We start from the raw sequence: 57,654 nt of genomic DNA on the forward strand, positions 1-57,654 counted from the left end.
CTCTTATGAGAGAGAAAGGATGAGAGAGAGCGAGAGAGAGAATGGCTTGAGGTCTAGTTTGTAAAGGCTAATTCATGCTTTGACAAAAAAGTGCAGTGTGACTTTTGGCTAAACAAAAATGAAGTACCTGTATTTGCAACAGAAGGGATAGTGTTGGGCGGGAGTAGTAGAACAAGAGCTCTAATGGTAGGTGAGTCAGTAAGATACAACACAGGGGGAGGAATCAATTGACATCATGGCAGCAGTGACAACACAGGGGGAGGAATCAATTGGCCTAATGACTAATTGTGTAGAAAAAGTGGTAAAAAGCAACAAAATAAAATGTGCTGATGTGACACGCCACACAACATATTTTTCACTAAAGCATAACGTAGGATTAAGAGGCACCAGCTGATCCATGATGACCTGTAGGAATTGGTGGGAAAAGTGTGTTCAGTATCAGTCCACCACTGTTAGGCTTAATCCCAATATATATATACAAAATAAATAAATACTGAGTTAATAAAACCAAAACACTTTGTGTTTTTAAAAGTTGAGTGAAAATGGCCTTTTGACAGAAGTTAGCACAGTGACTGGATTTTGTCCAAAAAATAAAAATAACAACGAATCAAACAAAAACGTTGTATGCTGATGACATGACACTGTTCTGTTATTACAGACCTATGGCTATGCCATGGATGTGGACATGGCTGTGCAATATAAATTGCAAATCAGTTTAAAAGGTTTCAACAAAATATGTTTCATTCATTCAGTCCATGGCTTAGGGAGCATGCAGTGTTGTGAAGGAATGTTTAAATAATAAACCTCTGGACATTATATTAGTCCCAGATGTTTGTTTTTTTAGTCACATTAGGCTGTGAGAAACAGTTGTTTTACTTACAGTATGGTTACAGTGTGACTCCCACTAGCCATCAAATCTGTCCTATACCTTAAGTACCCATCACTAGCCAGAAGTAGATACTAATAGCATCTCTTCTCATGTACGTACGTCTTAACCATGTTTGCTCTGAAATAGCCCTTCAACCTGGTTAACAGTGACCAAAAGCTCCCCATAAAAAACGACAAGAAAGTCGTAGTGGATGGTGCAAATAGTTTATCTTCCACATGGAGGGAGTGGACAACAATATTGTTTACAGCAATTCATGTCATACAGTGGCTCCTTAAAGAAATAAAATGTTCCCTTAAGTTAGGAAACACTACATGGACAGCTACTAGTTATGTAGCCCGAGTAAAGAAAGTGTGGCCTGACATGATTAAGCTTTAGTGTCTCTTTGAATTCCAGTCATCACCTTACCAAGACTCCAGCACACAGCCACATGTCAGACAACACATTTAATTCTTTTCAGCAAGGTTTCTTTTTTTTTATCATCACAAAAGGCATATACTATTTTCTCTGTATGTTACTTGTTATATATTTATATTTATATATTTAATATAGAAACAAAAATAAGCATACATTTTTGCTGAATAAGACTGAAGAATATCAGCAAAGGGCAATGTAAACCATGGTCCATCTAGTACATGTGAAAGGTACGGTAGCTTGCCCGTTCCCAACTCGCCCACAGTAACAGATTTGCATAGGCAAAAATGGGATTAGCCCTTAGACAGTGGATTTCCTGAATTCTGAAAAAATCTAGTTCAACTCAAAAATGTAAAGGAAAAAAAAGAAACAGAAAAGAATGTTGACTAGGCTAATCTCTCTTCAACCCCTCTCATCAAATACATATTCATTTTTCTGTGCACATGTTTTTCTTTTGTTTACAGTGTTAGGCTTCAAGTAGATCTAAAAACAATTTGTACATTGACAACTAGATGTGAAATAAATTAACTGTTACAACCAGGCTCAGAGGCAGTAACAATATGGGAGACAGAGCAACTGAATAGACCCAACTCAAAGAATTTAACAAATAATCCAAAAACAAAACAGGATAATGTGGCGTGTGCTAGCCAGTATCAGTGGTGTGAGTGGATGTAATGACATGGTATAATGTAGGGGTGTTGTAGGATTCAGAACCAAACAAACAGCAAAGAAACATGCGGTGCTGCTCTGCTGGATGAGAGGGAGATACTGTTTATGACCGAGTGGACCAGATTATCTGCTATGGGATACACTGGGCCCAGGTGAATCCCATAAGCACTGACCATACCTGCCTCCAACCTGCTAATAGACAGATTTGCGCCTACATGATCACATCATGTTGTTAGCTGGAGGCAAAACAAAGGGATATTGGATTGGAGGCAAACATGGATCACCTCAGAATAATAGCAAAGTTCTTTAGTTGTAGGCTTGCGAATCACCTACTGAACATGTCACGGAGTTCCAAAATCAAAAGGAGTAAATGGCTTCATTTACTGTGGAAAGCCTGGATTTCTCCAAACAAACACACATGCACCATTTTCATATCCGTTCTAGACCCAGACTGGATCAGCAACCTGCAAAGCGAATTGATCACAGTCTAACCACATAACAGCCGCCCGCCACTGCCAGTCATTTTTGTACTATGGTTAAATACGATAAAATATGAAAAGATTGGACTCAGGCAATCAACAGAAATGCTTATTTCTAGCACACTTAAAATCAGGTTAAATAAATTATTGTCTGTTGTAGGTACAGTATGGATAATTGTCTAAAGGTTTGTCATGCCCATTTAATTAATCAAAAATCAATTGGGGAACTAGGAGATGTCTCATAATACAACCCATTAGCGCATGATCTGCGCCAGGTGTGTGTTCTATTAGACTTTGTTATTGACTGCATGTTGGCAAAATATAAAAGCAAACTAAATTGATAGGCAGTGTTGGCATTGATGTATTGAGTAGCTATGTGTTTAGGTAATGTTTTGCCTCCACTGACTCCACGGCCATAGAAAAACGTCTTAAAAATGGGTACGGTCTACCAATAGGTATCTCAAATGTGCAAACAACAATTAACCAAACTCACAACAAATATGATGAAAATAATCATTAGAAACTTAACCTGTTCCAGGTCTGACTCCCTCCCTGTACTTCGTTTTGCCCCATCTCTTTACCCCCCCGCAACTTTGTTGACTGAAGAAGCATTTTAAGAGAGGAAAAAAGGGAGCAAGAACAAAGGCACCGATAGCAAAGTTAAGAACAGCAGCTAACTAAATAAACTAAGATCATGGGGAAAGAGGCACTACATATTCGGACCCCTTGATATGACGGGTATCCAGACAGTACAACTGAAAAAAAAATTGAGGTTTCAGTGATTGATCAGCACACTGCTCTTTGATCAGGTCATCTGTTGAAATAGAAGATGGCAATTAAGTCAGGCAAAAAATATTAAAAAAATAAGAAAATCCAGTTTCCTTTTTTTTTATCTTTATCTTATTTTTGATGCTTTCAGAGGCATTAATGGTTGCCAGGGACAAAAAAATAAAAAAGGATAAGAAGAAAGTGCAGGTAAGTAAAACCCGGTCAGGTATATAGTAATCTCAAGAACAGATTCCAAGTTTACACTGAATCTGTCAGCAGGGGCATTCAGAACGTGGAATGAAAACAAAGGCACCCCAGGAGGGCCTAAGGCAGAGCAAACAGGCAACATCCTGCTATCCACATTCTGTTTGGGCCGCCCCGAGAGGCAAATTAAAAAGGAAAACAGGGCAATGTGTTTTCCTTTTTTTGCCGATGGGTTCCCAGATTGGGCAAGTAGCAATACCGGGCTTTGTTTTTTTCTCTTTTGATTATTCCGCTGTGATCGTTGGGAGACCTAGGGGAGTAGTAGGGGAGTTTAAACACTTCTGCGCCAAGAGATTCAGCAATTGATTAATGACCTGTTCCAATTGCCTTGGTCATGAACTGGAAATGGATATACCATCATCCAGCATGCAAACATGAACAATGTAGGTGAAATCCGTGAGAATACATGATTATACAATGGATAGAAATAAGTTAATGTATTCTGTCATTCCTGTACAGGTGACTGACTTAGGGGCCTGTACAAGCAGTACCGCTATGAAGACCTCGAGGGAGCTCTGTGAATTGCTGAACATAAGAATCTGGAAGCCAGACAATATTGGATGGACCAAATGGCTCTCCCACATTGAGAAAGCTCTCAATACTTTCATGAGACCACACTGCAGTGCTGAGCCACATGGAGAACACACAAAACAAGGCGAATCATGATCAGCTACATGTGATGCCGGTGACTCAAACTAATCAATACTTTGTTTTAACTTGAAGTTAGTAGTGATAAGCTGACTTATCTGCAAGTTATTTGCAGTCCTTTCTAATTAAATGAGGTTGGTTTTATTCTATGAGCTATTTATACAGTACATGTTGGGTGGGTGGGTCTATCGAACCTGCTTGTGTCTTGGGCTTGTGTATTCATGCACAGTCATTTTTTTATGATTTTCATGTTAACAATATCCAGTGTTTTTGATATCCTCTTTGTCCCCTGAATGGTTGTTGAATTGCAATCTAAACTTGAAGCATGCATTTTATCACGGCCGGATAGAAGGCAGCATTGTATGTCTAAAACTTCAATCCACACAATGGATTAAATGTAGTTATTTAGTCACAAGCTCTCGTTAATACTTTTCATTGGTTCAATATTTATCAAACCCGATCGACAGACACCACTTTCACTTCAAAATGTTAAAAAAAAGTAAAAACTGCAGATCTACAAGCTCTGCACTGTGAACTTTCAGATCTGCTATTTTTGCCCTACGAAGCAGGCAATTAATTTACAAAAAGTTAATTGCCCAATAATAGCAATGATTCGAAACAGCACGGCTGTCATTGACAAGCATGGGTTTCATCCCAGGAGAGGAGAATGCTTGGAGTGCTTCTTGGAGGACATGGTCACTCTGTGCCCCATCTCAACTGTAGACAGGAGAGTAGGGATAGCTTTGCCAGGTAGATCTAGCAACAAAAACATAAATTAAAGGGGCGGTTTACACATTTCCAAACATTAAACTTCAGTATATAGTATAAGTATCTGCCCTTAAGAAACACTGCAGCTTTTGTTCATGTTTTGGAAATATGTTTTAGTTATACAGTACTTATATGGGCTCTATGGCAGCATTTCAAAACAAACAATTGTTGCAATATACTATTATTGCATTATTCCCAATCAATTACTGCCAGAAGGTTATGGTGAAAATATGTCCATGGGTTTTGGGTTAAACAACATTTAAGTTAAATTATTCAAGTTGAGTAAACTTGACTAAAAGTAATTTAGTAAAACACAATTTCTATGGATTCATTTAGACTGTCACAAAGCAGCTTAGCATGTTATTTCCTGGAGATTTCCTCCAATTCCCTTCAGATGCCCTCCTCCATTCCACAATTTGCTACATGACAATTTTGCTTTGTAGCCGGGAGCTTCACCCGGCCATTATTTTACTTTTCAGATCACTCAGGTATCTGCAATTATGCATGGACATTATAGGCGAACATTATAATTAAATACAATAAGTAGATATATAATCTACAAGTACAATGTGATGAGTTGTGAGCTTGTAGAACAAGGTTGTTTATTTGGATTTATTTCGTTTGCTTATAAGTCAAACGTCCTCAAATATAAACTGGCAATTGAATTAATTGCCAGTTACATTAATTCAATGTTCACCAGTTAACTGGTGAACATTGAATTAATGTAATGATTTTTGGACAAATATATTGGTCAGAATATATTGTTAACTGGTGGGCTAGACCTCTCCAAATTCGGGTTTGGCATCAGACCCAAAACTCTGCCATCAGACAGGCTATAGTTGTAGTCTTAATGCATCTGGAAACAAAGACAACTTTGAATGGAAACCATGCTGTTGTCTGTGCTCTACTATTGAGTCTGTTCTCATTAAGTTAGTCAAGATGTAAAAAGAAGGTGGTGACCTAGAGACACAGGGCAGTGGACAGCTTTCAATATTATTACCCAGCAGTTCTCCTTCACTAATAAGTTTCAATGTGTGGTCAAGTTTTGCCATTTACAACATGAACTAGCATTGTCGCTTCTGAGGGAGAACATACAAAATCATGAATTGATGTATCTAATAAAATCAACGCGATGCCTGTGCCTACTACGCTAATGTGCAAACCAAAATTGATCCCCAGGGGTCAAAAACTAGGCAGAGACTGGGCTTCAATTCCTCCACATGCCAACAAACATAGGCATGTTTGCGGATGGGAAGCTAGCAGGACTCCCCTGCATTCTGTCACTGCACTATTGACTCCTACAACTAATGTTGGTGTTTTCAGCGGGGAGCGGAACTGGGAGGGATAGTATGGTCCTCTGCATGCGTTACGCCCCCTCTTCAAAGATCTGTCTGGCAATACGTGGTTTTCTACCACCCCACCCACACCCAACATCAAACAGTAGGGGCTGTCTGTGACAGGACTACTGTAAATGAGGGGATTTGCAACAACTAAACTGGGGAGAATTAGAAATAACAAATAGTGAGTACGGTAGTTCAAAAATAAAGAGGTAAAAAGAAAAATGCTAACAAAGCAAAACACAGATCCATTTGTCAGCCAAACTACTTGAAAAAATAGAAGAGGCCCAATTTGTTACAACCAGGCTCAGAAGCAATAACAATAAGGTAGACACAGCAACTGAATAGGTCCAGCTCAAGCATTTAATTAATAATCCAAGAAATAACAAGAGTGTATGGTAGTGTACCTGACATTTTTTCAGTGGGTGTATGCTGTAATGACATGTATGGAGTGTTGTAGGATGATGACCTAAATCAACGGCAAACTAACCAAAAGACATGCAGTATGAGATAGATACGAGGATGACTGCGTGGACAAGCTTATAAATGATGTGCTATGGGATGCACTGGGCCCAGGTGAATCCCATTAGCACTGATGAGCCCAGCCTCCTACCTGCTTAGGTAATAGACAAAAACAGAACAAGGAACTTGAAGAAGCAACACAAACAGCCGGTGGAATCAGAGGGGATGTCACCTAAACAACATGGGAGGTAGTGAAAAGCCTACAAAGACATCTTTCTTTTAAGAAGGGGAAAAACATGTCAATAAGGCTAAAGCTTCGCAGACCTCCTTCATTCCATCAGTACAGTCAGCTGTCAAACTCTTAAGCCTGAGTTATACTTGGTTGCACATCGTGTTGCACCCTACTTAATACAATTTTCTGTGTGCAACAATGGCGCCCAACGGAGTATAAATCATGGCAGTCGTGTCAGCAGTGTTTCAAAACGCCCATACACTCTGAACCATGGAAATTTAAGGAAACAAAAAAGGTCCACATCTATAAAGTCTGTGATGCCACTCTGTAGTCTGTATGTCCACACACATAATCATCATTGCTTGTAGTTTCGAATGCATGTCATTGAAAAATAAACAGTGTTTATTTATTTTTTTCACCAATTGTTTAAAAATCACGTGAGAAGAGGGACATCAGCCGAGAGCTGGACCTCTACCGTCTCTGTCCCCTGCTTAAAACACAGGCTTTCAGGAGGACTGCCCGTCAGCACTGACTGGACTTAAAACACCAGGAAATGTCTGGACGCCATTTCCCATTCTTATGAGTATATCCTTTAAGCTATACACACACCTCACCATTTATAAATGTAAACTTGGTTTAATTGCACCATGATTTCATTGTCTGGTTGTTGGTGAAACATTCTCGTGTTATAGTTACTGTGTAGAGCCAGCAAAAAAGCAAATAGTAGCCGGACTGCTCAGAAGAGGGATTTGTCTGCGCTAGAGTTACAGAAGCCACAGACGTTATTCTATGAAGTTAAAGAACTACACCGTCGTCCAAAAACAAGGTCCAATATGCTTATGTTGCCTGGCAACAAAAACAGTTCCACCATGTCAATTGGAAAGTTGACCCTTTCATATCATTATTCTTTAATTACGCTGCACTGCATATTTCTGATCCGAAGTGACTCACTGCATGCATGCACAGTTCTTCATTAATGCAGCTAAGCATTACCAATCAAGCCCTTCTGGCTTACAATGTATGGTGCATGTAAGTATTGTATTGCCAAAGGTTATATGGCCAGTTAAATAGATTTTTAAAAGATAAGGAACATTCCAAGCATGAAACTTGGTCTTTACAAACTCATAAAGTTTATAATATTATTGTAATCAGGTTAAAAGGCTTTAATGTTGATGCATTTCAAATGAAAAGCCTCTTGTCAGTGCATATTATCAATTCTAGATAATTTTTTGGGGGGTGGGGAAGGGCAACTTTTCTCTTTAAATATCATGGTAGGCCTATCTTCTATTTAACTCTCTAATGCTAGTTTAAAGATAAATAGTTTGGCAAAGTTAATTTCTTATCTAATGCCTCAAATAGTTGTGTGTTAGAAATTTGTATACGTTTCTTAAAGTCCAGAACACAACCAGCATTGTGATACAAAAGCAAACACCCCAATCTAATATCACTGAAATTGATCCAATTGCACTTAACTGTCCACTGGGCATTCTGTGCCCGATAGGCCTATGAGTTTAATTTAGTCTTCAACAGGCTTGGCACGTAAACTTCAGGTAGTTAAATGAGGTGGCAACATTGACACTATATGCTCAACGTGGCACTATATGTTTCATTGACACTTTGTTAAGACTGCTAACCACCAGACAAAGAGAAGGTTAGCTATTCATCAAATAACATGATGAATCTATGACGTCAAACTCTTTCACAAAAATATAATATACTGCACTCATGCACTGTCTACTGCACATCCACAGGCCAGGAACAAAGTTTATCTTCAAATGTTCACATCTTCAAAAAACAAATTGTCCTCTAATAGGTACTACAAATGTTAATGAAATATTTGGCAAGACCCTCTTAAATATTATGTTTTTGTGTAACTGTACCATACACACACAGCCATTATCAATGCATGCTGGCAATGTCGGATTAGAAAAAAACTAACTTTGTTACGGTCTCTGAGGGCTGGCTGCGGGAATGGAGGATTGGCATGGCTAGCACAAGCATGCTAACCACTAGCCTACTGCATGCTGAAAGCTAGTCAGCCTTGTTGAAAAGGCTATATCATGTAGCATATGGCTTAGCTAATTTATTTTAGCAAGTCTTGTACAATGACTAGTGTGTTAGCATTATCATGCCAACTCTCTTCACTAGGCCTTGGTGTAAAAAAAGAAAAAGAATGCAACTGGGCTAAGTAAAAGGCGACCACGCGTCCCTTCCAGCCGTATCTGTTGGCTTCATAGACATGCACCTGAATGAACTAGACTAAACAACCTCTAGGTCACATTTAATGTCTTCTTCACAGCACCTATGACATCATGTTCAGCAATCGCCTCCAACAACACCATATTCAATGTCTGCTACCAGCATATCTGATGTTATTTACAGTTGACTGTACCAGCTGTTTGATTACCGCAGCAATATTCAACATCTAACTTTAGCAGCTAATTAAAAACCTCACATGCCCAAGGCCAGTCCTGTTCAACAATGAATCCTTCCAAACATATCCACGATGTTGCAGCTGCTGGCAATTGATATAGACCATATTCACAGAGCTATAGGCCATTTTGCTATTACATGCAGGGATTGGAAACAATTTCCCACATTTCCAGCAGTGCTTTTCCCAACATGGGGCACCTGTGCTTGTCAGGCTGTGATGATCTTAACTTGGAGGAGAGGTGGGACAGAAAGATCAGGGAGGAACAATGGGAAGGGGACAGAAGGGAGGTAGGGAACGACTGACAAAACTGTGGTTGCTTTCCAGAAAACTCCAGCAGCGCTTGTGCTGCCTTGTCTCACATGTAAAGGCATTGTGATTTCTTGTTGTTGAAAAGTTCATAAGAGTAATAATACATGTAGCTGCCCAACCACAGTTCTAGCCCTTACTTCTCCCAGTTACAGAATTGTAAAGAAGGAAAGTGCTTGGACGAGTGAATAAACAAACGGATGGACGGATGGGTAGGTGATGCTGCTGCTGCTGTAGAAGCCATCAAACCTCCTCATTAAAAAAATAAAATAAAAATGCATTAAGCTAAAACTTGGCAAAATTCTACTTTTTACCCCTCTTCACTGAACATGGACAGCCAGACAGAGAGACAGGTCCACCTTATCAGGAGATAAATATGTCTCAATATTCAAGAACCGTTGCAGTCCGCAGCCAATGTCAAGCTAGAGAGAGAGAGAGAGAGAGAGAGAGAGAGAGAGAGAGAGAGAGAGAGAGAGAGAGAGAGAGAGAGAGATAGATACACGCAGAGAGTTCCAGAACCTTGTTTTTCATGCAGAGCCAGTGCTTCTACTAGTGGGCAGAGCAGCCCCAACACCCAAGCCCAAATTGGGCTTCATATTTGGACTATAAAAACATCTGAGGCAAGGGACAGAATGTGACAAAAAGAGGAGCATAGAGAAAGAGAAAGAGAGGGGTGAGAAGAAGAGTTCTAAACAGTTCAGTACAGTACAAGAATAGTGGAAATGTCCTTTTTTTGTCTTCCTCTCTCCTTGTCCGTCCCCATGGCCTGAGGAGTCCTTGTCCACAGTCAACCAAAAGCTGGCCATGAGGTTGGCCATTCAACTACTTGTTGACATGCGAGTTGGCCAATCTACCAAATAACCAGCAAGAATCACCAGTCAACCAATCGCTGGCCAGCGTGAGCAGCTTTAGTGACCAATAAGCAACCAGCAAAAGGCCCACCTGGCTCCAGCAGAGAACTGGAGAGAAATTGCTTAAAAAATATAAATAAAAAAGAAAACAAAAAAAAAGGATATCCTGTATGTCATTCAGTCTTTTCAATCCAAACAAAAAAAATGGGAGAGATTTTCCAAACCCGACTGCTGGCACCATAGTAGTATTTGAAGTAGAAGTAGTAGTCTCGTTGGCGTTTAAGATGGTGGAGGGTGGTGTAGGTAGGGTTAGGGCCTAGGTGTCAAGGCAGGTGCGCCTCCTACTGTCCAGGAGGTCTCTGTAAACGGAGGAGTTGAGGAACCGAGGAAATGAGTCGCGGTGCATCAGTGTGTAGATCTGAAGCTGGGCCTCCTCGTACATCACGTTGCTAGGCTCCGCCAAGCTCTGGTTGATGCCTTCTCTCACCCGCGAGTCTAGACTCACCTAGAACCAGTAAGAGTTAATTTTTTTAATGGTATAAGGGTTTTTCATTTTGCATTAACTGGTGTCAATGAATTTAGGTATTACCCAAGTATCCCAAAGTGTACTAAGGTAAACGTTAAGTAAGGTATTGTTTGATCATTTATTAGAAACCTTTGAAAAAGTTAAAATGAAGACTGGTTAGAACTCATGTAAATGATGACCAACAGTGGTGGCTATTTAGTTTCTTGAATTTTGATTGGGAGAAAAGGTAAACACTGGTATCGCCTATACCTCTTTGGGTGACAATATGGACACGTAGTCTTCATATATGATCCTGGACTTCTCGTCCACGGCTGTCGGGTCGGTCTCTTTCTTCAGCTCCTCGCACGCCATCCAGAACAGGAGATTCTCCTCGCTGTACTCGGAGCGCAGGAACTCACGGAAAATCTCCCGGCCCTCCAGCGAACGCATCATCATCTCGAAGCTCCTGGCCCATGACAGTACTTCATCTAGATTGGGGGGTCTAGTAGTCATAGGAATTGCGCGCGACACACGCACGCACGCACGCACACACGCACGCAGACGCACACACACACACACACACACACACACACACACACACACACACACACACACACACACACACACACCACACACACCATCAATACAACTGGACAAATGCACACTTCTACTGTAGTGTACAGGAATGTCATGCATGAACCGGTAATAGGACAAGAGTTACGGATGGACTTACAGCTCGTCTGTAGCTTCAATACTGTCCAGCTTGGTGCATGTCTGTCGCTCACTTCTCTCCATCCTGTCGTCATTCCTGGAATAGAAAGATGAGTTAATCTTATGTTTTGAGAAAAACAGAAATATTGCAGTTAAGACTCCTCGGGCCAGTAAGGGTTCCCCGAGAAGAAGTTCAAGTGTCACTTATTAAATAATCACTTGGTACCACCTTGGGGTCAAAGTGGAAGATATGTGGGTGTTCATGGAAACTGCAGGAGGGGTCAAAATGGCAGAGTCCTACTGTTTCATCTGACAGTCTGATTTTGAATTTAACTGAATTATTTTTATTGACACTTTTAAAAGTACACGTTTTTCGTGTTTCCATTGTAACTTTCAATTGTCAACTTACGGTACAAACAGAGCCTCTATGGAAATTGCTATAGTGTACGCACACAATGTTTTGTCTCAAACAAAATGAGTCGAGCAACAAGTCTCAAGTTGATTTAGACCTGACTCAGGCACAGTTTTCTTTTTTTTTCTTGTCCACTTGCTCACTCAGTGATATTGACATATGGACCTTAGCTTGAGCATGACATTCCCCTGTTTGAAGATGTGGATATGGATATAAGTTACAACACGCACAAAACTCGCCGACGATGACTAGTCAGTTTATACTGGTCAGTGTCAAACTCCGATGCAGCTATCATTTCACTCATGATACCGACACAGTAGCGTCAACACAGAGTTTCTTTACTTTATAGCATTTATTATTGTATAAGATCCATCCAGGGCATTCAGGGAATGTGTGGAAAGTTAAGGTATTGCTTTCCTCCCACAAAAAAGTTATGGTGAAAAAAGAATTACTGGTTTGTTTACCGTAACCAATAAGCTGGGGGCAGCTAATATCTATCTGTTTTCAATTATGGGTAGGGTTTTTCAGGGATTTACTTTTTTTACTTAATAATATTTTTTATGATTTTGTAACCCATTTTTCACCCAGTGTCAATTCTCTAATGTAATCCTGGGCTCTACACTCCCTCCGCCAACCTGGGGAGAGCAACGGAACGACCTCATGCCTTTTTTATGCATGAACCGCTTCTTTTCACCAGACAGGCGGAACTTTCCCCGATTGGACATAGCGCGTGTATATTTACATTTTTTATATTTTTATAAAAGGAAGCCACCACATTACAATGTGGCATCCTACATAACTGCCATGCCTTTGCTGCCTTAAAGGGAAACGTCACCCTTTTTGCAAACAAATAATTATATGGTAATCGTTTTAGAAGAAGAATTAGAACACTTTCCTGGGGTTTTTCATGTGTGTAATATGTGGTTTTAGAAATTTTTGATTTAAGCAGTGATCCCAGTATCTCTGATGTCATGGACACTGGGCTCACTTACTTCCTGGACTATCTCAAGGACTGTATAAAGAGGACAAGAAGCGAAGACCGTAAGGGCGCCGCCATGTTGATCACATGGTGCTCCATGGAAGGAAAGGAACATGCGCAATGGGCTTTATGCAGCCTTGGTCTGCAACTGCGCATGTTCCTTTCCTTCCATGGAGCACCATGTGATCAACATGGCGGCGCCCTTACAGTCTTCGCTTCTTGTCCTCTTTAGACAGTCCTTGGACTATCTCAGTAAAACAGCCCTCCCCCTATCCACAAGGAGGAGCAGTGCACCAAAGCATTATGGGAATTGTATTCCAAGAAGGAAGTGAGCCCAGTGTCGATGACATCAGAGACACTGGGCTCACTGCTAAAATCAAAAATATGTAAAACCACATATTACACAGATAAAGATCCCAGGAAAGTGTTCTAAATCTTCTAAACGTCATTAACATATTTATTTTGCAAAAAGAGTGAAGTGTCCCTTTAAAGAGGTGGCAGGAACTGTTAGTGCTTAGTGAGTGTGACACCTAGTGGCTGAATGTTGTCTAGTGCCCCCTTAATTGCATCTGTGTGCTCCAGAACCTGTTAATTATTTGCACATTGAATTTGTTTCACTCTCAAATGTCTTATTGTCTCAATTAGAGTGAATAGGTTCGCTGTACTTCATATGTATACCCTCAGTCAATTACCCAGGCCTTGTAACAATTGCTGTCCACAATCATGCCAAAGCAGCCCCTCTCATACAAAAATGGTCATCCTTATGTAAATGTTGTTCCTTGCCTTTTTAAGTCTTATGCAATAGCCTGTTCATAAAACATGGCAGTGACAGAATTCCTTAGCACAAAATCTGTGGCCCATTAACTGGAACTGATGAACAGCTGTGGTGGTGGTGACTGCCGTGATGAAGTCAGATCACTGTGGCCATGTTGTGGAAGCATGAGCAAAAAGTAAAACCCTCACATATGGAAACGATAAATGATGAACTTCCACCTTAATCTTGTTATATACTTAGAGACAAAAACAAAAAACGTTGCGGGTCCCCAGGACCCTTTACTAGACCTCTCCATTTTCCCCTCACCAACAACTCTATATATTGTTGAGGGAAATAGCCATCATCAATGATTTGACTTTTCCATCACATTGTTCTTCTTCAGGAAATAAGATCCTGAAGAAGACAATAAACAAAAGAACATATTACCAGTGTGCAGACTATAATTTGATCTATGCATACAGTACATACGTACGTACGTACGTACTCATACGGCATTTATCTTTTATTATTAGCCAGGTGTAGTAGCTGGGAAGAGCCTCTTTATAATGCCAATTATCCAGTCACTCCCGTCACCTCACATTCAAAAACCATTACCAGAAAAACATTATGTTAGCCTACACATAAACACGCAGAACCTATAAACAGGTACACTCGTTTCTGAAAAACACATCTTGCTCAATGGACACACATGATGAGTCCCTGCTACAATACACACCGAGCGGTCTATTTTTATTTCACCACGGAGGATCTTTCCTTCCTTTCGTTGTCTCTTGTCAAAGTCCCCATTGTGCAGTGGTAATGGGCCTAGCTATCCACGACCTCCGGGCATGCACACAATACAGCTAAATATACAGGCTGTTCTTCACAGCTGTTTTGCATGTGATGCGTTGATAGAAATAGAAAGTGCAGAGACCAGATAAGGCCGCTGTATGTGGAGTGGGGTTGGGTGGGGGGCTCGGGCATGGGTTAGACTGAGGGGCAGAGGGAGGGAGGAAGATTGGGAGAAAACAAATAATGGGTGAAGCAGAGAAACAGATCAGACTTCTCATGCTCCAAAACACACACACACACACACACACACACACACACACGCACACATTACTGAGGGACCGGATGCAATCACGTAGTCCAATTAACTCTGACCTCAGCTGACCACTTTGCAATGAGGATTCAAAGTCAAACTGAGGCCAATGCCATTCAGGCACAGACATAACTTTATCAAGCTACTTGCCTCACATTAATGTCATGAATCTAACCATTTGACAGAGAGGAATCAGCTACTTTATTTGCACAGAGGAGTCACTTATTATAACTGGAACTCACAGTGAAAATAAGCAGCAAGCTATTCCACTCAGCTCCAAACTGATCAATGTCAATGACAAGGTCTTAGTTAAATCCCTACCCCGTGCAGAAAAATCAACCTAGGGCAGCGGTTCCCAAACCTTTATGGATCAGGGCCTACTTGGAAAGCGGGGCCCACACCATCTGACCACGTACTGTAACACATATTAAGTGGTCATGTTAAGTTGGTTGGGCCGTTTTAAGTGGTCTGCATGCATTTTCAGATCATGTATATTTAAATGATCAATCAATCGATTGTGTTACAGCTTTGATCAATGGAACTAACATAGTATGCTTTAAAGGACAACTTCGTTTTTTGTAATAGCAATTATTAGTTTGTAATGCTAATAATAAAAAGATGATTGTTAAAAAAAACAAAAAAAAAACATTATCTCTAGGTGATTGAGACAGAGTTGCCAGTTTTGTACAAAATGCCTCAGATCATGAACGCAGCTTCCAATTGGCATGAAACTTTGTATGCACATCCCCGCTAGGTCAAGTAAGAAATGTCACAGAATCCAGTGGGAAAAAAAACATGATTGATTGTAAGACCAAAACAATAGGTCAAAACATGAATCTGTTATAGTCACTTGAAAAATGTATGGTGGCATTACACATTTTTGTATGTATGTACAGTATGTATGTATGTATGTATGTATGTATGTATTTGGTTAAAATGGGTGGGGTTTAAAAAAAGGCAAAAGCTTGCTCTGGTGCACTGGCCTAAAAGTGGGTCCTTAAAAACTGCTAAAACGTCTGAAATGTATGTATGTAGGTGGGTATGTATGTATGTGTGTAGTATTTTAAAAGGGGGGGCTTTTTAGTAAAAAGCCCAGCCCATAAAACCTCCATATATTTAAAACAAATCCAAAATAAGGTTACCAGTGAAGGGCAAAATGCCTATTCACTGGGGACTATGCAAGGCAGAGGCGTCCACCCCCCTGAGTCCAAGTTAAGCTAGACCGCATACCTAAGTATGTATGTATGTATGTGTATGTATGTATGTATGTATGTATGTATGAATGATAAGAGCGCCCCTCACTTCACACAAGTGAAGTGTGTTATTATTATTATCATTACAAGCTAATAAATTAACCTTATTTTTCAAGGTAAAAGAACCATTTATTTATACATCTATACTTTATATTAATGTTATATTATCATCATTAAAATCCTAGCGTTTTGCAAATAATTTGGGGGCTCTACGCGCTATACCCTTACGGACCACCAGTGGGCCCCGGCCCACACGTTGGGCATCGCTGAGGGTGCCGAATAGGAGCCAGTCCAACGCTGCAGAAGCTGCCACAGTTTGATTTAAGTGCACAGTGCAGAGTCACAGACTACTCCTTGCAGGTCCTGTCTACAAGCTGCCACCACTTGAGATGAAGTGGTGTGTAAGATGCAGAACACTTTCCATTCATTGGAAGAACAATGTTTCATTCACTCGTCTCTCGCAGCTCGAGGGCAGCCACAGTGAAGCCACTGTTGCAGCTACTAGTGCTACGGGGTGGTGGCTGGCTTTGCTGCCTTGCTCGGTGGCACAGTGATACAGTAAGTCTTAGAGAGGCAGGTTTCAGATTTTCAATATAGAGGGTATGCACATGCTTAAAGTGAATGGCACATCGAGTGGCAAAGCAACATGCAAAGTGAGTTTAACATTGTTTAATGTTGTTTAATGCAATCGGATAGGACTTTTCTGTGTGGATGTGGCCAGAAAGTAGTTTTTTGCCACTCAGTAGGCGTTCCTGCATAACTTCCTGGTTTGGTGACGATGTCACGCGCATACCTTCTATTTTGAACATTTTGTCTTAAATAGCATGTTAACTGAGCCTTGCTTGGCTTGGGCAAACCGTGCCGCAACAGCCTCTTGTGAGAGCATTGGGTCACCAACATAGTGTTTGCAAATGCAAACTACAGTTTCCTGACTGAGTAAGCCACAGCCTGGTTTGCAAAACGATAGCCTCTATCCATGCTAAACAAACACATGCTGAACACAGGCAACACCATCTTAAAGGGGTACTAACCTATACTGTACATGAGTTCTAACAATGACGCTAGGTAGATTCTGTTACTCATTTGCCATGTCTACCCACTACAGGTTTTTAGTTTAGTTAAAACAAGTGTATGCCAATTATTATTCTGAATTACGGTACATTCAGAATAATCCTGGTCTCTCCAGCTCATACAGGACCAGTTCACTAATTTTCAATCTTATCTTCTCCCATGGTCCTCACTAATGCTCGTTACAAGATGGCACCATTTCTGTCTACTCACTCTGTCTCAGAGGAGGGCTGTGGACTGTTCAGAAATTAAATGAGATTTAGTCGACTAAGACTAAACTATTTCAGATGACTAACATTATAAGACTAAAGCTAAACTTGGACCTCGGGGAGTTCTACAGTCAGATCCTAGTAGCCTCCACATTCTCAGTGACAAACCACACGGACCTTGCATTAGGCTCACCCTCCACACAGCAACTGAAAGCAATTCCTCATCTCCATTGTGTATCTGGCTTCAAGGTCAGGACTTGTCAAGAACGCCTTCCTCTTACTGGGTCCTCGGGCTCCTTGGGATCCGTGGAAAAAAAGTCCAGTAAGTGAGTTAGGCGTTGCTATGGAGATACATGTTTAAGTTTAGTTGTGCATAGGAGATTTAGAGTGTTCCAGCAATGTAATGTCAGTGTATATACGTGTTAGGGACAGAGGGTACACAAAGGTATTGGCTGTATACCCACTTCTTTTTCAGTGGGCATTGTGTATAGTACATTGTATTGTGCACAGCAACAAAATGTTTTAGTTGTCACAAAATGTACATGTTTCAATGCATAATGATTCTGAATATTTGAAACCGTTTCAATGCTCATTTGCCACAATATGGTACCATGTTACCAGCCCTGCGGTCTCCCATAATTCTCGTTTCTGCCTCATGGAAAAGTCAAGCTACAATCACTCACAGTGCTGCACACATCTCTCCTCGAGCGTCTCATTTGATTCACTTGAAAATAGCGGTCATGGTTTTTTAGTTTGCGGGTGTTAGCTTGCTATAGATGACAAGTGCAGAGAGCCCCTGTGAACGATTTTGAGGTGAATATGAGGTGCTTTGGACAAAAGTCAAATGATTGTACTTCTTTCCATCTTTCCCTAGGATAATTTGGCAGAACAGCCAGAAAAAGTGATGTTTGGAAATATGTCACATTTGGTGTGAGTTAACAAGGAAAGGCTCCTAACATAACAAATAGCATAAGTGTTGCACTACTTTGAACCAGGAGTATAATAATGAAAATGATAATTACTGCTGCACGATTCTCGCTCAAATGTGAATCTCGATTTTCCTCCACAAAAATTGATTCTCATTTTTTCCATGATTTTTTTTCTTTTTCGTAGTTGCTGAACATTACTACATTAAAAATGTGGCACCTGGAGCAAACTACATGTAGCTTTAAACGGACAACATCAAAGTGCTTGACTTAAACCTCTCTTCAAACTAGTGCTGCACGATTCTTGCACAAATTTAGATTTGTAAACCAAATGGCATTAGTAAAGTGCAAAAACACAATTGAAACTTGAAATTCTGATACATAAAGACTCGGACAAGGGAGAGGGAGGGAGAGAGAATGGCATCAATCTGTGGGAAGCGAAGTGTAGCGACAAACACATACTGTATAAGATGTTTTTATGGATGTGGCACTGCCTGGTATGGAAACTGCGCCACCTGCAAACAGAATAACCTACAGTGGGTGGTATGGTCGGCGGAGTGCATGGAGTTGAGCTTTCCTCCCACCAAGAGCTGTATGACAAGCGATCAAGTGATCAAGTGATAAAGCTCACCGTATCATCAAGGACATACACCACCCCAGCCACAAACGTTTCACACCCATTCTATGACCGCAGCCAGGCAAAGAGGCCTACCATAGGAGAAAGGGCAAGAGTCAAGACCACCACATTTCTCCTGGATGCCACAGACTGTTGAACAAGTCCCGATAGGCCAGTCAATCTAAGGTTTGAACCAAAAGTTATTTTTATGATCCTTAGGGCTAGATTTTGAAGGTGCGTTTTACCTATTACAGTAATATGAGCTGGGGGCGTGAGGTATGTCATATTGCAATTTTAAGCATGTTAAGAAGCGCTTTCGACACCCCGTGGAGTGCGCAAAACGGCCTTGAATTAGTCATGGGAGTGTTTTAAGGCGTGTTTGAGAGTTACCCAATCAACATGTCCCTACTATTTTCTTTACCAGTCAGCTGATGTCACATACGGAATGCGCACTTTGGGGATCGTTATTATTACATTTCTTCAAGCTGGCACCATAGAAGACATGACATATGACTTTGTCACATTTGGGTTAATTATTCCTATTGCACTGCATGCTGTCACCTTTATGCCTCAAAATAAGTTGTTTCTATTGAGAAACACCAGTAAAATTATATTTTAATTTAAATTATAATTATATTATATTTGAAATGAGTAATGAGTTGAATGCCTGGTGCGTATGCCCGTGATGCGGTATGGTCCCGTGATGGTATGGTCTTCGCTCGTAGCATTTTATTGAAGAAGACTTGAATCGAGTGTGATACAGCGTATGAAAGCAAACTTCCCGAGGATTATGGATATGTTTTTGTTTTTTGTTAAGGTTGAGAAATGAAAGAATTATGGCCGTTTCTAATCTCAACATTTTAATAAAATGACGCAATAAAAAGACGCTGTTGCCATGTCTCAGAGAAACAAGTAAATAGGTCTATAAAAATAATCCCAAAATAAGCGCATATAACAGGGGTCTGTAACCTATTTTAAATGAAGTGCCATGTTTTTATTTTCTAGATAGTGAGTCTGCTATATCCAGATTAATTTTAATGACACCACATTAAAATTAAAAACATATTTTGATTGTCCACAAATATTCCATCTTTTTAAATATTTTCTTGCACATTGTTATAATGATCATTATATATCCGCCTGCAGTCAGAGTTCATAGTTTTAATGAATGAATGTGATTCATTGTGAGCTGGTAGATCTGCTATTTTCAAAAGTAAAATTTTAATTACATTTTTGTATTAGCCGTCCTTAGTTGGGCAAATGCATTCATCTGGGGATCCTTGACATGGGAATGTGCTGTGTGAGGATCACTGGTTTAAACAACATTAGGAGAAACCTTTAGAAACAAGAAAAGCAACCACAACTACCAATATTTACAAGCAACTTTACAGAAAAAGAAGCCGCTTATAATAAACAGACTTGGCAACACTCCAGCAGCGTCCCAGAGCCGCTCAAGTGTAAAATCAAACAGTGCTTTTTCTTCTTTTTGCGTTTATGAGGTGCCTAGACCCACGTCTAATCGTTATGCGCAGGTCAAGGGGCTTAATAGCAAATTGCGCAAAGCGAAAATAATTAACATATGGACACTCCCACAATGCTAAAATATTCAGCAACGTCGTATTCCATATGTGTGTGCGTTCAACACGGGACGATAAGGCTTTCATAATACGATTGTGCGCAGAGCGAGGCCAATTTATGTATTACCACATGGTAAAACGCACCTTCAAAATCCAGCCCTTAGGGTCATCCAACTAACATATTAAAAATGGTCAATTAAATAATTAGTGGATCATGGTAAATTCAGGGGTTGAAAGTTGGGGTAACAACCTATATAAGGCAACAGTTTCACATTTTCGTTATGCTTTAAGTATAGCATTATGTGACATGTCAAACTAGGGGGTTTTCATGATTCTGAACCCATTCCAAGCATTCGTTTAAAGTTAACACAAAAAAACACTCCTTGGGCTAAATTGGGCTGAATTTACCATGATCCATTCATTATTTCATTTACAATTTTTAATATGTTATGTTATAAAAAATACTTGAACGATTACTATTTCTTTTGGGTCACACCCCTTTTTAGCTTAGATTGACTGGCCTACGATTACTGCCTGCCACCAGTCTGGCCTGTCAACTGCCACACTTTACTTGAACCGACTATTTTCCTGCATTGCAGACCATATACTTTCCCTGTTGACCTGACAAGTGTTTGGCCCGTGGTGTTGTTTTTTGCACCAAATTCACTTTACGTTTAACCTCACATATAGTACATATTGTGTCTGCTGGATGTATGTAGACAATTTCTTAATGTTAGTCGTCCCCCCCGCCCCCCCCCCCCCCGTGTAAATAGCGTGTAAATAGTGGTTCAGGTGAAAATAACATATCCTTTCTGTCTCTTAAACTCTTAAAGCATGAGTATAGAGGTGTGCATTTGTCCTTGCCATGTTTCAATGTTGCGGGGCTAGTGAGCGCTAGGCTGTGTTAACATGGTCCACACGCGGTGTTGACGTCTCGGATGTACCGAGACTGGGGAGGGGGGGGGCGGGGGTACGATTCAACACAACTCAAACGGTGCCGAGTCGGCTGAAGCAGACTTGCAAAGTCTCACACGCGGTCCAAGCTGATGGCGAGCCTCCTTCGGGGCTGTCTAAAAACAAGCACTCCCGCAGCCCGCCATCCTAGGGAAACAATATTAGCTTCATAGCACTTCACAGCACTCATGTGTTTATGCCTCTCTCATGTTGGAATTGGTTTTAGGGCAACTATCAATTGATTTCTTAGCGATTACTCTATCCTTTACTTTTTGGATTCATCAAATGATCGATTAATGTACTTTTTTTTTTTTTTTTTTTTTAATAGTTTAAACTGATTAACCGTTGCACCCATATAAGGTTTTCCCACACAGTTTACACACAGGCATGAACATAAACAGTGATAAGCACAGTAAATGGTAGTATTTACAAAATGTCCTGTATTGATATTTTTGGTTGTTGGTACTTTATTGTTGTTCCATTGTTGTTTCATAGTTTTTTTTTAATTAATATCAAGCAAAAAGGAATGACAGACACAAGGACAAAAATATATTATAGAGCTACTGCATTGCATATCATGCAGAGGCCCTAATGACACACCAAAATGTCAACTCTGTTGCTATAAACCTTGCCCTCACAACCAAATCAAACTACTGTGTGGAAACATCATACTAAATGATGCATGTTTTGCATGATTTACATTTGCATCAGAAAAGCCGAAACAGGTATGACATAGAAGTGACATCAGACACCATAAAGGTCAACATAGCCTGGAGCGGCTGTGGCTTTTGTTTTTCCAGTAAGGTATGAAAACCAACTTGCAGAGACTTGAAACTTAAGATAGGTATGTCCATGGGAATTTTCAACCCATGTTGTATTAAGCACATTTTAGAACTAGAACTAGAACCTTAAAACTGAAAATAAACGCTGGACAAAACATTTCTCCAAAGACTGCACAATTAACTTTAGCCAATGAGCCAATAATTCAGATAGACATGGAAAATGTCTATGTTTATTTACAATTTACAATATTTGTCATTGTCCATTAACAGCCCCTTTAATTAAAAAAAAAGCGTCAAAAGACGACCTCGGCTGTTTGAGTGGGAGAAGGAATTGACCTGAGAGTGGCTTACCAGAGACACTTGCAGCAGCCACACCAGCAGAGACAGCAGGTGTTGGGTCGGGGCTGACCAGGGGCCTGTGGGGGGCCCTCGATGTGCGCCGCCTGCCTTTTTCTCATCTCCACGCCACTCAGACTCCGGGGCTGTGCACCACACACACACACACACACACACACACGGTTAATATAAAAAACAATACTGAATGAGAATGTGTACGAGTCCGACACACACGTGGTTGGAACGAGTCTGTTTTGAGTGCTGCTGGGTCAGGGTGTCTCAGAAACCAAGGGTGACATATGAGACAAATCATTTAAGCTTGTCAAGAAAGAAAGAAATAGAGGGAGGGAGAGAGACACACACACACACACACACACACACACAGAATGTCCTTCCTAGTATGGTACTGTACTTGGCTTTTTGGCAGTTAGCCAAGTTTCTTCCTTTTTGATGACAGACAATTGCACATATATTGAGTGCGTGGTCTCTGGAAAGACACCCGTACATAAACACAGACATGGTTGGAAGAGGTGCAACACAGACATTGATGTACTATGCACAAAGGTACATACATACTACATTGAAGGTTATTTTGTTCCATTTTTACCGTTAGCATTTTGTGGATACAAAGAATTCTTGTTGTCACTAAATACTGGCTGCAAAATATCCAGAATGTAGATTGTCACTGGGGATTGTTCTCATTCAATAAGAAAGACTGGCTGCAATTCTAGCCTTGCTAGTTGTTTTAAGTGACTAATTTGTTATGTTTCGCAGCCAGCATTCAGTGATGACAGCCAAGTATGCTTCTGTCGACATTCCAGACAGACGAACAAGCCGACAGAATATCCAACAGAAAAGAGAATACAATACACAGTATTAACAAGGGATGTACCGATGAGACATTTTGTCCGATATCGATATCCGATATAATTAATGAATTGCTGTTATGGCCGACAACCGATATTACCGATGTCTATATGATCTCATTCTGTATTAAGAAAAATTTTGCCATTCTGAAAAAGGCTTATAAACTCTGAATTAAACTTGTTCACTGTTTTGAAAGCTTCCCCAGAAAACATTAATATAATTTGCAGCCTTCATCATAACAAAAGCCTTTTTCATATATATTTTTGTATGATGGGTTGGCCTCCATCAGGGCTGCGCATTGTATCCCGTTTGTGATTTTCATGGACAGGATTTCGAGGCGAAGTCGTGACGGAGAGGGAGGCTCAGTGAGCTAAGGATTGCTTCACTGCTTTTTTGCAGTGGAAAGGAGCCAGGTGGTTCGGGCATCTGGTTAGGATGCCTCTCAAGCGTCTCCCTAGGAAGGTCCTCGAGGCACGTCCCACTGGGAGAAGACCCCCGGGCAGACCAAAGATTAGATGGAGGGCTACATCGATTCACTGGCCTTGGAACGCCTCGGGATCCCCCAGGAGGACGTTACTAATGTTGCTCTGGAGAGGGAAATCTGGAGCTCTCTGGTGAAGCTGTTGCCCGCGACCCGACTACGGATAAGCGGTTGAAGATGGATGGAGTTCCATTTATGCAATATGCTCAAAACTAGAGCTGTGCACGGCTCAGAATGTATCTAAAGATCTACAGTGACACTAAGCCAGGGCAGAACCCCCACACCCACATACATACACACGCGAGCGCTACTGTCTGACAGCCTCCTATTTACACCACACAGTGCAGACTGACTTATTCCTCTCTTCTAATGTGCATAAAAATCATGAGTTCTGCGAAATCAGATTACAGCGTAATTGACTAGATGCAGCACAACTATGTCTATGGTCTCTATGGTAGCATAATCCAAGCTAGAGTGACCACTATACCTAACCATTATATGTCTATACCGGCACCTGGCAATGACAGGCAAGGAGAAAGTACATAAATATAATCTTTCACCTTCCTGCCAATTAGAACTTTATATATTTTTTCAATGACCATGAATTATACTTAATAACCTAAAAATTTGCTTTAAATAAAAATGTATAGTAACTTGTTTTAATAGTATATTAGTATATTTTCTTATTTAAACTATTATCATATATATGCAGCACGTTTATTGTTGCGATTCTCCATTATTATAGAGCTTGCTCTCCTTGCACTGGGAACTTCTCCTCAGTATGTAAAACTCCTTTTGATTAATTTCACCTGGCTGGCTGGGATTTTCCAGTGCAAGGTTTTGACTCAGAATGCACTGGGTTGTCAGATCCTCTTCGCAATAGAACAATTCCCCTTTAACACTCAAGGTCACAGGCATTTAGAATTATTATTATGAATTAGTATGGACAATAATTAATTAATCAGTCTTTCAGTTATGACCTCGTAAGCTTAATTAAACAAAACTCTTACCTGTAAAGTCTAAAACTGACCTCCTCACTGAACTCACAATTCCCCAAAATGACTACACTCCTGAAATGTACAGCAAGTGCGAAACATGGGCGCCTTGCCTCTGCTATGATTTTCGCTCGGCTCAAATTTTTCGCAAAGGGTTTACTACACTACAGTGATACATGACAGGTTATGCATGGAGGACCTGACTGATATGCAAATGCTGTCGCCTGACCACTTCAGTGGCCATCGGTTATTCAGCAACCGTATAGCAGACCGTGGAGAAAAAAAGGTGGCAGTGATGCAAACGACAATGAGGTAAAGCTTTGTTCTAGCACTGGAGGAGGAGGTTGCAGTGAAAAGACATGCAAATATGGCTTGGAAACACAAATAACCTGCACAGAGAGGCACAGAGCGAGACAGCAAGACAGCATGAGAACTGCATGATAGACCTGTGAATAAGTCACCAAACGCTAAAAATTGTTGGCCCAACATGGCTTATGAGCCAGAGCACACATTTTTTTGTTTTCACTCTCATCATTTTGATACACTATGACTATAATGTTTAGTTTCCACTTGCTCATTCAGTACTGAGCCCTTAACAATCAACGCTGGCTTACCCTTTCATCAGTGGTAATTATGATAACCAGGTGGCTGAGAACTCGTACTCCAATACATTGACATGTCATATTGTGCTCTCTATAGAATGTGTAGGAGCTATTTTATCTATTATATCTAAGGATGCTATTTGAACTAATTGCTTTAATTGATTATAAAAAATAATATCAACATATCAACAATAAATAAGATCACAATGCTTGAATCCCGTGAGTTTGTAGATCAGGCTATTTTCACGCAATCCCTTGTTAGACTAGACCTGTGCCTGTCGGCCACTTGGGAACGATGCAAGTTGGGAACCTAGTATATAATACCTGTTGTCATAGCACCTGTTTTAACCATCTGTCTATGTCCCTTTTGTGCCCATACTGTATTGTATATGGAGATCTCTGTATCTGTCTGTCTGCCTATGTCTGAAGAGTGCAAACTGACTGTGAAAAGTGGACTGGTTAAGTAATCAAATGGCAGGTGTGGCTGTGGGGTTGCCATGGCAATCAATTGACTTAGGCTCATTAGGTCCACTGGCAGAGCCTGACCAGAGCCTTTTGTGTCGGTTCCGGACAACCGTGTGTCCGACCACCTCAAGACCGGGCACTGCACTCCCTGTGTGGTGTTTGAAGTCGGTGGTGCGAACGGTTCTCGAGTTACGTGGATTACAGACGTACACACACACACACACACACACACACACAAGGTAAACTGTTAATGAGACAAATTGATTTTAATGTAATTAAAATTTAGAAAATGTTAAGTAGAGCCACAGGATAACATAAATAAAAATTTAACTGGAACTTAAGTAGCCAAACTCGAAATTGTCAATTCAATGTTGGTGCACTGTAAAATAATAGAGAATTTGCGGAATATTGAATATATGAAGGGCAGAGGTTCGTCGTTGGCATCTAGGGAGTGTGTGTGCACAGTTTGGCATGGATCGGGCCTAACGGTGACGGAGATTAGCTGGTAACGGACGGAAACACGGACGGACGGACGCACGCACACACACACACACACACACACACACACACACACACACACACACACCGCAATACATACTCTCTCCCCATGCTTTCGGCCTGGTGGAGACAATTATCAGAATTCTTTGTAAAAAAATAGCTTCTGTGTCATAGTGGTCATAGTGTTTCTTCGTGTGAGGCACATATCAGTCTGGTGCTTGTTGGAGGGAGGTGAATGCATATTTGATATTTGTCAGCGCACACCTTTTGTGATTTTCACTGATTTTCACTGTCAACTTTTCTTTTACTGGACAATTTTGAACATGCCATTTTGATTGACGTTCTGATCCACACTACATTTGGCACAAACACTGTTCAGGGGTCTGCCATGAGAATAGTCAAACCAGGGGCCACAGTGTACTGTACCACCCAGCTTACTATATCAGGGGCCTGAAGAAGGGGCCAAGAACCACACCGTTGCTCCAATCTGCACTGTTCAGGGGTAGACAGTCATGCACTCTCCCTGCCTCAGCCTGTACTCAGTGTACAGTATGTCTACATTACTGTATCTATCTACCTTTGCTTCTACTTCTGTAATATCTTTCATCGTTCCCAAGTAGGTATTATGGTTGATTCTACAGATGAACACAGGTGTGGTGGTGTCTGCAAATTATGAACCTGCACAAAAATAGAGATAACTACCAGGCCGGGTTGCCTAGCCCAGCTGAGCGAGCAAATATTGGAAGTCAGTCATAGCCAATTGGAATAGAATATGAAAAGAATCTGCCACCCCTTGTGGCATCTACACAGTATTGTGGTAGCAATAAATCAGGTTAGATCTGTGTAATGTCGCTCTCAAGTTAGTCCCTGCATGGTCATCAAATCTCTCTCACAGACAGACACAAAGACATGTCACACCCACACACCCACAGGAACTGAGAGCAATATTCAGCATTTTTACATAGACCATAAATAGACCATAGGAAACAGATTAAACATAACCATTGCATTCACAATGTTTAAATACAGTAAAACTTCATATATTGCCAACAACTCATCAGGTAGACTACCCTTAGATGCATGAAGACGGTATGCACTAGGCAGCGTATAAGGCAGTATAGCCAAACTTTGCAGTGCAATAGAAGTACCAAATGGGCTGTTGTGCAACAACTGATCATGTTCGGACAAAAGAAATGTCAAAATGTTGTGCGAGTTATTGTGTTGAAAGGACATGTTATTAGATTTATCTGGTTTATCATCGCATTTAACATCTACACAGAGTGGTGCCTCCAGTATGTGAGGCACAACACTGAAAGAAGCACTTTGAGGTTGCAACTGTGATGTGTGATTAAGGGCTGTACCATCACAAATAAACAGACCCATGGATGGGTATGGAAATAAGTTGAAAATAAAAACATACTTATCTTATCTTAAATTATTATAAGCATGGAAGTGTGATAATTGTCATCCTTTGGGGAACTTTATCTAAAAATCTTAAGTCTGTAGAAGCAAATGAATTGCTCAACTAGTGCCAATACAGTTTGGATATAGAACATTTTAAATGGTTTAGCTTAACTTCGCAGATAATGTAAACACTTGATGTCCTGTGATGTGACAAACACGATGATACGGAAGTTAACCCAGGCAATACTATGTTTTACTTAAGTGTATCTTATGTTCAGTTTAATGGCAGAATGTAAATGCAAGGCAGGGTGCTACGACACCAACCTTAATGTGCAATGTTTCAGTCTACTGGGGCTTTCGCAAGACAAGAACTTCCTTTTTTTAACACTGTCAAGACACATTTTCTACAATGAGGTTTAATTTCAGCTCACAATTAGGGGTCCAACGAATAATCAAACGAATTGATTTAATCAACTATAAGAATATATTGATTTAAATAAAATAATTCTCCAGAATACAGAAAATAGCAGATCTATGAGCTCAGAACGCATCTGAGCAACACATTGTGAGCTTGTTGATTTTTTTCCTTTTCTTTTTTCCACTTATTTATTCTCCCCAGACGCACTTCTAAATTATTAAATCACTCAAAAAATGTATCGATAGAATGATCACAAAGAAAATAATCAGTAGTTGCAGCCCTACTACAAATGCAGTCGCGGCAGATGACTGATGTAAAACATGGAATGGATTAGCAATAGCATAAAATCAAACCTACCATGAGAACTAGTGGATTACTAAAGACAAGTCAGATGGTGCAGTCATGGCGCTGAGGTAATATGTTGCAGGATGACACACGGCTGATGGACTGACTGACTAGGTGGCTGTCTGTCTGATCATCCGTTCGGCTTGTTTGAGTTGCAGGGTGAGCAGCAGTCAAGATTCTTCTCAGTACAGGAAGAGGGCTTATTGGTTTCACCATCCCTGACCGACTGTCATAGAGAAGGATGGAAGGTATGAGGGCGAACTGTAACCAATTCCTCTCCTTGTTTTTTCCTTCTTGGACTGGCTCCTTTTCCTCACTTGTTCTGCCTAGGAGGCTACGCTTCTGTAGATCTCAGGATGGGACTCAGCAGACATGTCATTTGCAGACTTGAGTGTACAGGATGCAGCAAAAGCACAGCATCTGAAACACAGAGGCCAGACAAAGACATAGGCTTCATTATTCACTTCCACTGAGCAGCACACATCCACTTAGTGCCTGTGGGCCATTGAGCTGCTCTAGCCTCTCCTCCACAGATATGATCAGGAAAGTGTGCGTGTGTGTGTGTGTGTGTGTGTGGTGGTGGTGGGGGGGGGGGGGGGGCTACATTAGAATAGGCAGGATTATTGTAAAACTAATAAAGATAAGAAGAAACATTTCCTTATTTTCCTCCTTGACAACTTCCCTGGTGTTCCTATTCTGGACTCATTATCAAAGATTTTCAATATTGTTTATATCTAGGAAAACATCACTTTTTGATTGACTTTATCATGTGTCTACTGTTATGTAATGTTTAGACAAGATCAGGTTGGTGGGACTGCTCAGTGTTCCAGCCTAGTCTAGTAGTGACCTCTGTTCTACTCTATCTTGAGGGAAGTTGACTAAAAGCATAACAAAGGCAAACTACTGGTTAGGGCTGGGCGGTATGACTTCAAATTAATTCAATTCAAACCTTGGCCTCGATTAATGAATGATTAAAAAACAAAGTGTGTGCATATATATACCCAATGCATATATATAAACCCATACTGCTCCCCGGGAGCCCAGGTGGAGCCTGCTGAACCATTGCGGCTCAAGAAACCACCACTCCTGAATGAAGTGTCTGGTGCTGGGAGTCTGGTGCAACGCACAGGTCCTGGCGGTACTCCTGGTGAGAGCAGGAGTGGACCTGGTGAGACGTAGGAGGGGCCCGGACAGGAGTCAACCCACAGAGCCTAGTCCCTCCACATGCCAGAATTGTACCCCCCAGTCTGGGCAATAATAATTATTATTTATTTATTTATCTACAGTACATGTTGGTTTTTAACTGGTTGGTTCTAAATATTGGTTTTGATAGCCCTAGGCTACTACTGGTTGACAGTACATACAACTCTACTCGGTTTGGGACAATAGGACACTAGTGTGGACAATACTGATGCACAAACTTGGACACATCATCAGTGTTGTTTCCTGGAGTCGCTGACTTGCTGGGTGTTTCAAGTCTCGCAACAGACAGTCACACTCCCCTCCAGGTGACCTGACCGAGGCTTATCAGACCCCCAACCCCAAGTGGCATGCTACTGCCCCTCTGTCTCTTGGGGGCTTAGAGTGGCACTGGCAGGTGAGCTGTTAACAGTGTTGGAGGCCCTGGCCACTGAGGCTGGCTCCTCCTGACCAGAAGTGACTTCTGTGACACGACTTCACCTGGTTAAAATTAGTGCTATGACAAGAGGTATTACATACTAGGTTTCCAACTTGCATCGTTCCCATTCTTCCCAAGTAGGTCTGTGCCATAATAATGACGATGATAATAATAATGAACACTCCAAATTAAATTATGAGTCAAAATATAATATCCTGTCCAATTGTTACTATTATAGACCAATACACCAATATTTGGCTAATGCATTGAAATGTATGTCAAATAGTATCACACCACCAGTCCACCACACAAAAACAAACTAAGCAAGTTGCATGAGCCTGTCAGGTTAATAAGCCAAATAGCTTAGTCTTCTCTTCTTCATCTTAGTTGTTCATCTTATGTAGCCAGTCTAATGGTGTTGAACTTTGTGAGGAATCCATTGTGTGTAAATAATATTTGCCATAGGACATATTTATCCAGCATAAAGGGAAACAATGATATAATATGTCTTGGTGGTCACTTTAAAGACTCCATTGCATGCTGCAACAGAACTTAGGAACCACTGGTTAAACCGAAATCTGTCCATAGGGGACTGCGATGCAATGTGGGCGTTCTCTCAGTTTTGGATTGGACTACATGGTCATTTCAGCAATGCAATGCATTACATGGCTGCGAAGAGAACAGGCGAAATGAATACGCGGTGCAAAAAAAGAACGAACATTATTAATGTCCTTTCTTTTTTTTTTCCTCGCACGAATGATGTTGCTGCAGTTTGTAATCTGATGCGTCTGCTTGAGGGCCCATGCATGTTTTCAGATAACAAGTAGGCTGGCTCATCGGCTCCAGCTCAACGTGTATCTGTATAAGTAGCTGTGCAGTGCACTGTGTGCAGGCTAGCCGCTGCTGGGTTGGGTGTTTTGCATGGTTTCTCTTGCAGCTGTCTGATCCGAAGCATCCGAATCACAGGCTCAGCTACTGCAGGTAAGGCTGGCAGGCAAACGACAAAGATTCCTCGCCTAAATGACAATGACGACCGAAACGCACAAGGTAAGCGGGTGGATGGTGCATTGTTGTCGCATCGACAACTCCAAATATGTATATTAAAAATAAATCAAAAAAATAATCAAAAATCAAACACCACCCACTTTCTTGGAGCTAGCCTAGCCCATAGATCCGCTATCTGTGGCAGAGAGAGGAGGCGGTGGCAGCTGAGCAGCAGCAGCTAGCACCGTGCTAACGGTGGCTAGCGAGCCTGAATGGAGCCTTTGCACATAATAATCATAATCTTACCGCTTTGTTTTAGACTGTCAGTGTCCTAGGATGATAGCTCGGAATGCACGTCGTCCCGATGCTTATTTAATGTCATCGTAGATGATAATCCTGCGGTGTAAATGTCCATCGCCGCTGTTTTTCTGCCATCCGCCCAACTTCAGCACCGAACGCTGCCGAGCCCCTGCCCCTGGATGCACTGCGCAGGCGCGCTGTCACCGCTGTCAGCTCGGGCTGATGGTCAGGGCTGCAGTCAGTGTCATGATGCACTGCTGTGTCCCCCTCCCTACACATATTATATATCACATTTATATCATGCTGCTATGTCCCTACACATGTCATATATCACATTTATAGAAATATTATATCACTATCTATGCACCACCGGTTGGTTCCCAAATTCCCAATAGTAACCGGTTTAGCTCCAAAATCGTTATGTTAATTATGAATTGAGTGGGCAAAACTATATCTAAATTAAATTGCCTATAGGATCAATATAAGTACATTTATATATAATAACCCTTCCACAGTAGTAGCTTTTTCATATTTTATTTTTGCATATTTAAAAATGTGAATTTTGTAACACAATAAATCAATGTCTTCGTGTAAGTAATCAACTGGGGAAGCTTCATGGTGATAACAATCTAATATAGATGTTGGTCTGGGCCGTGGCTCAGCGGTCCAGGCACCTTGGCCTACTCCCGATCCCGGTGGCCTTTACTGCATGTCACTCCCCCATCTCTCTCCCCCATTTCCTGTCAACCTACTATTTGTCCCTCTATAAAAATACATACAAAATAATAATAATTAAGGCAAAAGCCGCAAAAAAAACAAAACATTTAAAAAACGTTCACATTTTGGAGCTCTCATGGCTCATGGACTAAGAACCAAAAATAACTGAACCGGTTCCCATTGGGAACCAACCAACTGGTGGAAAAGGGGTCACAGTGGAACGTGCATTGAGAACCTTCCTATAGGGAGACGCTCGGGAGGCATCCTTACTACTATATGTCCGAACCACCTAAGCTGTCTCCTTCCCAAGTGAAGAAGTGCACGAGAATCTCTCTCGTGTGACTGAATTAAACTCACCCTATACACTATCATCTGAGAAAACACATTTTGGCTGCTTGTATCCGTGACCTTATTCTTTCGGTCATGACCCACACTTCATGACCATATAGGCCTATAGGAACAAAGATTGTTTGGGCAGAGAGCGTTGCCTTCTGGCTCAACTCTCTTTTCGTCACAACGGTACGGTACAGTGACTGCAATACCGCCCCTGCTGCTCAGATTCTCCGGCTGATCTCCTTCTCCGTCCTCCCCTCACTCATAAACAAGACCCAGAGATACTTAATTTGGCACCGGGTGAAAAATTGGGTTACAAAATTGTGGAATACATTTTGTTTCAGAAAAAATTAAATAAAGTATACATATTTCTTAGATTAAGTAACACATTTTCAGAGATAATAAATGTACAGAACCCCTTCATAAAAGTGTAGGCCAACTATGTAAAATCACACAGCACTTTACAAGACGATATGCATTGCTCGATCAAATGTCATCCAGATTGGAGGCTAAATTGCACAATGTTTCAATGTACAATTTAGTTTTTCCTGCAGACCTCACATATCATGATTGATGCTTAAATACCAGAAACAGTTGTTTTGTTTTATCTCCCTCAAAATCATTAAGGTTTTGTGTGAGGTCAATTAAGCGACATGAGTCAATAACACAGAACTCTAATGAACTGAACACAGTGTAGAAGACAGAAAAGCAGAACTTAAGAGCAAACATATTCTCTCAAAGTGCGCATTAAATTGTGAGAAAGCACTGCAGGACACTTTAATAGCCACCTCATGGAGCAGGGTGTGTTGTAGGCAGCCATTTGTTCCCCATCTTTACCACTGGGGGGCACCACAACTCTGCTCTCTCTCTCTCTGTGTGTGTGTGAGTGCGTGTGCGTGTGTGCGTGTCTCACACACGCACAACACAAGTTCCACAATTAGTAAATAAGAGTGGTTATCTCATTATTTCTCATAACTGAAAAATGCATACTGTACAGTATGTTCAATCCTAGCCCCAGATGTGCCCTCTCCCTACGCTCATTCTGTAGCTCTCGGAGCTACAGAATGAGCGTAGGGAGAGGGCACATATGGGGCTAGTTCCATCCCTGATACTGTATGTGGTGTCCTTGAAAAGGCACTGAATCTGTAGCTGCTTGCCCATTGTAAGTTTACCTAAATCACTTACATGCCCTAGAATGCAGATATTGCTCTGGGATTAATTGACCCAGAGATTCTGATCGTTAAATCTTTTCAATTTGGTCAGCCAACTTTGTTATGCACATTATGCAGTCAGCCTACTCAAAATGTAGCTTTTAAAAGCTGTCTCTAGACTCTAGGGTAGTGATGGTTTATAAAAACACAGCAAGTGGGAGGAAGGAGTTGACATATCTGACACCATAGGCTTGTTCATATGCAGCTCAAGTGGTCTGGCCGTCACAAATCACCCAGGAGTCTTCCTCTCATGTGCACATTCAAAGGGCAACAGCTGTAAAGTAGCCCTCCTCTTCCCCCTTCAGAAAAAATACACTGATGAGATCTTGCAAACAATTACTGTATGTATACAGTGTTTGTGCATTTGTGCTGTATGCTTGATGCCATGTCACTGAGTGGATATTGTGAACAAGTGACTGAGTGTAAGATTGTGTACGCGTGGGCATGTGTAGCCTGACACTCAGCCTTTCATTTCGGATGGCTGGAGCCAGGCTAGGGCCTGTGTGTGTGTTTAAGGGAATGTGTGAACAGCTTAGAGCTTTATGTGTATGAGAGAGAGAGAGAGAGAGAGAGAGAGAGAGAGAGAGAGAGAGAGAGAGAGAGAGAGAGAGATGATGAGTGGCCCTTTATTCATTTGTCTCCTGCAAATCCTGACAAAAATGTAAAAAGAACCACCGCTCATCCGCTGAAAAAAACTTAAGTGAGGTGCTGGAGCCACAAAGGGAACATGAGAAAAATAAAGGAAAGCTCCGCACACTCAGATCTGCACACAATCAATGTACCGGTATTTATTTAGCAAGCTTTCGGTCTACTGACCTTCTTCAGGCATCTCCTGCAAATCCTAAAAGCAGGTGTGATTTCTGTTGAATCTGTTGAGTTATCCATCACCCTGGGGTGTGTGTGTGTGTGTGTGTGTGTGTGTGTGTGTGTGTGTGTGTGTGTGTGTGTGTGTGTGTGTGTGTGTGTGTGTGTGTGTGTGTGTGTGAGAGACTGCATGTTTGAATCTGTGCGATTGATCCAGTCTACCTCATTCTACTGATGGAGAGAGAGAGGGGGGGGGAGAGGAGGGGGAGAGAGAGAGAGATGGGGGGGAGAGAGAGAGAGAGAGAGAGAGAGAGAGTACTAGCATTGATGGTTATATTACTTGTCTGGGTGTCTGATAAATTGCATGGTCTAAATGTGGAAGTGTACGTTGGCTGGAGCTCAATCACTATGGCTAATAACATCAGAACACTGCTTTCCCTGCATGTGTTGTTGCTGTTCTGGTCGAAGAACAGTTTGATACAATCCATGACAAACAAAGCAAGACAGTTCATTATCCTTTGTTATTCTGTGAGGTATAGGGTTTTGGTAGGCGGGTGGGTAAGATGTTTAGGTGGAGGTCTAGGCCAGTTAAGACCAGTGGTGGACAAAGTAGGCCTACTCAACCCCAGTATACTTAAGTAAAATACCATACTTTTGCATTGAAAAGTACATGCTTTAAAAGATATTTAAATATTTTATATTTTACAATCACAGATAGAAATGGGAAAAACATTATTACTAATTGTAAACATTAGTGTATCACTTGTACTGTGTTATGATGCATATGTCCAGGTGTCTCTCTTTCTCTGTGTGTGTGCATGCGTGCGTGCGTGCAACATTACACAAGTAGGAAATCCTGTAATCATGGAATTGTTCAGTTGTTAAGTTGGCACTGGTCTAGGCCAAAATGGACACAATTATATTTCACCTAATAATACACTATATGGAACAGCTGTGTTTACTGTGTTTTTCTTGTCCCCATTACGATTGTTGTTGTTTTTCCAGACACAGAGGCATGAGTTTATTGCCAGACAACAGTGCTTCCATGGGTGAGTTGGCTCCAGAGTTCTGGATAGGCCTGCTAAATCTATATTTATCTGTAAAATATCCAAGCTGTCTTCTGGGCGAGGTATTTGACTGTAGTGTAGTCAAAATGATTGAAGCAGAAAATTATCTGACTCACAAACAACCAAGCCAAAGAACAGTATATAAAATGAGCATCACGCCTGTCAAAGACATGCACAGAGCAAGTCTTGAAACTCAGTGCAGTTGCTGCCGGCCGTTAATTGGGCCGCCTCAGCATCACGTTCTCATTCACATGATTCACATTCCATCTTCATACCGGCTATTTAAACTGGAAGTTTGCACTGCTCAATCTGCTTGCATGGGCGGAGCTTGGGGGGGTGCAGGGGGGGCACTGCACCCCCTGGCAAACTTAACTTCTGGCTTCTGACTGTAGTTTGGAATCATCTCTCTTATCATGATATGATGACTCGATGTACGGCTGTAGTGCATGTGTGTATGTGTGTGAGCTGCTGTACTACCTAAATAACTCATTTTTAGGGGTTAGGGCATTGTAAAAACGCTAAAGGCGTCAAGTTCAAGCTCCGCCTATGTCTGCTTGCTTGTTTGCTGCTACACACACTGATACTGCTGCGCTGCTGTCTGCTTAAACTTTTGCTGCTCACCCTCCTCCACTCCAGCTACCACCCATGTCGTTTTGGATCTGCTGTTTAGGTACGGGGGATTCGGAGTCCCTATGGTTGGGACTGATGCACTTGATCTGAGTACCTAAAAAGCAGATACAATTCATCGCAAAACCATAATAAATATATTACTCATTTTATATTCAATAAATATATATTCCATCCATTCATGAGTTGTCCTGACCTTTTTTCCCTTTTCAGTGATGCGGATTTCAGAATTGAACAGTAATGAGTAATATCTACTATAGCTTGTATTGGAAAGTAGTAACAATTACCCAATAGCACATTTCAGAATAGCATGGACATGTCTATTTATTATGAGATATTTTATTTATGAAATAAATCAATAAATCAAATCAAATTCATTGTCAAGAAGATGAAGAAATTATATACACCAAAACCAACTTGCAGTTAGTTGATTTAAAATGTATTTGTGTGTGCTCGTGCTCTGGACAAGTGGCCAAACAAGTTACCGGTAGCCTAGTAGCCAAAAAGTGAACCTGGGTACACCAAGGTTTTATGTTAGAAATGTTTAGTTTAGCATTAGTTTTGCAAAAGAAAAAACACTCATTGGGCTTAAAACAGCCATGCCCACTGATGACGGCATTGGCCGTTTTTAGCACAATGAGTGTTTTTTTTTTGCAAAACTAATGCCTGGAATGGATTCAGCATCATGAAAACCCCCTAGTTTGACACGTCACATGCTACATAAAGCATGATGACATTTTGAATATTTTGCCTGTAGGTTGTAATTGGTATGGTCACATGCCAATTATGAAAATTGCCCAACATATGCAAGTTAGCATCCGGCAGTTTCTACATACTAAACATTTCTAACATAAAACTTGGTGTACTCAACATGTCCGGGTTCAAAATGGGGCTATATGGACTGGCTACTAGACTAAATGGGAAATGGACAGGCAGTCAAAAATGTAAACGACCTTGAGCAGAGAAATACTGGTCTAATTGCTGTAACTGTATCAGATTGCTGGGGTATAGTTCAGTCCATTATGTTAATGAGGTATTTCACTTATGGGGTCATGTTCATGTCCACTCAGCCAACAGAGTAGGCAGAGTTGATGTTATTATTTATTTTTTTACCTTTTATTTTCAGTAAATCCATTTAGACCAAGATCTCAAGCACGACGGATGGACGGACGGACAGACAGACAGACAATTGTTAGATATGTAGATGACGTATAGATTCTGGATAAAAAGGAAACAAAGCAACATCTTCAAATCTATAGCATAAACAAAATGTAGGCTTATACAGTCACTGACATATTATGGCAAAATAGCTTTTTTGTAAACGTATTACTACATATTTAAGGATAAACGGTGCATACATACATACATTCAGAGACCCATCGCAGAATCTAAACTTAACTATATTCTTTATCTTTGCTTTTGTGTTTCAACCTTGTTGCTATTGCTGCTGTGACATCTGTATTTCCCTCTGGGGATCAATAAAGGTTTATCTTATCATCACTAGTTTGGGGAGTAGCTACTATAAGCCTACTGTATTTATATTTTTGGATTCAAAGGAAAACCATGAATGATGGAGCTTACGTGAAAAAATATCTTTTCACCCACTTATTTAAGCCTGTAATCTATATATCTTTGTTTTGGTTAATATGTTCCTTGTGAGTGGAATGGTGAAGTATATAATTTTTTTTAAAGAAAAACTAAATTGCTCTCTTCCCCTCATCACCATCCACCACAGCTGCTATCAACATGACTCATCCCCTCAGCGGTTTCCATGGCGACACTCTTGTCTCCCACCAAAAGGAGAGTACACCAGCCAACCATAATAAACTAGTAATTACTTCTCTATCAGAGCTCTCTCTCTCTCTCTCTCTCTCTCTCTCTCTCTCTCTCTCTCTCTCTCTCTCTCTCTCTCTCTCTGCATGCCCACCAACACACTCTGCTCCTCACCTCCTGCCATTCGTTGGTCTCATCTCCACTTCCCTGAAAACTCTCATCTTCCTTCTTCTTATCAACTCGCCTGGTCCTCCGCTGTGTCCAATAATTGAGCCTGTGGTGCCCAAAGTCCTGTACTAAAGGCACTGCGTGGTACAGACCACAGCTCCTGTTGCACAGTTAAAAACAGTGTGCCTCTGCCAATCAGCAACACCTGCTGCTTGATTAGGGATGCATTAAATACACGCAGGCAACCTTGGCCATGCCCTGTGGTGACATCATCAATTAGTATAGACCCATAGACGTCATATGGCTCTTACAGTGCCCTTCATCACAACCTATTTCATCTTTTCTGTTTCCTCTCATCTGCTCTCCTGCTTTGCTCTCCTCAAATTTCATCTTCTCTCTCCTCTCCTAACACACTCCACTTCTTCTGTATTCTGTCCAATGCACTCTGAACCTTCAACCAATTGATCAACCTGAACAGTTTCTGTGAGCCCCGCCATCCCTCTCTCAGTTCAGTATAGTTTTCAGCACCTTTTGACAAGAAAATACAAGTCAGTGTTATGTACATCAGTGCATCTAGAAGGCACAATCTCAAAACTACAACTAAGGCACAGGTTGTTAAGTCCATTTGACATGATAAGGTGTCGACGATACCCTCCCCCCCTCTCTCTTCTATGTGTCCTGCAACTCAACACCTCCCCTGAGATGTCTTGTCCTCTAGCTCTCTTTATTAACGTCAACTTATAACTTATTCCTGGGCCTTTCACACTGACTTCACTCTGACAACTTACAGAGTCATGTCACTATCATGTCTATGTTCATTATTGTCCACGGATACTATATAAAAGAGACACTTCCGTACACAGAAGGCTTGATGCAGAAAAGCATACGTTGTTTGGTCTGCAATGTACCATACTTGTCAATAAAAGTGCCTTAAGGACAGTTCCGTGAGTACTGTTATTGTAAAGTAACTCTTCTAGACCGGGTATCAGGTATAGGAGAACTGAGTATAATACTGTGTACCTTGTTCAAAGATTACAGAGGTGACGTGTGGTTCAAATTGACCACTTTTCAGACTGCGGTAGAATAATGGTCTGAGTGGAGGGATGCCATTTAACAGCCTGGGAGCCAGGAGGTAGAAGAGTCTAGAAGTCTATTCCATTTAACAGCCTGGGAGCCAGGAGGTAGAAGAGTCTAGAGGTCTATTCCATTTAACAGCCTGGGAGCCATGAGGTAGAAGAGTCTAGAGGTCTATTCCATTTAACAGCCTGGGAGCCATGAGGTAGAAGAGTCTAGAGGTCTATTCCATTTAACAGCCTGGGAGCCAGGAGGTAGAAGAGTCTAGAAGTCTATTCCATTTAACAGCCTGGGAGCCATGAGGTAGAAGAGTCTAGAAGTCTATTCCATTTAACAGCCTGGGAGCCATGAGGTAGAAGAGTCTAGAAGTCTATTCCATTTAACAGCCTGGGAGCCAGGAGGTAGAAGAGTCTAGAAGTCTATTTAATCACTAACTTCGGATCACAGGCTTGCTTTCTTAGAAAAAAGGGGCGGCGAGCCATGGAGGGCTGGCCATGCAAGACTAATTAATTCCAATAAAGCATTTCGTTTTGCGCTATTTGTATACTACAGCTTTGTATAACCTTACAGTGCTTTAGGGTACATGCAAAACGTAACTACGCTGGTGTTCACTGTAAAGATGTTTAGAATCCTTTGGGGAAACCATAAAAATAAAAAAATGTATTTACTTTAAAACAGCTCTTGACTTTAGATTTAAGGAAAATGAGAAGTGAATTGTTTCTCAAATAAAGGTTTTAAGTCCTTCACCTGAATTAAAACAATCTGTCCATTTAGCTGATTTGTTATGCAATTTGGCAGGTACTGTATACCGGTAATCTGCTTGAGTGAGGACATGCACTCTGGCCTCCCGTCAAGTGTTGGATGATGCAACTTGATCACCGTGAAAAATGTCTCCATTCCGTAATTAAAAATTGTAACTAATTAAAGATGCAGGGCTAATCTTCCTGTCGGTTCTCAGAGCCGTGCAGGTCGGAGGGAGGAGGCAGCAGACGGGGTGGGAGAGGGGAGGAGAGAGGCGGCCGTGGGTATTGTGCCGTGGGGTGCCTGTCGGCGGTGTGACAGAGCGTTGGTCCGCAGGGGAGTCTGGGGCGAGGAGGCTGGACTCGTTAGCTGTCATCACCACCTCTCCTTCTTGCAAGCCCAGTGAGATAACACATTAATTAACTGCTTCAGCTTAGTATGTGTGGGAGCAATTGCACAAAAAATATTGATCAAGTGACTGTGGGCCTGTGGCGCGTTCATGTCTAGTGCCACGGGTCCGTGTTGTTATTGTTTCTCCGTGAATATTGTGTGTCCGAGTTACTCAGAGTTAGACACACACACACAAACCGTGCATTTTGAACAGAGGCAATGTTGGGCGTTGGGGGCAGGTTGTGTGGGCGGCGTCCGCCCACACAACCTGCCCCCAACGCCCCAACGCCCACAAATCGCACGTGCGATGTACTGATTACAGAGCGCTCTGTAATCGGTACATCGTTTTCAACACAAATCTGTGTTGAGAACACAGAGGTAAAGTCACATGCACAGTCGTAAACAGCATACTTGCATAATCGTTTGCATTGTATTCATTTGCATTGTGCTCAATCAATGCGCACAAAGAAATATGGGCGTGGAATTCTCTAAATTGTAATACTAGATATGGCCCTGTGGCCTAATACATCTAAAGCACATGTATTCAACGCCTACGCTCTCTAACCCAGCTGGGCTGCTGTTTACTTTGCTGCACCATTCATTAGTCCATTGTATATCTCACTGTAAAATCCTAAGGTTTAACTCCATGCTGACCATCAACATCAAGATGAAGGTGTACCAGGCCTGCTTTCCCCAAAAGGCATGCTTCATACTACTACTACTACTAATTGCTACTGGCTCCAGACCTAAAGGAAGGCCTAATCTTAGATACAAGGATGTCAGATCTGAAGGCAGGCAACATCGACCCAGCAGTGAGGACCTCTGGGAGGAGAGGAAAGAGCACAGACGACAGAATGCGGCATTCAATATACAGTCCACAGTGCATCTGCAGAAACTGCAACAGAGACTGCCACTTAAGCATTGGAATGTTCAGGCGCTGTAACCCAACAACAGACTAATCCCTGGTGCATACTCCATTGTCACAGAAGGAAGCCAACAACATGGCATGCTCAATGAACAGGGACATCCACTGGGCCCTTAAAGATGGAGTGCAGTGATTTGTATTGGCTACTTTTTCTGTTTTTATGTATGGAGTCAACATAGCCTTTTGACTCAAAGGCTTTCAGCTTTCAGGAAGAAACCAAAATACACAGGAAAGACATATTTGAATATTATAACCATGCCTGGGGGTATATTAGAGAATGTTTACTCCATAAACACATGTATACAAAACAGAAAAAGTACAAAAATCATGATATGCCCTTGGAAGAAGACATGGAACTAGAACCTACAGTACGTGACACCCAGAGCCATTGGTGACACCAATAAGGTCTGTGTCGGGGGCTTTGTCAGAGTACCCGTTGTACCCATCTGTCTGTGTCACTTTTATGCCCATAATTGTGGAGATCACTGATGTCATCAGTACTGTGTATGCCCATTCCCCTTTTATGGCCATATATGGAGCTGACTGATTTGTTTGTGCCAATGGCTCTGGTTTGTGCCTGATGCCGTGACGTCATCATAATGACGTAGCTGTGGATTGTTTATGATTATGTCTAGTCTTAGTGTATATACGAGCGTCAGTGGCTCAGGCTGGTAGAGCGGTCGGATGGGAACCACAAGGTTCCCAGTTCGATTCCCGGGCTCCTCTAGAGTCGAAGTGTGTGCAATAGGACTCTGAAGCACAATCTATGTAAAGCGTGTTGGATAAAAAGCGCTATATAAACAATATAGTTTACAATGTATAGTGACATGGTGGTTTGTTTATGGTTATGTTTTAAGTGCTCTATTAATAGTCATGTGAGGGACCACAAAACAGATGATTAGCAGGGTAGCCTACACATCCATGGTGATTCAGAGAATGGACCATACTGTCAGCAAAGATTGAACAAATTACACAATGCTAGTGGGCTTTTACACAATGCTCGTGGGCTTTAGCAATCCATCCAATTACTTGCCTAATGCTGTCAGTCAATACATAGAGCAATTTGCTCACGGCTCTACAAGGCGCTAACAGTATACCACCCATCAATATAAATGTGGTTAAATGTTCGACATCACAATGTTATTACATTACATTACGGTGGTAAGAAAAATCTCTCTGCTTAACTAAATTAATTAAATGGAAAATGTGTGGCACTGTAGCTGCATTATTGCTTTGTCTGAAAAGTAATTTTCACCATAGGTTTGCAGTTTTGATCAAACTAACCCTTGATTGAAAAATCCAAAGACCACAGAAAATCCACTAAATGTTCAAAGTTCAGGTTTTTTGGGTGTAATTGGTCATAAAACCAAAAAGAAAAAAATGAAAAATGAAAATTATCGTCGGCCAATCACCGCCTAACATGCCAATTCTGATAAAGAAACCAGACAACTCTAGCACAACCAGAGTGGAGTTGTCAGTACAGAGTTGTGTTTGTGAGATGCTGTGCCGACTAATATATTATCCGGAATACACTCATTTAACAAGATGGCAGAGAAACATGTGTAAATGGCCATATGCTGACAACTTTAACGACTTTTTTTCCAATGGCAGTCTCTGCCAAGGATGACTTTTTGGGGGTAAAATAAACAAAAAAAGGTCAAATAAACAAAAAAAGCCTGGCAAGGCTGTGTGTGTGTGCGTGTGCGTGTGCGTGCGTGCGCACACACACACACACACACACACACACACACTTAATGCCTCCTTTTGTAGCCTATCGCTCTGTCCTTTCTCTCCATCATAGTCTCAAATTCTCAATACGCTGTATTTTCATCTTACTCTTCGCTCTCTGTCCTTCACCCGCTCCCCTGGCTTTCTTATTCCATGTTACACTCGTCTCTCTTTCAGCACAGAAGCTAATGTTATTCCACAGGTAATTGTATTCTGCCCTGTGATTATGTACCTGACAACTCTAATGTATCATGAAAACAATACACTTGAGGGGGATTCTGTTTGCTGTTGCTAATTTGTGTTGTAGGTTTCTCTAATGGGGGAAACAAGGGACAACTAATTCTTCGCTCAAGAAGGCTCAAGATTATTTCACATTTCAGTCCAGATTACTTTTATACATTCTTATATATATATATTTTTTAATATTATACTGTTTGGAATTATGATTTACCTATGATATACTAGATTACTACCTTGTGTTTTCCTTGCTTACTGTAAATCACTCTGGATTAAGAGCATCTGCTAAATTTTAAATTTAAATGTTGTGCAATAAAGATGAACCCTGGCGGTATAGTCAGACCAGATGGAAACATACATCTAATTCATTGTGAATGTTTGAAACATAGTTAGATTCTCATTTGCTGGGTGCTTTCAATGCAACTTGCCATGCAGTACCATTCCCTGTTTTCCAAATCATTTTTTAATTACAATTCTGTTTATTGTGGTTAGGATCATGACTGTGGTGAACAGTTCCACTCAAGGCCTTATTTCCATAATGATCATTTCAAGTCTCTCTCATTCCACTGAGTGAAGCGTGACATAATGAATAATGGAAGATGAAGCCTGGCCTCACTGTCTCCCTCTGGTGTCCAAATTATTCCTTTCCTGTACACTCAATTTCCAACTGACAGCTCCAACTAAGGCAGCAAAGCCATGGGGAGAAGAGAAGAGAGAAAGAGAAATGATTATGTAATAGATAGCTGGGACAAATGCATACAAATGACGCTGTGGGGTATATTACTTGGTTCAGCTCTCATCAAAGTCAGCGGTTATTAGTGACCTACCATACGCACAAACAAAACAAAGAAATGTAACACACACACACACATACACACACACATGGAGACATCAAATCACAAACGCATGCACACGCGTATGCATGCACGGAAAGTTTAGCAGTTTTAATCAGCGATTTCTTGTGCTTGAGGCAATTCCGAGTGTTGTTTCCATGGCTACAGGAACAGTGAGCGTGTGTACCGTGTGTGCCTGCATGCGTGTGTGCCTGTGCGCACATGCGTGTGTGTGTGTGTGTGTGTGTGTGTGTGTGTGTGTGTGTGCGTGCGTGCGTGCGTGTGTGTTGAGCTGTGTTGAGGTGTGACTGCAGAACTGATGTGTTCTGAGCTGCAGGACATGTCACAAGGGAAATACAACAGCATACAATATTGTATGAGATACTGTATTACAGAATTCATTCAATATGTTGATCTGACCACCCATACCAAAGCGCCAGCGCTCTCCCAGCAGTCTGCCAGGCAGATGCATGCACCACGTCGCCCTGCAGGGCCAAGCTGCTTCTTACTGGTATACAATATATATTAAATTAATAATATACATAATAGTATAATGTTTATAGCAAACTCAGCATAAACAACCGCTTCTTGGTCAGCCAGGGACCAATCCGAAGGATGACAATGGGGGAATTCATGATGCATGTTAAAGAGTTTAAGTTTAACTGCCTGGGCCAGAATGCCAAGAATGCCTTCATCACACTAATTACTATAAGAATATGATGTAGGCTGTCCTGACACAGTGTCCTGCACAGATATTCCCAGCTTTTCATGTCATCGTTGGTCCTGGGAGGGGTGGGTGTGTGGATGGGTTAACTTTTTTGGGTTTTCTTTTCTTGAATCCTTTGTTGTTAATTTTTACATTTTTGTATGTGCATATATCCTGTTTTTGTTCATTATATTTCCATTAATTTAGCCATACTGCATAATTGTATTGTTTCAGTGTTGAATAAAAACAATTTATAACAAAAAAATTATAAAAATATATAACCCACAAGAACATATGATAGAAATGTAGAATTTAGGCATTTAGCAGACGCTCTTAATCCAGAGAGACATGAATGATATGAATGAACGACGATATGATAAGAACTGCCTGATATCCTAACCTGAAAATGTATTTTCAGTTCACTAAGGGCTGATAGAGATTAGAGAGGGAGACTCATGTTTCTGAACACACAATGCTATTGGAATATAGAACTATTCAACGCTTAGTTTAACACCCACTTTAATTAATTGTATAAATGTTGTAATTATCTGATGACTCCCCATGCTCTTTCGTTTTTTTCCCACATGCAAACGAGAAAAAGACACTTTACAAACATGCTCTTTCATTTGTATGTATGTGCGGATGTGTATGTTTTTTCAGTGTGTATTGTCAGTGATTGTTATTCGGGATACTTAAACAGTGTGCTTTCCCTTGCGCCAGGCGGCACATGGAGAGATGTTTTCTCTCCTCATACTCAGCTCTGGGATGAGTAGATGAAACTGGTTAAACTGCCGTGTAACCAGATGTTTGAAGATTATTATAATGAACCAAATGAAACATAGTAATAGTAGGCTATGGTATAATTTATTTATATTATAGTGAAGTTAAGACAACTGTATTTGTGTAGCATCAAAATAAAATACAATAAAAGTTAACTCCAGGCACTTAAACCCTCTACATTGTTGAGTGGTGTGCCTCAGGGCTTTGCAATCTGGGAACCCATTTGGTAAAAAAAAAAAGGCTTCTTAGTTTTTGCCTCTGGGGGCACCATCTCCTTTTTTGTGTAGAAACTGGAACTCACTTTGTGTTGAATCCTACTAACAACAACACTACATGTTTAGGGCAGAGGTGCTGTGAATTTCTGCTGTTAGCAGAATCTGTCTTGATAAATGACTATAGTAGTGACCTTTGTGTTTTTGTGGGTGTAAGTGATTAGAGAGGAGAAGTACGGCTGTCACAATCAAATCACCCAAAATATTTGAGTTCTGAATGCAACATACTCGTTTGGCAAGGGGGGGGGGGGGGGTTGCAAGCTTTGTGATCACTCTAAACTGTGTCGGATTGGATTTGATTTGGATTTGAGAGAATGAGGTCCGGGTAAACACATTGCTGTCACAAGTTGTGGATTATGTCTATATATGACAGACGAAGTGTGTGTGTGTGTGTGTGTGTGTGTGTGTGTGTGTGTGTGTGTGTGTGTGTGTGTGTTGTGTTAAGTGTGTTGTTACCGTTACATATTGGTGTAGTCATAAGGGTCGTGTCCACAAATGTAAGAACAGAGTGCTGGCTTAGGCCAGGTGCCCCAAATCAGGCCAAAGGCTTCCCGCCTACCATGCAGGCACACACAGATAGGAATTGGGGGGCTCTCACCTCAATGATGGAAGGTGTCCCTGATATTTGCACAAAATCTCAACTCCTTAGTTAATTATTGGCTTTAGTGCTATAGTGTATAGTGGAAGATATCAATTAACTTTCCCAGCAGCATCCCTGCTTAATCTGAATGATTCACCCCATTGTTGCATCCCTCCACAGCAGAGAAAATAGCTTATTATCTGTCCTTTGCCTCTCTGTGCTGGTCCAACATAATCTGTTATGTTCTGTGAAACATGCTGTTTTCTCACCATAGCTAAAAGGAGAGGTGAGCATATCAGAGTTTCTGCAGCGCTGCACGATGGTGTTTGATAAATGACTCGATTGGAATCAGCTGCCTAGTGCCTACTGCCAGCTAGGGTTTTGACCAACAAAAGTAAGCGTATCTGTTGCTAAACTGAAGTGGAGTTGATCACTGTAATCCCTGCATAATGCCAATGGTGATGTATGTGTTAAACTAGTTTAGTTCCTATATTACACTTATGATTAGAGAAGTGTCATTCCATTCATCCGTTCGCCTCCTCAAGGCACACTTGACTAACCTGACTCCGCCAGATGGGGCAGCAGAGAGTAACAGGGTTCCGTGGGGGGGGGGGGGGCTGTGTACTCTCTGCTGCCCCATCTGGCGGAGTCAGGTTAACACTTGACTTGTAAATATGACACTTAACCTGAGCTGTCCATGGTGCTGAACACACCTAACCTGAGCTATCCATGGTGCTGAACACACCTAACCTGAGCTATCCATGGTGCTGAACACACCTAACCTGAGCTATCCATGGTGCTGAACACACCTAACCTGAGCTATCCATGGAGCTGAACACACCCTGATACGGACGTTTCTACATTCCACAATGTTATGCTGAGTTCACACGGGGGCAGATGCAAAAGATACAAAGATGCAAAGCTACACTAGTACACAGAGTCACAGACAGTGTATTTGTAGTCGTTAAGCAGCACAACAAACGTCCAACACAGATACAATGAATTACTCACCTACTGCTACAGGTTCGTGTTTAAGTAATCCCAGTGTTGTTCAAGTGACAGATGCATGGTTTTCATATTGTAAATATGGTCGCGTGGTTTAGCGACTAGCACTTTGGACAGCAGACGTAACTTTCCCTTTCAGCTTCAAAAGTGTCATGGTAGCTTGTTTACAACTGAAACGGACTTCCTCTGCTCTGACCTCCTCTTCAAAATAAGAGTCACGTGTAATGATTAGTCAACACTAGTTTTATTTCTAAGTCTACTTACAGGACGTTAACATCTCATTTGAGTGCCTTTTGAATGCCTGCCAGGATTCTCTACATAACTGTCTCAGCTGTTGGTACACAAATGCACCTCGCATGCCTTTGATCTACCGCGCAGCAAACATTTTGACGACGCATGCGCACTGGCGTACCAGTTATGTGCAGGGCTGCTTATATCCATGGTGTCTGGATCGGTATCAGATTGGGATAATATATGTCATATTGCAACTCCGCTATTGGGATACGTGTAGGCTATGTATTGAGAATAGCCTGCAAATACCCATCACAAGGTGTAGGACTTCTCTATACGCCACTGTATGTCATTAATGCAGAGATTAATCTCAGCTAGAACCATACCAGGTAGCAATCTTGCACTTGTTCAATAATTGTGAGACGATCACATGGCCAACACAAAGGTGGACTATTATTTTATAGTTTACTTACTCTGTTCAGCAAAGGCACCTTTCAAGTGCTGACAGAATTGTAAACATACTTCTGGGATAACAGGATAGGACAATGGACACTGACCTGGCCTTGCAAGAAGATATTTCTTAGCACACTGCAAAGCAGAGTAATGTGAATTTCGAAGGACATTCAACTAGATAGCAAAATTGACACTGACCTGGCCTTGCAAGAATATATTTCTTAGCACACTGCAAAGCAGAGTATTGTGAATGTTGAAGGACATTCACCTAGCAAAAGAGAAGAAAGAAGAGAAGCAATTATGGGCATGGAGTGGGGGAAATTAACCTTCCATATTAAACTCATGCTGCTGTTCATTGCGCCTACAGACACACCTCCACCTGCAAATATAGAAGTCTGCAAAATGAATAGTGGGTTGTGTGGCCGCAAGATAACGTTTATGCATAGTGCAAGCTCCTAAATGCTTAATTCACGGAAAATGTTTATTACTTGAGGATAAAGCATGGGATAGAGGATAGGATTCCTTGGCCCCTCGTATCGGCGATGGCAGCTATATTTCTTTTTACAAATTTCTTCATGTGAAAAGTGACAGATGTGTCACGAGACATCTCAAGTCTGTCTGTCTGTCTGTCTGTCTTTTAATTGTATTGGATTTTCATAATAATAAATGTCGTTTTTGATACTTTTTGCTAGCATAATATTAACAAAAACCACTCCACATAAATGTGTAGTCAGTGAGTGTTTCTCTAAATGCTCTGCTGTTCACTTCACGCACCATTTCCTGTGAGTGCCTGCATGATGTTTCTGGGAATGTGGGGCGAGGCGAGGCAGACATGCACAAGTGGTGCATGAAGCTGAAGAACAGCAGAGCGTTTAGAGAAATGGACACACAACACATGTGGAATGGTTATTAAGAATATGTCTCTACTCTAAGAATCATTTACTGTAGGTCTCAATTCAGAGTTACCATTGGACTCAGAGGAATGTAATAAGTATAACCATAGTCCTATATTCAGAACAACCACCCCTTTCCTCCGCCTAATTAATGATGCAGCCTTTTCTCTGTGACATAGAGCAGACCTTGTTAAACTAAAGGATCTTTACATAGACAAGATATGTTGTAGCGCTTCAGCGAACTGTGTGAAAAGTTTAACCTTCCAAACTCTCATCTGTTCCGATACTTCCAGTTCGAAATGTTGTCATAAATTATAATACATCCCTCCCAAATGCTATCCCAAAGTAATTTATCGACACAATTTTGGACATAGCCATGACTGGGAAAGGTTTAATTTCAAAGGTTTACTCTTCAATTTCTAATCATACAGCAATTTCTGTAGTAATATGGGCTGGGAAGGATTTGATGATGAATTCTAGGAAGATGCTTTAATGAGAGTGAATGATAGTGCATCATGCTGTTTGGCTTATTACAATGTGCACCGTATTTATTTCTAAAATATACCTGTCATATGTCCCCAGCGAACATGACACACAATCATGTTCTGGTCATGTCCCTGCCTACAAGGCTACTGGACTGCTATTTTTAAACACCTTGCAGAAGCCTCGAACATAGAGCTGTCACCATGTGCACTGCAAAGATGGCGTTTTTTTGTGGTTCAGATCACCAACCTATGTCGATCAAAATTATCCTGCAAACTTAGCCAACCAGGATGGAATATGAAAAATTGGACAGAACCTTGTTGATCATATATATCATACATATAGATGTGAAATTGTGATTGGCCAGAATGAGATCATGTACAGTATGATGATAGTCACACAGGTGTGATTTTTATCCTAGGATTTTGTGATCCTGGACGCTACTCTCCCTCTGCCAACCTAGGGAGAGCCCCGAACTGAGGAGTGAGTAGGCCACTTTTTATCACCTGATAGGGGCGGGAGTTTCCCCCGTAGGACTTAGCGCATGGAAGTAACATGGTATTCCCACTTTTTGTTCAGCTTTTCAATGTCCATGAGGAAGCTATACCATTAGCTAGTCCATTAGTGGGGTGCCGTTATCTACTGTAGCGCAGGGCCGTGCAGAGAGCACTGAGGGTGCAGGGTAAAAGGGCAGGGGCACAAGCCCCCCTAGCCCCCCTCTGCACGTGCCTGCTGTGGCGGCTCCCTGCGGTGTGTACCGACAGAAGGTCCTGAGAGCCTTCTGCTCTTAGCATCTTGACAGGAATTACTTCTTCATGTCATTTAAGGGCTCTCTGTGTTCATTCATTTTGAATGAAATTATGTATGCATTCCTTGTGAAGCACATTGAGCTTCTCTGCGTATGAAATTAGCATAGAGGGACCGTAGAAGCTCCACAGGTGTGAAATAACAAGTAATTGGCACTGCTTTCTGAGCATCCCTGAGAGGACAAGGCTCAAATAGTTTTTAGGGCTGCAACTATCAATTATTTTCTCAGCGATTATTCTATCGATTAGGCTATATATTATTATTATTTTGATTAATCGAATAATTGAAAAGCACGTTTTCTTTGATTATTTGTCTTATTAACCACTATAGGCTACTTTGTTTACAACAGTGTCTCACAAAACTAGCAGAAATAGCCAGTTTATGTGGTGAGCTTGTACAGCGGCTATTTTCCCTATATTTCCCCAAAATGGAACCCTATTGATGATCTGTCACCCTCCACTAGACAGGAAAGTGGGAGAACGATGGGGAGGGACACACGGAAAAGGCCATCGGGCTCAGGAGTTCGATGGACTTCACCCCTCAAAATAAACAGATAGAATAAAAGGAAGACAAGAAAGCCTAGCCTGCAGAAGTATAGGAGCCTTGTTATTTTCCCTTGATCTGTCTTGGTCTCCCGCCCTACCTCATTTGGTTAACGCATGTTACTTTAAACAATTACATCTTTCATCCATGGCATGTATAAACACATGGTAGGGGGTCGTGTATTGGAGTCACAGGGGCTTACATAGTCTCATTTCTGATAAATGGTCATGTCGAATTGAATAGGTTTTACACCAATCCAGATGCAGTGTGCCTTATTTTTCTCCATGTTGTAGACTTTACTGTGGATGATCCCAGAGCCTCTTATTAGGTCTGTTATTCTTTATAATAATCCTGTGGTTGACCTTTTACAGACCAAGAGAGAACATTCACATGCATGCACAACAGAGAGTGGAACATTGCAAAAGTTACAAAGGAAACGTATTAGCACAGGCCGTGAAAATATTGGAATATTATTGTGAATGCAACCAGTAAGACGCCATGAGGGTGAGGTCGCGTGCACGCATCCGCCTGGATGACGGCAGACTGCTGGGTGAGCGCTGGCGCTTTGGCATGGGGGATCAGATGCATCAGTAAGCAAGAACTGGGGATGGCAATGAAGAACCGGGAAGTCTGGCATGGCATTGTGAAATCCATGATCTCGACCGCGGTCGAAAAATGATGATGATGACATGGTTGGAGTGTGCTATTGTTGTTAATCTATTGTAGTTTGTCATCATCAAATCATACTACTATTTCATCTGTAGTTCATCAACAGGGTAGTAGCACTGTGATTGAACACACTTCTTTGTGAAAAAGCTTGTATAGGTTTGACCGAATACCGCTTCATGTATGTGGAAGTGTCCTTGAGCGAGACACTCAACCCCTTCCTGTCTACTCATTATAAGTCCCTCTGCATAAAAGCGTGAGCTTAAAAATGTTAATGGGAAATCCAATTACACATGCAGTAGGTAGCCTACTGTATATTGTTGCAAAGAACGTGTGACGCTGCTCTGGTTTGAAAGCCTTCTATTTATGTTTCATAGAGAAGCTTACTTAAAAATCCCTATCAGACACCTGGCTGTTGTTGTTGTATAATGATTTGATTAACCTGTTTACAAAAAAGGCTGCCAGACTGCAACACATTCCATTATCTCACTGGTGCAGATGGACCGATTAGTTGGCCAATGGCAATTTGCCTCACCTCAAACTGACGCAGGGAAAGCAGGTTGTCATCTGTGACTTTCTCTTTCATGCCGCCTGACCGCAGAGTAAGTTAATGGCTTTCTCCCCCTTCACTTTGCTTATTAACAATATGCATCTGACAGGAATGTAATGAGCTGAAGACAATAGAACAATTGAGAATCAAATTCCTTTTCCTATAAAAGCCTTTGGGAGAGTCTGTCCCAAAATACATCCAAAGGCTAATTGACCAGATATGCATCACAGATTTGCTTCAATATGCAAAACACTTAAAAACTGCAAAACAGATGCTTCTTCCTTTCCAAAACATTAGTTTTTGTTAACGAATGCAGGTCCTGTCCTGTCCTGGCAGAGTGTTTGTCTGTGGTACAAATTCCCCGTAAGTGTTTGTGTGATCCATGGTCATTGTTTAACAACAGTGTGTGATGCCAGCCCCCACATTAAGCTGAAGTGATAAATGGTAATGAAAAGACGACTTCATTATAACTTGATATTAATTAACACCATACTTCCTGCATTGGAGAGAGTGAGTGGGAGGACTGCTTGAGAGGAAGAGATGAACTCACTGAAATGTTATTAATTATAACTCATCAAGGGACATTATTCTATGAAACTTCAGCTTTGGCCTGCCCTGCACTCAGGTCGCAGTCTCGATGGGTGGGGGTGACGCTTCAGAGTCATCCCCCTTTGTAAACAACACAAGGATGAGAAATAAGAGTTTTCTGAAATGACAGAAGCAAGGTATGATGGAGAGATATCAGATAGAGGAGAAGCAAAGCAAAGCAAAGTTACCATGTTTACCCAGGGTAACTGGACTAAGCTCAAGAACTTGTTTACAGCCAGGCCCTGCTCATAGAATATTTCATGGTAGGGGTTCAATGCCTTGCTCAAGGGCACTTCAGCCGTGGTAATTTTAACGTGCCGGTCCGGGGATACGAACTAGCGACCTTCCGATATCAAGACTGCTCCGCAAACCGTTCGGCCACCGCTGCCCCAAAGGAGAAGGAGTGTTGTAGATTAAATAATCTTCCAAAGATGAAGGATTGACAGTTTTCCAGGGTGAAGTATATTGAGAATTGAGAACAACATACAGAGAGTGAGGAACAACCCTATTCTCAGACAGTTCTTATAGTCTAGTCTTAACCTGACGGCGTGGAGGAGTCAAGTCAGCTGCAGTTGAGTTAGACTGAGCAAAGATACTGAATGGAAGGCAGAGAAATACATATCCAGCAGGAGGAGAATAGAAAAAACTGTCAGAGGATGAAATGGTGGAAACAACCACTTGGAGAGTGCAGCAACTGAGGCAAGGCTGGGTGATAGGAAAAGACCTTCTGTCAATGTTCACTCTCCCTACCAATGCCGTACTCCTCTCCCCTCCCTGTTGTCTGGCACTGCTCGCCCCTCCCTCTCTGTTTCCTAAAAACTCCTCTGGGGAGTGCAGGGAATGCAGAGGAGACATCCAGTTTAGCTTCACGTAGCACTAGCGCCTCCGCAAAGAATAATGATGGAATAATGAATGGAAACAAATAGACAAATGTAAATTTGTTCAGTCTGAGAGGATGTGGAACTTAATAGTTGTATTACCATTTACTCTGCTGTTTGTTGGCTAGGGTTCATGCCACGTACTCCAGTCTTGCATGTTTGTCTGTCCTTCTGTCCGTCCAGTATCTATTTTGTCAGCCTTATACCTGATGGCTTATTTGTGCACCTGTCCGTGCATAATCCATATAACATTGACCAGCTCATACATGGACAATCTCCTCATGTCTACCCTAGAGCAGCCATTCTGCATGATAAACCGCAAAGACAACCGTGTTGTACAACACATTCCACAGACGTCTCTTTAAAAGGCCTGCTTTCCATCACTGAAACTGGAGTTCAAGTGGTGTCTTGTGGCGAGCTATAGGGACAGACCCATTTACCCCGTTTTCAAATCTCAAAACTAGAAGATGGACACTGCACCAAAATGAAACATTGAAATTCCACACACCCTAGCATTCTAGTGATGTTTGTCTCCATTACTTTAGGTTCCTGGGAGAGGAGGAGGGCCTGGGCACCATTTTATCATACAGATAAATGTGGCCCATAATGAAAGTGAAATGTACGACACTGAGGTCGTCCCCGGAGCCATTTTTATGGTGTAATTTATAACAGAGACACTAAACGACGTCTTGTATGAGAAGATAAAATTCATTCTGTCGTCTGCATGTGGTTGTGCATTTCTCTCGAGACAAGAAGGGCAGAGGTAATATAGTACCAGAGCAGGGCATACAAGAGAGACCATATTCATTTGGGATTTGATCCCAGTACATGAGTACATAAAGAAGGGAAGGGGGAAATAGAAGTAAAATAAGGAGTGGTGGGGAGATAAATTATAGACAGAATTGACCAAGCCAGACTATTGCTCTGCAGTTCAATTGTTAAACACTTAGGCGGAGAAATGGAAGGAAAACGGTCGTTTTCTCACACCTCCAATTCAGATGTGACGATTGCACTCTCCAAAACACCTCTATTCTAAAATGTTTCCCAGGTGGGAAGATGTTGAATTTACCATACTGCACTCCAGCAGAGATGACCCCTCTGTCACCCCTAGCAATTTTTGCTCTGTTTGACAATGTTTACACCGGACAAAAGACAAAGCACATATACAGGCTGATGCTGCATCCTCTGTAGCAAAAAGAATACAAGTGCCTGCATGTCCTTGAATATACACGTATTGGAGTAAGTGCAGAGGTTCTGTTGTTATCTATCACACAGTAACCTCCTCCATGGGCATGGGAAATAAAGCACATTTGGATTTACACTTCATTATTGAGTCTACCTACAGCATCACTGTAGGTAGATGGCTGAAGATAAAATATGCTCCTTGATGTGCATGTACAGTATCTCTTTCACCATCAATAGTCAAATAGGTCTGTAATTAATGATTCTGCGTCCGTATGATTAGGTCAAAGCTAAGTCATTCCGGTCAGAGTTTGATCCCTTGCTGATGACTAAAACGATATTGTTCATTGTTCATGTTGTCATTTCAGTTGTAGTGTGGAATCTGCCACCCACGGTGGACTTGAACCCACAACCCCCGTGGTGGTGGGCGTTTCCCTGAAGGCTTAACTGCCGAAACGTTGGATTCAGTTTTGTCGTACCTGCTGTCCTAATAAAATATTGGCACTCTGGCAAGATCTCCTCTACAGTTTTCTCCCGTGTGCCGGCACCGCTGCAAGGACTTTGGTGTGCGTATAGCTTCTTTGTATACGTTACTGTAACACAGGCACTGGCATGTAACCATTTACTGTAACACGGGCACTGGCATGTAACCATTTACTGTAACACGGGCACTGGCATGTAACCATTTACTGTAACACGGGCACTGGCATGTAACCATTTCAGCATTGACTGAGTGACAGTCTGGAGTTGAGCGGCGTGCTATTTTGCATGAGTATGAGTAAAAAGGTCAGCAATCATTCTTTTTGAAGTGGTACTTATAATTTGCTCTTCAATTTGACCTTCATTGCAGAGTCAACGTTAGTCTCCTACAGGAGAATCGTTTTAAAGTTTAAGAATGTATTCAGAGCGTGAAAGTGCATGCTGTTTTGGTAGTTGATGTCTGTGACATCCTGTGGAGCTGTTATATTTCACCCATACATCATCATTTGTATTATTTTATGCTGTTGAAGTCGTCTTTTAGTGATACTATAATGTATAATCCCAGTTTAGTTAATGCACTAAACATGATGCTTGTCTAGGGGTGCAACAGTTGATTCAAATGTAATGTCAAATGTAAGATATTAAAATTTAATAATATGATCGATTTGGGGGAATTGTTTTGAAATGTAGTTGTTTATTATAGCAGATAACAAATAGCAGGTCTGTGATCTCAAAATGTGTCTCAAACTCTCAATGCGATGCCTTGTGAGCCTGCAGATGAGCAATGTTTTACTATTTTGTGTGTGTGTGTTGATTTGTTGATGTATAGAAAATGTTTTTTTTTAAACGCACTTCCCGATTATTCATTTAACTCTCTGCCATACACATTTTGTTTAAAAAAATATATGGTAGACTTCACCGAAAAAGTAATATATAGAATAATCGCGAAGAAAACAATCAATAGTTTCAGCCCTACTCTTGGCTCGCCTGCCTCTATGACTAATGTTTCTCCCACATATCTAACCAATCCAACACTAGTGAATGCTTGTTGCTGCTGGCAATAACAAAAAAATTACAGTTTTCAACAAAGAAGACAAACATCGTTGCTCGCACACACTGAACAAATTTCTTTGCTTTGACATATTTATGCAACAGCTGAAAACAGTGACATTGACTTTTTGACCCCAGCTTCATCTTAAGCAAGGGGAGCTGCTCTGTGCTTGTATACAGTAAATGCCAGGACTACATATAATACTGCAGGACTAACATGCTGTGTATTGTGTTGAGATTCTCTCATGCTGAACTTTTATACTGCATTTACTTAACGGTTCTCCGGGGGATATCAGAAAAGACATATTAAACTACAGTATGTTAAATGTGTCTTGTTATTTATTATTTGTACCAAGCAGTTACTTATTTTTTGTTTAATTTCTCTCTGAACATGATTAATGCATTTTGTCTCCATCAATATACAGTACATTCCATTCCTTTATTCTCTCACGTTGTGAGAGAACAGGACCTTACTCTGTCTGGGACTATCAGGGTATGATGCTACAGGCAGTAACAGGACTACAGGCAGACAGTTTGATACATACATTCATAGACTGAGACCGATAGAAAGTGCATTCTTTCTGAATGAACTTCACTGCACAATTCCTGAAAAATTCTGATTATCATTCCTCAACCTCCTCTTGAAAAGCATTCTCTGAAATAACCAAAGTGCACACTATTTTCTACATATATGGAAACTCCGACACAGCACGAACATCAGTAACAATCATTTGTCATATCTCAGTAGAAACATGCTTCAAAGTCATCTCCAGGGTCGCCTTTGAAACCTTCTCGCAGGCACTTGAAAGAGCATCAAAGCAGATTAATGTGCCCAAGAAGAAAGCTTGTGTAAGCCTCCCCGGACATTTAGTCAAGATATGATATAATTGATGTGGCCCATTATTAGTATGAGTAGTATGTTTGCATACAGCAATACATGATGGTTACAGAAGGGGGGCATCTTGCTTGGAATCTTCCACAACACAGTAAAATAGGCTGGCCCTTATGGGTTTTGGCCTTTCTGCTAATGCCACAGATAGGGCAACATTTCAACTTGCATGCACAATATCTCAAAATGTAATGAGTAGATTGCTATGAAACTTAATGCACTCTGGAAGGATGCACTCTACTGATTTTGGTGACCCTACGGCAATGTACGGCATATGCTCTAGCATCACCTTGACCTTCGGCCCATTTCCG

General features: G+C 41.4%; 1 protein-coding gene across 3 annotated transcripts; it reads right to left on the reverse strand.

Moving 5' to 3' along the window:
• Positions 1 to 1,078: 1,078 nt before the first annotated feature.
• On the reverse strand, positions 1,079 to 31,842 carry rgs17 (regulator of G protein signaling 17). Of its 3 annotated transcripts, XR_013965257.1 has the most exons (7): positions 31,686 to 31,842; positions 28,790 to 29,197; positions 22,718 to 22,848; positions 11,757 to 11,831; positions 11,294 to 11,525; positions 6,360 to 11,023; positions 1,079 to 6,161 (listed from the first exon to the last, which is right to left on the reverse strand). XR_013965257.1 is itself a non-coding variant. In XM_080781809.1 (6 exons), the coding sequence occupies exons 2-6, from the start codon at positions 28,790 to 28,792 to the stop codon at positions 10,835 to 10,837; spliced, it is 630 nt and encodes a 209-aa protein (XP_080637935.1). In that variant the 5' UTR covers positions 28,793 to 29,197; positions 31,686 to 31,842; the 3' UTR covers positions 1,079 to 10,834. The 3 variants fall into 3 exon arrangements, 2 of the variants coding, with proteins under 2 accessions (XP_080637935.1, XP_080637936.1); XM_080781809.1 differs by having other exon boundaries at positions 1,079 to 11,023; XM_080781810.1 differs by lacking the exons at positions 28,790 to 29,197; positions 31,686 to 31,842 and adding an exon at positions 25,061 to 25,165 and having other exon boundaries at positions 1,079 to 11,023.
• Between the last annotated feature and the right edge of the window lie 25,812 nt (positions 31,843 to 57,654).

Source organism: Protomyctophum bolini (assembly GCF_963924005.1).
Source record: "Protomyctophum bolini genome assembly, chromosome: 14".
Classification (NCBI taxonomy): Eukaryota; Metazoa; Chordata; class Actinopteri; order Myctophiformes; family Myctophidae; genus Protomyctophum; species Protomyctophum bolini.

Excerpts from the sequence above, each read along its gene's own strand:
- rgs17 (XM_080781809.1), bottom strand. Across the intron at positions 11,832-22,717 it reads GGCTGCTGCAAGTGTCTCTG|GAATGACGACAGGATGGAGA; the intron begins GTAAGCCACTCT and ends TTTCTATTCCAG. Across the intron at positions 11,526-11,756 it reads ATTGAAGCTACAGACGAGCT|ACCCCCCAATCTAGATGAAG; the intron begins GTAAGTCCATCC and ends TATGACTACTAG.